At 41.7% G+C, this 72089-nt stretch overlaps 2 gene segments (V, D, J or C); both read right to left on the bottom strand.

The window, feature by feature from the left end:
• Window positions 1-11643: 11643 nt before the first annotated feature.
• Window positions 11644-33471, bottom strand: LOC140453718 (Ig heavy chain C region, membrane-bound form-like). The segment is given in 9 exon segments: window positions 11644-11773; window positions 11913-12040; window positions 14861-15190; window positions 15644-15952; window positions 17970-18281; window positions 21324-21629; window positions 31674-31764; window positions 32861-33244; window positions 33371-33471. Coding segments are annotated over 7 exon segments (1413 nt in total).
• Window positions 32868-43486, bottom strand: LOC140453328 (Ig heavy chain V region-like). The segment is given in 2 exon segments: window positions 32868-33244; window positions 43408-43486. Coding segments are annotated over 2 exon segments (456 nt in total).
• Between the last annotated feature and the right edge of the window lie 28603 nt (window positions 43487-72089).

The raw sequence follows: 72089 nt of genomic DNA, 5'->3' as shown, positions 1-72089 counted from the left end.
ACAAGAGAATCACAACATTTAAAATACTTTTGTTCAAAATTGTCTGGATAAATCCAGCAAACAGATTCATCTTATTGGTGGGAAAGCTTCTAATGAACTGTAATCTCAGCCTCAAGCAACAATATTGGGAGACCATATGGACTAACTTTATATGCTGACTAAATATCTAATGTGTAACCTGTTTACCTAAATCATCTGATGAAGGCTTATAATTCTGAATCTTCACTTTTCTTGGGTATTTAAGCCAGTTTAGAAATGTAGGAAATAGGAGCAGGAGGAGGCCATGCAACCCTTCGAGCCTGCCCTGCCATTCATCACGATCAAGGCTGATTGTCCAACTCAATAGCCTAATCATGCTTTCTCCCCATAACATTCGATCCCATTTGCCCCAAGTGCGAGATCAAGCTGCCTCTTTGATTGTAGTTGAAAGTGCTTGCTTGAAGTGTCTTAATTTGTCCTTGCATTCAATTGAAGCTGTGAAACAAACATGGAGTCCAAACTCTGTCCAAGTTCTGAGGAAGTTGACAATTTAAATTCACGAGAAAAGAAAATGACAGTCAAAAAGTAAGTTTGATCCAATGTACGACCATGTTATGCTTCAGCATGTGTTCAGTCTCTTTCTGAACCTGTGCTAACCTTCAAAGGTTAGGTCTATCGGATGTTGCTTGATTGGAACAGCATTTCCTCAATCAATATAATGTGTAGTGAGATTAGTAATTCCCAGGTTCTTTCCACATATCTCCCCATGTGATTAAAGCAACTCTTTCTGGTCATTTCGATTTTCATCTGGAAGGTAACTCAGTAGTTTATCCCAGTTTTCCAGAACTTCCTCATTGTTCAATTTAATTTGAGGAATGTCCAATTCACAATAATCTGAAATTGTTTAATCAGTCTGTGTTGTAACCAGTAACACATTCTCTTTTGTTTTCTTTTCAAAATAGCTTTTGAACAAAACATCTCTTCAAGCCACAGAATGGTCACAGAATAGTTGGAGCAGTAAGCCATTCAGCCCATTAAGCATGCGTTGCTGTTCAAAATGATTTTGGCTGATTATCTAACTCAGTACCCTGTTCCATCATTCTTTTTATAAACTTTGATCCCTTTAGCCAGAAAAAAAATCTATTATGTTTTGGACTCAATCAATTTCTATGACAGTGAATTCTAAAGAGTCACCACAGTCAGGGTGAAGAAAGGTTTCCTCATCTCAGTCCAAAATGCCCACGCCAGTATCCTTAGACCGTGAGCCCTGGTTCTAGACTCCCTTGCCGTGGAGAACATCCTTCCTGGTAATCTAATTCTGGACATAAACACTGGCTTGTGCTGCGTCTTGTGATCTTAGCCTGGGTCAATATGGGAGGGTTGTTCTCAGTATTGCCACAATTTGACAGTGCAAGTTAACCTCTTGCTGATAGCAGGCTGGAAGCAAGGTAGCCATTTGTTGCTAAAAAAAAGAGATAGGACTGAGTGCTCACTGCCCATAAACAAAAGGGAAGAATGAGCTATTGAGGAGAGATATTAGAGGACTTTTTGTACCTGTAACGGTGGACATTGATAGAAATTACTGACTGCCGTATAACACACAGGGAATCAGCAAAGGTGACCCAAAGTGCTGGTTCCTAATTACACATGTTGCACTTTCCAAATGACAGCAGCCCATTGGTTGAAGCAGTTTTCCTTTTTATTGAAATTAAAATGTTCAGCGATGTATGACACACCTCTGGAGTAGTTGGGACAGGGATTTAAGCCTACTAAGTCTAACCTAGGAACTAAAGCCTACTGATCTAGGGGTAGGGAGGCTATCATTCTACCATAAGAGGCCTGTTTTACATCTCATATAGAATTGATGCAATTTCCCTTAATTGCTTCATTAATCTCTGGGGATGTAAATAATAAGCCACTTGTCAGAGTATTGTGTATTGCTCAGGTATCACTGAGTAGTATGCTGATCTTTGAGTCGGAGGGGTCGAGATCTACCATCGGGTTTAGAATAGGCTAATTGATACTGCCACAGCAGTGCAGTCCTGAGATAATCCTGCACATCAGATGTATATGAGGCATTAAACCAAACCACTCTGCCCTCTAAAGAGACCCTTATTATTTTGAATTAAAGTGAGGAGATTATACCTGGTGTCCCGGCCAGTGATGATCTGGTCATCATCTCCTTCCTGCTTTTCTCATGGTACACAAATTAGATATCACATTTCTGACATGTGACTACATGATCGAAAGAACTTCAGTTGTTGTATAGAACATCTCTGATTGAAAATTGACTTTGTCAGAACTTGCATGTATTATTACTCAACTTGGTTGTTCATGTTTAACTCTCCGCTGAAAGAAAACACTCCGTTCCAACTTCCATCAAATGAGAATGAGACAAAGCTCAGTGCTGTAATATTTCACTTTGAACTAACATCTGGATCAAACTAAAATACCATTCAATGCAAATATTAAATAAAATTGAACCAGTTTTAAAGGATTAAAGCAAATTATATTTTTCACCATAGGAGTGTATTGAAAAATTTCAATATTTCTCATTGTGTCAAGTACCAGCAAACAGTGGAGTCTGTTCCAATCTATTTTATCTTGTCTAAAGAATAGGCTGAGGAAATGAGCAGTACATGAGGAGAGCAGTACAGTGTGGATCAGTGATTTATTCTCCAGATTAGAGTAGATATGTAGTGGAATATACTAAAATGATAAAATAAGAAAAGCTCAAGTGGGATATTGTCAGCTGAATGTTTTATACACTTGTTAAAATTGGGTCAGTCAGGATCTTATTGAATGGTGGAGCAGGCTCGAAGGGCCAAGTGACCTATTCTCATTTATTGTTCATACTGCGAAACGATTTTGCTAATTACTCGAGTGGAGGTATTAAACACACATTTTAAACTGTTACATGGGCACATGCTGATATTTCCGTCTATGATTCCCTGGGTTTGATAGCATGTAGTTGACAGTGGCCCCAGGGGTTCTGCACTTGTTCCAGAGGTCTGGAAAGAGATGTTTAGGATACTCTGAGATTGCATTAAGATGTTCTATAAATGCGCAAGTTTTCTACTTGCCTTCCTGCTAGGCTAGAGGGGGTTTTGCTCTTCATCAAACCTGTGCCTCATTTGACTTCAATCTGCTTTTCTTTGTTGCATTATTGTATGGAGTTTATTCTCTTAAGACAATAGCCTGGGTTTTGCCCAAAGTTTAAGAGGTTTTTACTCACATTAGTTAGTTTCTGTATCCCATGAGGTAGATTCATTGCAGCCAGTAATGGAAAATATAGCAGATCAAATATAATGTTGTTAATTGTTATTAGGTCAATCAACAGGGATACCTGTGTGCTGTTCTATGACCCTCAGGTTTAAAAGCCTTTTCAGTGGAACCAGTGCTGATTTACCCAACACGCTATACTGGTGAACTCACTGATACTGAAACCTCTATAATCTGGGACATTGATGAAATACACACTGACTGGAACTGCAACTTATCAGAAAAACGAGGGAACAGCAAGAGATTGGGGCCGAAGCTCAGAACACAGAGGCACTGTAAACACAAGCACCCATTGACCCAGCTTCTCGAGATGAGTTATGATGTGGTTCTGCACTATTTGGTTCTGATCTGTGATCGGAACCAATGCTTCTCTGTCAAACCTATGTGGTTTAAGGATAAAAATAATGTCTGCTAGAAGGCAACTACAACGCTGTCTTGCGATAATGTGATGCAGAATCAAGTGAAATTTGGAGTATCTCCTTTTGGGGCTTCTTGCATCCTTTCAAGTGGCAGCTGAATTTGGTGATCAGGTATCAGTTACTATTGAATTGGATGAAATCTTGTTAGTGTTCCATTTATTTACATTTCCCTATCTCTGAGGTTTGCCCCATTTCTTCATTAAAGAGCCAACGTGTGTGAGATCTCGTTAGTGCTGTCCATAGGAGAGCCGTGCTCCTGCCACTGTGCAACTACATATTGATATCTGCCTTTTAAAACAATCTGAATCTCTGGTCAAATACTGGTGTAGGAACTGAGCGGGGCCCATAACAGAATGAGCAACTCTTCAACTGCTGCAAACCAATGTGGGCTAGATTTTCAAACTGTCATTATCACAAGGGTGCTTTTGGTGACACATTTACTATTCAGAATAACAATTAGTTTTTCTGCTCGTGCAGAATTTTTCTCTATTACTTTTAATAATAGTGTGTTGTGTGTATGTACATGTGGTTTGTTTCTATTTATTTCTATTCCTCAATGGCTCTGAAATTGCTGCTGTATAGGATCAAAGGCAAAGTAATGTCTCCACAAGGACATTGTTTCTGGGTTTCCTCTGGGACCAGGGCAGAACTTTACCAGTTCATTGTAGGCCTGATACATTATAGTTAAGTTTCACCTCTGCCAGTTGGTACAACATGGAAATTGGGAGTATTGATGAAAATAAAGTTTTTTTTATTTAAGTCTTTAGTATTGTACTTATCAGGACACCCTCAAGAATACCAATGGGAAGAGAGAAAGCATTTAATCTGTCTGGGTAATGAGTGCTGATTGGTAAAGGCATGGAGAATGGACCAGGTGATGTTTGGCAGTTAACTGCCAATGCTTGTTGTGATTCGACCAAATTGGTGATGGCCATTCTCTGATTCATTTGGCAGGAAAATACCGTGATCACTCAGGCAACCTGCCAATTGAAAACTTAACAAAGTTTAGCTGTTAACTGTCTGTCACCATCTGACCAGCCCATTTCCATTGGGGACATCTCGATCAATCATTGTGCACTTTCCAAAGCATCAGAACTCTTTTCTCGTTCAGTATAAAATGTTGTTTCCCTTTATGCCAACATTCTTGCAGCTATCCTGATGAATGCAAGTCAAAAAAATAGAGAAAGAACATGTCCTATTTTGCAGCAATACCCAATTTCTGTATTTGCAAATAACTGTTTGAATATGGGAAACGTTTGTTAATGGAGTATCCAACATCCAGCTGATCTGATTAAAATGGAATCTAGTTTTCGAATTTGAAGTGATTTAACCCCCTGATGAGTCCACTTTGTTCATGTAGATCCTCTTTGAATATTGTATCAATTTGGCTGTTGAATGACAGCTTTGGAAAGTTGTTTATTTCTGTCAACTTCTATTTAATGAATTGCTGAAATGGTGGAAAGTACATTCTATTACATTTGCAAAACTAAGATATCTTGTGTCTCCAGGAGATGTGCACAGTGCAAATAAATATCCCATTTAATGCTGGCCTGGACAAGATTGGTAACCTTAAACTGGTACTTATAGAGAAAGGTATGAGATCTTAACTGGCTCATTAGCATCTAATGTATTGAATTTAAACTTATGTCAATCTGTAAATTCTTCAAGGCCTTGATCCACGCTGTCTCTTGTACCCCTTATATACACACTCTGTTCTTTGGTTCTCTGATTGTTTTATATCTTTTTGTCCATGAGTATGGTCAAGTCCCCTGAATTAGATGTACTTTACTGATAAACTTCCTTAGATGCCCTCTGCTCCTTATTCTCACTTTGAAACCTTGCTTGAAAGCTGGTTTCATGTTTCTGGTCATTGGTCCTAACTCTTCTGATACATGCCAACAACCTTCTCCTATTTGGCATTGGGTGAATCCTTTTCCAGTTTGGAATGTCGATCTCAAATGTTGAATGTAGGGCTAAAAGCAGGATTTTTGGCAGTGTGGAGGAACAGAGTCATCTGGGTGTGCATGTACATAGATCCCTCAAAATTGCCAGACAAATGGATAGGGTTGTTAAGAAAGCATATGATGTTTAGGCTTTCATTTACAGGGGAATCGAGTTTGAGAGCAGCGAGGTATTACTACAGCTCTACAAGTCCCTAGTGAGACCACACCTGGAATATTGTGTCCAGTTCTGGTCGCCCTGCTATAAGAAAGATACAGAGGCTTTGGAGAGGGTACAAAGAAGGTTTACGAGGATGCTGTCTGGACTGGAGAGCTTGCCTTATGAAGAGAGATTGAATAAGCTCAGACTTTTCTCTCTGGAGAGAATGAGGAAGAGAGGAGACATGATCGAGGTGAACAAAATAATGAGAAGAATAGATAAAGTCAATAGCTAGAGAATTTACCCCAGGGCAGGATTGACTGGTACGAGGGGGTCATGGTTTTAAGATATTAGGAGAAAGGTAAAGAGGAGACGTTAGAGGTAGGTTCGTTATACAGACAGTTGTGATTACATGGAATGCATTGCCAGAGGTGGTAGTGGAAGCAGAGTCATTGGGGACATTTATGCGACTGCTGGACATGCAGATGGATAGGAGTGAGTTGAGGGGTGCGTAGGTTGTTATTATATTTTACATGAGGATTAAACCTTGGCGCACTGTCGTGGGCCAAAGGGCCTGTTCTGTGCTGTGCTTTTCTATGTTCTATGTTGAAGCATCTCATAAATGTGAGTATTTAACGTCCACTTTGGCAGATTTAATTGATTCTAATTGGAATGTGTCTGCCAAAACTTTAGCTAAACTGAATCAGCAAACAGCTTCAAACTGTGTGCACATCCATCACATCACATTGCTACACCTCATTAACATTTCAAATGCACTGCTCCATTCCAAATAGCGAACCACCCCGTTCCCATTCATAGAAATTGGTTTCTGATGGATGGAAGTGGTTGTTTCTGTACTTCTGCCACTTTTATTGAACTCATCTCAAGTTGCACTTCAGAATTTGACAGTCAGGTCAAGACTGTTTGCGTTAAACTTTATCAACGTTGACCAGTTTGCCAGCTCTTCATGTTCTTGAATATTGGAATGGGACTGGGTTCGATCAGCCCTCTCGGGACAGGCAGCAAGGTCATTAGGTGGATAATAGGGTGGAAGATAACAAGAGAAGGAAGGAGTTTCAGTGGGTCTCATGTTTCCTCCTCCGTAGTATTTTATTGATCCCAAATTAGGGAAAGGATGACCATTCAGGTGGTCAATGTAGAGTCTGTTCCCGCTAATGCTGGCAGTTAATTAGCAGTAGGTGGGTCCTCCATTGGGTGGGAGACCTCCTCCTGCATCCTAGAGACACGCCTGCAGGATGTCCCTCCTAATGAAGTTCCTTATGGCTCACAACAGGGTATCCCATCTGCACACTGTAACAGTCTCCTGTCCATGGTGACGATCATTACGGGAAATGGAAATCAGAGTAAGTGAGTGAAAGAAGCCGTGAGGGCTAGAGTGTTCACAACGTTCCCAGGAGCAGATTGTCAGGTCCTGCTGAGACCATTAATAAGGCATTAAGATCCCCCAATTGGAGCATGGACACTGGGTTTCTCCTACTCCAAGGAAGAGTATTGTGATTACTGCTGTTTCAGTGCTATCAAGCAAATAGTGAAGTGTGGCCAAGTGATAAAATCATTTACATGCAGTGCTGAATAGTTGAGACAAATTTTTGAGAAACTTTATAATTCTTCTCGATGTTCTTAATACATTTTTTGTTTCATACAATGGTGATTTTCTACATAGGGTTACAGAGGAAAAACAGACCATTTGGCACAATCAGTCCATGCCAGTGCTTATGTTCCACTCAAGGTGTTTCACATTTTTCCTCATCTAAATCGCCCATTGTAATTCTCTATTCCCATCCCTTCCAAGTGCTCGCCTAGTTTCCTTGAAATACATCTAAACAATTGATTTCAAGTATTCCGTCTGGTCACATATTCGCCCGCCCCCCCCATTCTCATCATTCTTTCAGTGAAGAGGTTTCTTCTGAATTCCCTTTTGGATTTCTTGAGGTACCATCTTATATTGACTGCCGCTAGTTATGTTCTATCCCAAAGTGAAATGTTTTCTCTGTACCTTCTCCTTTCAAAACCTTTCGTCGTTTTCAAACTGTCAGCCTTCTTTTCAAGAGAGAAGTGAACAGCACAACAATTTTCCTTGATATACACAGCCAGAAAATTGTGTATAATTCTTATAAATCTTCTCTTCACTCTCTCTCATATATTCTATAATATGTCAACTCGAACTGCAGGCAATACTCTAAATGAAAGTCAACCAATTTTTTATAGTGACCCTACTTTCAAATCTATCCCTTTAGAGATAAAGCTTAGAGCTTTGTTTGCATTTTTATGGCCTTTGGAACCTGTGGTGAAATTGTTAGTGACTGATGGAATTGTCTGAAATCCCTTTGTGTGTCTCCCTCACTTAGACGAGCATCTTCGAATAAGTGACCTGCACATTATTCCTACCAAGATGTTTATCTGTGTGATTCTTCATTTGCTAATTATTTGAACATACCGTAAATTAATTAATAATCTCTTGCACTTCTTGTACTCCTCAGAATTGGCTACATTTCAACATTCCATTCCAATTTGGTGTCATTGACTTGCTAATTAGACAAGGTCTGCTCCCTGGGATGGGTGTAGTCTCATCTAAACCTATACTCGTGAGTATAGGTTGAGAGTGATAGGGGAAAAAGTTGAAAGTACCGAAGGAATAACTTTTTCATGCAGAGGATGGTGTGTATGGAATGAACTGCCAAAGAAAGTGGTGGAGGCTGGTGAAATTTCAACATTTAAAAGGTGTATACGAATAGGAAGGGTTTAGAGGGATATGGGCCAAGTATTGGCAAATGGGACTAAATTAGTTTAGGATATCTGGTCAGCATGGGTAAGTGAGACTGAAAGATCTGTTTCCAAATTGTACATCTCTATGATTCTATGATCTCCCCCTTTGCACTTAATGTACTAATCGAATCTCTTTGGATTATCTTTAACATTATCTCCCAAGGCTATCTCATTTTCCTTTCTTGCCCTCCTCATTTCCCTCTTTCGAATGTCCCTGCACCTCTTTTACTCTTCGAGATTCACTTGATCTCATTTATCTATATCTAATATATGATTCATTCTTAATCTGAACCAGAGCCTCAATACTTTTATTTCTCTAGTGTTCCCTCCTCTTACCAGCCTTAAACTCTCGTTATCTCACTTCTGAAAGCTTCACTCTTGCCGGCCGGCCCTTGAGCTGTAAACAGTCTACTCCAACCAACCCTTGAAAGTTTTTGTCTCATACTATCAAAATTTGCCCTCGTCTAATTAAGAACTTTAACTTATGTATAATGCCAATCCTTTCCATAGATATTTTACAACTAATCGAATTATGACCCCTGGCCCCAAAAAGCTCCCCTACTAACCAGTCACTTGCCATGCCTTATATCCCAAGGTTAGGTCAGGTTTGCTCCTTCTGTGGTAGTTACATCTGCATATTAATGAAGAAAATTGATTTTAACACCTACCAAATTCCTCACCATCCAAGCTCTTAAGACCATGGCTGTCCCACTTTATGTTTGGAAGGTTAGAATTTGCGATTATTACAATCCTATTATTCTTAAATATAAATAAGATCTCTCAACATATTTGTTACTCAATTTCATTCTGACTACTGGGGGGACTATTACAATCACATCAAAGTTATCATGCCCTTCTTATTTCTGAGTTCCATCCACATAGCTTCACTGGACCATTCCTCAGAAATCCCTTGTGTTAGAACAGCAGTAATGTTTCACCACAAGAAAAATTGACTCCAATCTCCTTCTAGCTCTTCCTACTTCCTACTTTGATGGTGGGAGGGGCTTTGAACATAAATTATTCAATTTACCAGTGATGGTTAGTAGCTGAAAATAAAGATACTATGGGTGACTTGGTGATGGGAAATAAAAGGTTACATTGTGTGGAAGGAAAATTCTGGATATAAACAAGAATTTTAAAAAACGAACTCCATTCTGTCTGCCCAGGTCTTGCCTACACCGCTGTACCTCCAGAGGACTTTCCTTTTATTTTGATGAGTTCAAGTTAATCTCAGCCGCTGTTTTGTACTTGTCAACCATTTGTTAACGGGTGTTTGCCGTTTCAGAATGTAGGTTACCTTATTGTGTACGTTCTCAGAGTTCAGTGTTTGTAGTCTTTGTTGTTTCACCCTGTGCTTTGGTATATAATGCAAAATTACAGAAAAATATTTATAGCAATTTAAGGTTAGGATATTGGAAGAACAGCTAAGAGCATGAAGTTTGACAGAGGGTTTGTGGGACAGGACATGGAAAGCAGCAGGGTTTCCAGAACTTCTGATCTCAGCCTTCCCTGATTGAAATCAACCTATGATTTATAATTTTTGAGGATTGTTGTTCATTCATATCGGTGTGTCAGATAGATCTCAGTCTCAGGGAGGTGTAACGTGCTTCTTTGTTTAGTGATGAACTCAGAGGAACATACAATAGTAATAGTGTAAACCCAAAGGGTTGAAGGAGCAGAGGATCCTCTGTGTGTATGTGCTCAAATCAGGGAATGTACCATGACACGTGGACAGAAGAGCAAATAAACCCTACTTCATCAATAACGCTGTAGAGAACAAACACAAAGCAATTATGTTAAACTAAAATAAAACAGTCTCTTGTCTCAGCTGGAATGTTGCATCTAGTTTCAGGTGCCACGTTTTTGAAAAAATGCGAAGTTATGAGATTGGGTGCATGACTGCTTCACAGCACTACTCCCGGAATGATATACCTCACCGACTCTGAGAAATTGAGAATGTTCTCCTCTGCTGATTGTTTCCAGTTGCTATGATTGGTTCTCAATTCCGTCTTGCGTCATATAGATCACAATGGCTGAATATTTCAAATACTCATGAGCCCTGCCTTGCCTGATCAACATCGACCTCTGATTTATTATTTTTGAGGGTTGCTGTTCAGTAATATCCCTTTATCAGATAGATCTCAGTCTCATTCCCTGTGATTTGACCGGTGTGGTGTGTCAAATAGATCCCAGGAATTGTGCTCCATGAGATTTATGTGTGCTGTGTCTGAATACCTGACTGAACGGTGACATTTTTGGCTGATGAATGTTTCGTTGGGCGCTTTCGGTGGCGATTTCTGCATTACTAACCCAGGCTGTCCCCACATTGGGAGTACTTTTAGTTGAGATAGTGTAGAGTAAATTTTCAAACTCCTTTGCCTACCTTTTATAGGCTTCTGGTGGAACAAAGCTCCTCATTTGTATCATTAGGTGACCCGAGCTTGTGACCCTTTGTGCATAAGAGGAAATGTTCTCTTATCATTATGCCTCTGGAGTGTTCATTTAGGCATATCGTGTGAAAGATGTGTTTACATTAGTGGGCTGCATGGTAGCGCAGCATTAAACTAAATGACTGGATGAAACACAACCAAACAGAACAAGTGCAAGTATTTGGCTGGGAAAGGAGTAGGATGTGGGAAAATGTATTATTACTGACTGGCCTTGAAAAAAGAATTAAGCAAACTCAAGGTTAGTGCATATTCATTCGAGATTTATTAACCATTTCAGAAAGCATTTTTATGCAAAAAGTTGATGTAAAAGCTAACAGAAGTGAATATAATGGCTGGATGCCACATTGAGATGAGAACACATGCGCTGTGAGTTGGGAATTTTCTGTACATCAGTAACAGTCACAAGAAAGGGAATACAAAGGCTCATCAGAAAGGGTTACATCAGTAACAGTCACAAGAAAGGGAATACAAAGGCTCATCAGAAAGGGTAGACAACCATTCTGAGTAAGGAACAAATAAAAACAAAAAAAATGGGCTTCAAACAACTGGGAAGCTACAACTTTTTCCAACCACAACCATATCAAAGATATCAAAGTAAAAAGGAAAATCCATCAATAATTGTCTCAGTTACATGCTGATGAACTGAAGTCATCTCACTGCTAGAGTCAACAACAGGACAGATTGTAGATTGGGGATTCAGAGATCTTGATAAGCAGATCAGGAAAAACAAAGGGGTCCACAATTCATTCACTTAACCTGGAAAAGAGAGATAAAGCAATGACGCAGACATTTATGATCAGGGTCTTTCAGATTTAATGTTTATTCAATGGCACACTTAGAGATTTCACAAAACATATTGTGCTGCTTGTCGTGAGAAAGATGTGATTATTCTCACCTTCACCAGAGTGACGGCAGCACTGTAGAAGATACTCAGGAAGAACAAGGTGATGAACGTGGAAGCAGTTGTCCAGATGTTGCTGTTATCATCCTCATAGTCTTCAATCCAATTGCGATCTATTGAATCTATGAATATAAAGCCGAGAGAACACATTTAGATTGTTTATTGATCCAGATCGATCTATCTGCATCTAAGTCATGTAATTAGAGACCATTACATCTTTATAAAGCAGTCAGATATTTCTCAAATGTGACTTTTATCTGTATCTATTAGTGCATTATTAACTCTCAGCAAGAAATTACAAATACTAACTGCACATGTTCTTTCTTCATTGTCCATGTCAGAATGTTTTAAATTATTTTTCTTTTAATCTATTATTTAAGGATATTATTATTTGAGGAATGCTTATTATGAATGATTATTTTAATTATATCATTATATTTTAAATATAGGCTGTGACAGCACTTTAATTGAAAATTGTGGCCATCACTGAATAAAAGTTCAAATGTGGTTCTCATCTTTATGTATTGGTGACCAATTGCTTGGCAAATCGTGAATATAAGTGACACCACAGTCAGGACATTGCTTCATATTTTTGTTTGTAGGATCTGTATATTTAGGAATAAGTTTTTGTACATGTGTCCCTTAATTTATTTGATCCACTGCTTGGTGTGTTTGGTTTTCCTTTAATGTTTGTGCATATGGTTATGAGAGTCTCTTACTTCACTCTTGCCCATGTTGGAGTCTGTGCATGAATAAACATATTCCTGTTCCTTTACTGCTGGTGTGCTCATGTGTTTGTGTACCTAAATTTTGGTCTTTTCACATTGTGTAAGCATCATCACGCTAATATGCCACTTCATTGCTGCTTATGCTCATCTTGTAATGTCTTTGTGAGTGTTCACTTTTCATTAGTGCTGTCTAAAATGTGTTCTTATGTGTCTGTTTCAGATCCTACCTACACTGGGTTATTTTCATGTTTATGCTGAATAAATGTTATCACACAATGTTATGTTTTGATGGATGTTTAAATTTATATGATGATGTTTGGTTGTGTGGCAATCTTTCCCAAACCATCTCCTGAGAAGCTTGTTTGTGTTATTGTTTGTGGATGCTTGCTGATGCTTGTGCCCATTATCCTTATTCAATAAACACCCCTCTATTTGTTAACCTATGCACTTGTGTGTCTGCATGTGAGACTCTGAGTTTGTGTGTACGTATGATAATGTCTATATGCTGATCAATGTGATTTAAAAATAACTAATTTAGCTGCCTCTGTCATCGTATGTTTGTGATTCTGAAAATGGGAAAAATAATGATATTAATAATTATCTCTGTGCATTTACATACCAGTGTGAGTTGACATGTGGGAGGACATTTTTCAAAATTTTTTATCTGTGTGTTCATGCGTGTATGTCTGTATGCATTGTGCTGTATGAACGTATATGTATTCATGCCCATTTGTGTGTTACGGTGTGTCTATGTTTCTCATGGTTATGTGTGAGTACCCCTGTTCATTTGTGCAAATGATTTTCATTCCGTGTATGTGAGTTTTTGTATGAGCTTAGGTGAGTGTTCAAGTACTACTTGCATGTGTGGCTCTGTGCGAGTATGCGTGTGTGACATCTTATCTATATGCACATTTCGGTGTGCACATAAATATGTGTCTTTAGGTGAGAGCCCGTATATGTGTCATTACGTGTGTATTTGCGATCATCTCTCTGTATTTGTTCTTATACCAGACTGCAATTTTTATTATTCTAATTTGTTGTTCTAATTTTAATGGATTGCCCATAATTAGATTTGACCTTGGTGTTGTAGGAAACATTTCCCATCGTCGTGGCGAGATAAGCGTTTTATGAGCAACTCTTCTGTTGCAGTGATAGAATTTCTGTCTCTGAGATAAAAGGCGTGAGTTCAAATCCCCACTGATAACATTTCTGAATATGTTTATTAGAAAATGTCTACTTGTGTTCTGTATGTGAAACAAAATGCTATCGGGTATTCAAATACCAGAATTCATCCCATATGCTCCAGAAAACTGAGACAAAACTATGGAATTCAAACCGGGACGATGCAAACACCAGTTTTGGATCATGGGAATCAATGATAATCATTTGTTAACAGAGCCCAGTGTGTCCAACATGCTTCAAAGGTATTATTTTGCAGGGAAATGTTAAATCTTTGGACAGTAAGCAAGAAGCTGACTGTTCTGTTAGTAACTGGGTTACATTACAGAGGACATCTACCATGAAAACTCTGCACAGGGAGCAAGAGGACAGACCATTCAACGTTCCCCTCCCCTCTGCTCCACTACAAATTATCTGTCGAGTCTCTTTGGTGTGAAAGTGAAGATACATTCTGTCATGCGCTGGTGCAAGATCCCTGGAAGTTCCCCAGAAACAAAGGTGACATTCAAACTGTTCTGCACTCTTTACAATTGGTATGTTCCAATCAAGTTTAATTTTAAAGTGTCTTAAATTTACATTTCCAATTGGTGCAATGTGGCAGTTTAAAACTGACCTGAATTTTGTAAGAATGTCCAATCGGGGGAATCAAGAACACCAAGTTCAAAACTCATGCTCTACCCTTGACATAAAATGGACATTGTCAGATTTTGTCACAGAGGGATTTAGGATGGATAATGTACTTGGTGGAATCCTGCAATGAGTGAGCTTTACTCTGTCTCTGACCCAGGGTATATCTGAGCAGAGAACATTAACTGCACAAGACACTCATCCTAGACCTGTTAATAATTCACTTTAACTACACAGATGCAATGTAAGTCAGAGTGAGAAACAATTAATTCAGTATTTAACTCACAACTGGAAGAAAAAAAACTTTATTACTTCTGTTGAATTATTAAATGCAACTTTGAGATTTTTATTGACATGAATTAACAGTGTCCATTAGTGCAAGTGAAATGTTTACAAAACTCGGTTTACCGCTGGATTTATCGACTGTTCTGTTGATGATCTTTAGTGGAATCGCTTCATGTCCCACCACACAGGAGTAAGAAGCACCGCTGGCCCACTCCTCCGCTGTAATGGATAACAGGCTGTACATGAAGAAGGAGATGTTGTCGCTCTCCGCCATCACCTCTGTGTTCTTGTAGTTACTGGGATTCACCGGCTTGTCATTGTTTGTCCACTTGACGAAGATCTCTCGGGGGGAGAAACCTCTCACTAAACAGGTGAGGGAGAGAAACCTCTGAGCGGAAATTTCTTCTGTTGGTGGCAGGAGGACCGACACTGATGGCTCCAGCGGATTAATCACTGCAGAATATTTGAGACAAATATAAATCAATCAAAAAATCCTGAACCAATATCACAATTTCACTATATATTAAAATATGCCATGTTTAATTTGGGATTTATTCACTTCCGTTTACTAAAGGAGCAGAATGGTACACATTCTGTCCAGTAAAAAAAGTAGTGTTTAATGTGAAAGTTGCCTCCATGTTTCCAGCCCACAACAAGGGCATTCTCTCCAGCTGTCATGCTGTTGGTGACATCAAAACCCTGGCTTCTTCCCACTTTATCTGACTTCATCAGAATACAATATCCTTTGGTCCATCTTTTTCTTAATCAGCTACCTAGCTATCCTGCCTTCAGATGCATCATTAATCCTCCCAACGGTGTTTGGTCGTTACCAATCAAAGCCTACCATTGATGTAACTGGATCTGGATTACACATGGGATCCTTTGTGCTTTAATCTCACTGCTCACCTTTCTCCTTGTGGATGGAATCTCTCAGCGGAGTCGGTAGATTCTGATGGTATACCACACATTCAAAAGTAATGCCACTCAGCCAGGCTTCAGTAGAAATGTCTAATTTGCTGATCACGCTGTCGGGATTCTGTCCAGGATGGTCAGAAATCTCTGATTTCAGAGGCTTCTTTTCTTGTTTCCAGGTCACGTTGACTCCAGAAGGAAGATTGGACACAACGCAGGTTAACGTCACCGTCGCCTCCAGTAAGACTTGTTCTACTGGCGGTGGGAGGATTTTAACGGTGTTAGGGTGGCACTCGGTATCTTCTATGAAACAAAAATCAAAGTCAATGAAAAATGCCCCTTTATGATACAAACAGCCAATCTTCAGATTCCTTCTTCACAGGGTGAAGACACCACCTTCAAAATGGCAACTCCAACTATTGCTGAAACGATGCTTACTATTGTTGATGTATTTTGATTTGTGAAAGCATTTGTGATTATCTATAACATACCCTGTGTAATTATTCCGAAAGAACACTGGCTTTGTAACAAGTGAAACCTGTCAAAAAAGTCAACTCATCGAAGATACCATCATGTAACCCATGGAATTACGTTTCTTTCAGAGTTTGTCTCTCACTTAAGACCATCTATTGATACTTGTGACAATAGTAATCTGAATATAATGAGTTCATTTCCATGTTCATAACCCTTAGGTGCAAATGCTGCTGGTCACGCTGACTGCCAAATCACATCCCAAAATTTGGACAAATTATAATAAATAATAACTATTCTCTTTGCAGAGTTCTAAAGTGTTACAGGAGCGGTGAACAGCCATGGAAATTCTGTTCATTATATTTAACGTGATCAAAAATAACTTTGCGTTATTGGTGTGATGTCATTCTCTAATTTATGTCATTGTTCCTCACATTGTGAGCTGTGTTTGGAGTAGATCGGACAACAAGACATTGAGTACAGCATTCGATATCGAGAAGGACACCCATCTCCTTAAGTCTTTCCCTCCATTCAGTTAGTTCATAACTGGTCTGTACTATCACTTTATTTACCAAGCTGGATTTTTTAATTTCTTCATAGAGCAGGGGAGAAAAAAACAAACAAAAATGTCTTAAATTAATCTACAAACGCGATGGAAATGTACATTAGTTTTATAGACATCCGCTACTCACTGTGTAAACATTGCCACCCCAAACCAGGCTAAATCAGCCTGTCTCGAGTTCCTCGTTCACTCATCCCTATTGGAGTGTTCTTACCAGAATTTATGCTCCTGCCTCATCCACTAATTACAGAGAGCATCTTAAAGAACTCAGTGAGATCACGTTTATCCCAGTTCATCAAATGTGATACCCACTTGGTCTGTGATCTGATTCCATAAATGAAGTTAAAGAACTCAGTACCTGATAAAGATCGATGTCGTACAGTGTCCAAGGCCAACAGTTCATTCCTGAACAGGGAATGAACGTATTGAACTGAATACTGAATACTGAAAACTGAATACTGAAAAATACTGAACGTATTTTGATTTATTTTCAAGTAAGGGTCACTGCATATTTTAACCACGTCATTTTGAGACCACAACACCATAAGATAGAGGATCAGAATAAGGCTGTTCGGCCAATCCAGAGTTTAGATCAGAATGATGCTGGAAAAGCACAGCAGGTCAGGCAGCATCCGACGAGCAGGAAAATCGACATTTCGGGCTAAAGCCATTCTACTGTCTTCTCCCCATACTAAACAAGAGCCGATCTATCTCTGGCTTGAATACACACAATGGCCTGGCCTCCACAGCCCTCTGCAGCAACAAGTTCCACAGCCTCATCACCCGCTGGCTGAAGAAATTCCTCCCCATTTCAGTTCTAAACGGTGCCCCTTTGACCCTGAGACTGTGCCCTTGGGTCCTAGTCTCGCCTACCAGTCAAAACATCTATCCCATGTTCACTCGACCTCAGTCTCTCAGTATTTGCTATGTTTCAATCAGATATCTCTCCAATATCCCCCCTCCACCCCCAAACTTATCCTTGAAGCGGTTACCAGGCAAGGATTCAGCACTCTGAATGCCTCTCCCAGCATGGTAAGGCAACAAACTATTTAACAAAGCTCACTGACAATTTATCTATCTTCAACAGAGAGGAGACATGCTTTTCTGACTTGCCAAAATGTTGAATTATGAGCAATGCTAATGTAACACTCAAACTGAAATGAGATACGTGGCATGTTGGGAAACAAGAAGCTGTCCCGTGCTGTTTACTATGCCTGATAAATTAGTATGTTTGATTCACATCAGAGATCAGAGTGATTTGTAGCTCTCTCAGTGTGTGTCTCTTACCCTGGAATGCGGTGATATTTTTACTTTGAATGTTCTCTCCATGAGTGACCTGGCAGGTATAGACTGCGCTGTTGAACCATTCACCATAAGGGACCATCAGCCGACTTGTCACCGAGAAGTTCCCGTTCGCCTCACACACGGGAGACGTGAAGAAGCCAGAATCCAAGGGTCGGCCATTTTTCAACCAAATCACGGAGATTGACTTCGGATGGAAATCGATGATTGAACAGACGACGGTTGCAAACTTGCTGCTTGCGATTTCTTCACTGGAGCTCACAGTTAGGAGAAGAGTTGGTGGGAGAATATCTGGACCTTTAGGAAACACATCGCATAAATTATCTGACGAATTTCATAACAAATACAATCAGTTCTCATATATCAAGGTTTCTTGTGGTTAATGGATACAAGAATCATAATTGTGCAGAGTGCTGGAGAAGCTGGGATCCACACAGGAAGATCAGCAGGACAATGTGAAAGGCTAAAATTATAGGACACAGCAAGGGAGTCAAGGAGGCATAGAAACTATAGACCAGTAACATCAGAAGGGAGATAGCAATGTTGGATGGTATTCGTTTTAATGACAGAGTCTGATGACCAAGGCAGGTGAATTACCGGCATAAATGAGGAAATGACACGGTTGCTATCACGGAGACATATTGAGAGCGGGGCAGGAGTGGTCTATTCAATATTCCAGGATTGAGTGCCATCAGGCGAGACAGGGAAAGATGGAAAAGGATGGGGGCGGGGGTGTGTGGTACAGAATGTTGCTTCTGTCGCAATTCTGACAAGAGTATTTTAGGCTGTAAAGAGAAATGAAACCATGGATACCTCCTCGAACAAAGACAAATGGACAGTACTTCAAAACCAAAATACAGCAAACATAATTACTGGGAGAGCACGATAGACCTTACTATAGGTCCAAAAGACCAAGTGCAGATACATGGGCAAATTTCAGAGAAATGTAAATTAAATAGGGGAATGAGAAAAGAGGTTTTTAACTTCCTCAGCATAGGCTTGGATCTTCATTTTGTCAAAAATTTAGAGGGAGCAGAATTCTGAAAATGCCCCCAGGAGAATATTTTAACAAAGAATGTGTTTAATACTGAGAATTTTAATCCAGACCTTGAAAGAGAGGGGTGAACCTGGACTTAACTTTAGGGAATGAAGTCGACCCAGTGGGTAAAACCTCAATGGTGGAGCACTTTGCAGACAGTGATCGTAAATCAGTTGGATTTCAGATTGTACTGCAAAGGAATAGAAATTGCCCCAATGTTCTGAAAAGGGGAAGGACAATTTTAGTAAGATCAGGTCATGACTTGACCAGAGTGGACTGGAAGCTGACACTTATTGGTAAATCTGAGTCACAGCAGTGTGACACATTTAAGAAAGAGATAGGAAAATCACAGGGAGGACATTTCCCAGGAAGCCACTGCATGGGATCAAGAATGCAGTGGGCTCTGGACACCAAAGGGGATGGAGGGTGAGATAAAGAGAAACAAGGGAGGCTTCCGGTCTATACTGAAATCTCAAAACAATAGAAATTAGTATGGAATACAGAACGTGCAAGGGGGAGTTTGAAAGACAAAGGAATTAGAAGAGCAAAAGGGACAATGAGAAAATAATAGCAGTCAAAATAAAGGAAAATATTTTTAAAAGTTACAGGTTCATTAAGAATAAAAGAATTATTCGGGAAACAGTAATGCCCATTAAGTGTTATTATTGGAGTGGAGTCGGAGGATTAGGTTGTGGTCAAAACGAACATGTTGTGCCAGTGTCCACTAGTAAGAGGGACAATGTGGGGACAGAAATCATGGAGGGGTGTTGTGATGGAGTTTGCAGAAATTAGGACACATGACGTGATGTTCTGTGTTGTCTTGCTGAATGAAAAGTGGTTATGTTTCCAGGGCAGATGAAAAGTATACCAAGCGGTTGAGCGATGCAAAGGATGAAATAGTTGGGTCACTGACAATAATTTAGAATTCCTGTCTGGCCACAGCTGTTGTGCCAAGTGAGTGTAGATCAGCCAACGTTGCACTGTTATGCAGGGCGAAGGAAAGCATAAATAATGAAAACACAGATCTGTCAAGCTAGTCTCAGTGGTAAGGAAACTTTTGAGAAGTGAAATTAGTCTTCATTTGGAAGATAAAAAAACAATTTTCAGCACGGTTTTATTGAGAGGAAGTCATGTGTAACAATTTGATAGTAGTTTTCAGAGAGATAACTCGATGTCCAGATGACAGCAATAATCAGAGCCAATGGGATCTGAGTTAATTTGACAGATTGGATCTAGAACTGGCTGAGTGGTGGGAGCAGTGGATAATAGTCATCGGGTGTCTGCGTGACTGGAAATCTATGTACTCAGATTTAGGGGATTAACCAGTGAATTCACAGGTGAAATGAAAGCTGTCATGTTGGTAAGTCATGAGCATAATGGCTTTAGATCGCAGGAGGATATAAATGGGTTGGTTATATGTGAAGAGAAGTTGCAAATGGAAATTATTCTGGATAAATGTAAGGTGATGTAATTCGGCAGAAGAATCTGTGAGGTGTGACGTTTTGAACGGTGGAACCCTGGAAAGGACTGAGGATCTTTGGTGCATGTACCCACCGATCTCCTATAGTACTGTGTCGTCTGGATAAAGAGGCTAAGAAAGTGGGAGGATATTTGCTTTTATGAGCCGAGACATTGACAATGAAAAGTAGGGAGATGTTACTGGAACTTAAGAGAATACTGGTTAGGCCATACTGAAGCGTTGTGTGCATGTTATCGAAGGAATGTGATTACACTGAAGGCAGTATTGATGAGATTTGCCAGAATCTTGCCTGGGTTGGAGGGTTTTAGTTATGAAACTAGTTTAGATAGACAGGGGTTTTCCCTGGAGCAGAGGAGAATTAGGGAGAAGATTATCATGATGTCTAGAATTATTTTAGGCATAGACAGGGTAAACTGGATGGAACCTTTCCCCTTGATGGATTGATCAATGCCTCAGGGGCACAGGGTGAAGGTAAGGCCAGGAGCTTCCAAGTGGACCTCAGGGGAAAACCAAATTAAACAGAGGATGGTGTTAGTCTGGTGCTCAGCACCTATAAGTCATGTAGAGACTGAGCCCCTCATAATAAGTATGAAGTATTCAGATGCATCCTTACAAGGGCAAGTCACACAAGGCAATGGATCATGTGCTGGCACATGAGACTGGAAGAGTTAAATGGCTGTTATTGATAGGCGTGAACTGGATGGATCAAAGGACCTTTTTCCTGTGCTGTATAAGGTGATTCTGTGAAAACGGTTATAAATAATGCCTTCTTCATATTAATCCCAGATGCTCTGTTTATCTCAGTTCCCACAACACGTACCTGGACATGGCATTTCTTTGCTCTTGTGTGACCCGCTGTGTTGAACCTCACAGTAGATTTTGCTGGGGCAATCGGCCGCTGACTCGGGCAGGGTTAACTGGCTGCTCAGGGTGTAGGTTCCCTTCTTGTTTCTCACTGATGGGTAAGTCTTAAATCCAGTCGTGATTAGCTCCCCACCTTTCTTCCAGGTTACCTTGGTGACGTCAGGGGAATAGTCCATCGCCAAACAACCAAAGGTCGCAGAACCAGTGTCGTGCTCCTGACAGGAGGAGACCAGCCCATAAAGCGTGGGGGGAGATGGTGTCTCTACAATAGAATGACCAATTGAGCATGTTAGTTTCTGTTCATTTGACCTTATCAGTTACTCAAATACATCCTCAGCCGTAAACGTTTGCCAGTATGCTCCCACTGAGTCTACAGCATAACTGGGGTTTATCTTTGTTTCCTACCAGTTGCTGATCATGATCATTGGTTCCCTCTTTAGAAACATGCCCTCCACCTTGACCATTACCATATAATTTCGGAAGAAGAACATCCTGATCCCACCCCAGTAACTGTTTGAAGATCTCACCAACTGACACTTTCACTGGATTGCTGTGAAGAGCAGAGAAGTTTCACAAAATACAAACCAAGGAAATGCAATTCATCGAAATTCCACAGTGTGTGCAAACAGGCCATTTGACCCAACAAGTCCACACCCACACTCTGAAAAGTAACCCATCCAGACCCATTCCCCTACTCTATTGTGCTACTGTTAACCCTGACTAATGCACCTAACCTCCCAAATCACTGAACAGAGCATTTGCAATTCCCCCAGCTTGCACATTTTTGGACTGTGGGAGGAAACACACACAAACATGGGGAGAAAGTGCCACCTCCAAACAGACAGTCACCCGAGGCTGGAATGGAACCCGAGTCCCTATCACTGTGAGGCAGCAGTGCTAACCACGGAACCAGCGTGCTGCCCCACGAGGTACCGTGCTGCTGGAAATACCCAACAGCTGGCAGTATCCCCGGAGAGAAATCAGAGTGAATTATAGAACATAGAACATTACAGTGCAGTACAGGCCCTTCGGCCCTCGATGTTGCACTGCCCTGTCATACTAATCTGAAGCCCATCCCACCTACACTATTCCATGTACATCTATATGCCTAGGTAAAAACAATGACTATAGATGCGGGAAACCAGATTCTGGATTCGTGGTGCTGAAAGAGCACAGTAGTTCAGGCAGCATCCAAGCCTGTCCAATGACGACTTAAATGCACTTAAACTTGGCGAATCTACTACCGTTGCAGGCAATGCATTCCATACCCTTACTACTCAATGAGTCAAGAAACTACCTCTGACATCTGTCTTATACCTATCTCCCCTCACTTTAAAGTTGTGTCCCCTCGTGTTTGCTGTCCCCATACTTGGAAATCAGGTCCAGTGAGCCTTCCTCACTTATCAATGCAAGGCAGAATGTTCTCTCTGGGAGGAAGGTCACTGCAGCAGCAGCACAGGCAGGAGCTGAGCACTGGGACTGGGAGGAGGGCTGTCACAGCTGAACTCATGCCAATTGTCTGGAAGTTGAAACATCTAATTTACAATTATCTGAATTCTGGAGGCCTCTGAAAAATGGAGGACCATTAAGGTTCAGAGACTTTGGAGTGTTACAGCTGAGTATTTACGTTAATATGATTTGAGAAATGAACTAGTAATCTTTAACTTTCATAACTATCAAACTGACACACAGTTCACCACCAAACCTCATCTTTCAGACTAACCACTGCACTTACTCTGTCTAGACCTAAATTTCCACTCACATTGACAAACCCTACCCTGCTATACACCCATTCATGCCCAGAACACACAACCTCTATCACACGAAACACATCCAAGGCAATCCATATTGGTAGTGTAGCTGAGCAGAGAGATCTCGGTGAACATGTACATAGATCCCTAAAAGTTGCCAGCCAGTTTGATAGAGTTGTTAAGAAGGCATACTTTGTGTTGGCTTTCATCGATAGAGGGACTGAGTCTCAGAACCACGAGGTTAGGCTGCAGCTGTACAAAACTCTAGTGTGGCCGCACTTGGGAGTATTGTGTACTGTTCTGGTCACCACATTATAGAAAGAATGTGGAAGCTTTCGAAGAGTTCAGAGGAGGTTTACCAGGATGTTGTTTGGTATGGCGGGAAGGTTTAATTAGGAAAGGATGAGGGTCTTGAGTCTGTTTTTGTTTCAGAGAAAAAGGTTGACAGGTGACTTAATTGAGACATAAAAGATAAACAGAGGGTGGACAGAGCAACTCTTTTTCCTTGAATAGTGATGGCTAGCAGGAGAGAACATAGATGACAGATGTCAGAGGTTGTTTCTTTACTCAGAGAGTAGTAGGGCCTGCAACACTAGTACACTCGCCAACTTTAAGGGCATTTAAAAGGTCATTGGATAAATATATGGATGAAAATGGAATAGTGTAGGTTAGATAGGCTTCAGATTGGTTCCACAGGTCAGCACAACATCGAGGGCTGAAGGGCCTGTACTGCACTGTAATGTTCTATATTCTGTATTCCAGATGGACATATGATCTCAATTCCTTTCACTCATTTACACTCCTGCCGCCCTGCACCTGGCCCATGGTGAATCTGGCCCTGACTGGACTGGGCACCATCATTTTCACAACCTCTGACAAAAGCCCACTACCCAAGACATGACCTCAGCCCTTGATCACTGACCTCTCATCTTACCCAAGTCAACCTGTGTACATTGCATCCTAGCTCCTTTCGCATCTGTGCTTTACAACCTACCATTTTGACAGACTCCGAGCTTTGCATTTTGAAAACACATCCACCTGTCACTTCCTTACAGTGACCTTCCACCCCCGAAACATCCTGGCACTCTGCCCACCTCTACACTAACCAGCCTGGCATCCTGCCCACCTCTCCATAAACCTGCCTGGCAACGACAGACCTCCTGCATTTCAGCTCAAACTACCCCTCACCTACCAAGCACAATTCGAACAAATTCTCCTGAGACCATTACCATTTACCTTGATGCCACCTTGCCAGACAGAGTGCATGCAAGCTTACCCAGCAGCCAGCCAACACCTCACAGCCTACCAGCCCAAACTCTCCCACATGCCCAATCTAGCCCCTCACTTGCTCACCACCTTCCAACTTTGAGCCTACTCCAACATAAAGTCAGTGAGTCATAAAGTCGTACAGCACAGAAATAGTTCCTTTGGTCCAGCCCATCCATGCTGACCAGAGTTCCCAAATTAAACTAATTCCACTTGCCTTCCTTTGGCCCATATCCATCCAGATCGATCCAGTTCCTGTAGCTGTTCAAATGTCTTCTAAATGTTGGACCTATCTCTGCATTTACCACTTCCTCTGGCAGTTCATTCCAATGTTTTGGACAGTTACAACATGAACCCTTAACTCCTGCACTCAGTGCTCTGACCAATGAAGGTACATGTGCCAAACACCTTCAACACACTAGCTACTTGAGACAACGCTTTCAAGAATCTATGAGTCTGAACCCTCAGGGTCCTGTGTTTAACATCACTACCCAGTGCCCTACCATTAACTCTGTAAGAATCTATGAGTCTGGACCATCAGGGCGCTGTGTTTAACATCACTACCCAGTTCCCTACATTTAACTCTGTAAGTTGTGACCTGACTTATCTTCTCAAAAAGCAACACGTCGTATTCATTTAAATTAAACTCCATCTGCCACTCCTCAGCCCATTGGCCCAGCTGATCAAGATCTCATTGTACGTTTAGATGACTTTCACTGCCAATTATACCACCAACGTTGGCATTACGTGCAAACTTACAAACCTACAAACCATGTCCCATTCAATGTTTTCATGGCTTTCAACCAATATTGTAGCCTGTTTCCCTTTCTCCCACATACCTGTCGCATTTTTTTAAGAATTGAAGGAATCTATCTCCTTATTGAAATCATTTAATGTTTTGTCCTCAATCAATTTCTGTGGTGGAGAATTCCAAAGGTTCACGATTCTTTTGCTGAACAGTAAACAATCAGGTTCAATGTTATCGGTGTGTTGGGAAGACTGGTGAGCAGCAAGATTAATGATGATCCCATGAATGGAATCACTTTCTAGAGGGGCCGAGGGGCTTTCTGCAGCTTCCATTTTGCATGCCCCTTCGACAGCATGTTCCAAAATTGTGATACTTGAGGATAAGGGCGCACATGCATGTAAATGCTTCTCCTGAAAGCTTTCCTCCAAATCAGACTTCAACTTGACTCTCAACTATTTCCCTGCCCGTTTCCTCTTCCTCAACCACAGCCATGGGACTCACTTCCTAACAGCGCTGTGAATGTGCTAATACCACACAAACTTCAGCAATTCAAATAGACTGATGATAACTGGTTTCTCAAGGCAATATAAAAAGTCTGACACTTCCACACCTGCCTAGAGATTCAAACAACCACTGGAACAATTGTAAATTATTTGAGGCACTTGTGTGTCTACACAAGATGACATGGTTTCCTTTTGTGTGATTTGACTGTGTTTTCACTGAATGAACAGAGCTATTTCTTAATCATATAATAGGAATGAAGCTTCCCTCATTTTTAGCAAGGCAATCACACATTATATTTCTTTATTCCAGGGAAGTATAGTGTTAAATTAATGAAATATGATAATTGGGATGTTTCAATTGGAAATTGTCAGAGATTTAAAGTTTACTTTCATGAGCAATTAATTCCAGCCTCATTGTGTCACAGTACTCACAGGAATGTCTCCCTTTGTTATGGGCAGTCAAATCAATAAATCTGGGATAGTTTTTGCTTGTTAATCAAAGGTGTTAAAGAGTTTTAGCCAAAGGGAGACCTGTGGATTTAGCTCACAGATGCTCCATGATCTAAGTAAGTGTTGGAACAGCTCAAGGGGCTGAGTGGCCTCTTCTTGCCCCTACCTTCCTATCATTGTGTCATTCATTAAGCTAGCACTGGTGGTGAACACTTTTTATTAAAATATTTCAACAAATTAATTGTTTCACACATGCTTTAAAAAAAACTTCTGTTGATTATTTGTAACGGGATCATTGACATTCTCTATTTGAGTGATCAAAATAACTTCCACCCAATTACAGCAGCCACTGCACTCTGGAGTGTGTTGTCACTTCATAATAGTTTTTTGTGAAACTACAGCTCGAGATCAGGGTGCTCAAATTCAATACTTCTCTGATATTTAATATCTCTGAACATTCACAATTTGGTCAAATGCATCTTCTCTCCGAAGAACGTGTTTAATCGAACAGAACTTTTTTCAATGAAACAACAAATTTTAAATGCTAGAAAACCAAAATAAAAGACAGAAATTTCTGAAGAAACTCAGCAGGTCTAGCAGCTCCTGTGGAGAGAAGGCAAGGTTAACCTTTCGGACCCAGAGACCCCCCCTCTTCACCAAATTGTTTTCATGTTTTTGACACAAGAGCTCACACCTGTTGAGATAAACAGTGATTACGTTGGCTTGACTCCTGTTGGAAAAAGAATTCTTAGCAGAGGTACTGGATGGTCTGAGATAGCAATTGAAGACCAACTGAAAAGCTATCTCCATCTGCTGCAAGTGTTGGATTCAGCGGAACCCCCACCGTACTGAACAATCATATTCAGTGACAGCACTGGATTAATATAAAGTAAAACAGCCTAAGCATAATCTCATCAAATATGCTTCAAAAATGATTCATATTGGTTTAGTTATAAATGATATTGTTAGAACAGCAAGTCAAAAGCTGGGATTTCTTTGAACACTTACTCCATTAACCCCATCTAGCAATGCCCAAAAGCTTGTGAACAAACATTGATCTGGAAAAAGCTGCTAACCACCAAAATTCTGTTTAATATCTAAGAGACACAAGTCAGGACAGCGATTGAATAGATTTCACTGGCCTCTGTGAGTGGAATTCCAACAAACACCCAAATATTTCAAACTGCTTTCCTGCACTGAAGTAACCTGATAAGAGATGGTGTTACATACCTCTCTAACAGGTTGTAAGTGAACACAGGCCACCTGGCACAGAATCAGGGACACTACTACATCACAACAGACCTGAACACAATGAGCTTGACACTATCACGGAGAACACAGCCCATCTGTTTTGACAGTACATAAACACCTTTATTAACACCTTCCAACAACCAGGGATTGTTCCAGAATGTTTGTACAATGAAAGTAACATTTCAACATTTATCCAAGAATACTTTGACAGCAGCTCCAAATTGTTCAAACTCTATGGGAACTACAGAGGAATAAAATAGGAATTGCATTGCCATCAATTCACTGTCACTGGATTCCAACCCCGAACTCCCTTCCTCTTTCCCCTGTGAACGTTACTGCACCAGATGGTCTACTTAGTTTGAAAAAGATTAAAATGTTTTGTAGTGTAATATGACCTTTGCCAGTGACATTAAAAGCTGATAATAGGTTTTCAAATAATAAGATACAAAAAAATTCTGATTCTACATTGTGCCACGAAACATGTCCTGCATAACTGAGGCACAAAGAAAATGTACAGCATATTTCCCTCTGCCTCACTCAATCAAATATCTCTTGTTGCCAACAACCAATTTCAAAACTCTTGCTAACTGCCTTTTGTTCCTGAAATGTTCGTTCTGATTGGAACAACTTAGTCAGTGCTCTCAATTCTGAGGCACCTAATCCAATATTGTATTTCTGGCCGATAAAAGTGGTTTTGAAGCACGAGATGAAATTGAACTGTCTGAGATTCAGGGATCAGAACTGGACAATTTACAAATGGTCAGGACCGTTGGCAAGTTAGTCAGAGGTAGCACTGAAACAAACTGTACAACAGACTTAATCCGAGAGGATACATTGCTCAACTCCTCACATCAAATATATTCACTGTAATTGAACATTCATCAGAGGAACTAACCAGAGGATTAATGCACTGCATAAAGTCAATACCGCATTCCAGTGTGGAAAGCATTTCTGTTGAAGGAATTAGGGCAAGGTCATTTTCTTGTTAACTGCTTTTAATGAACGAAAATGTTTCAAAAGATATGAATTGAAAACATGCTTCTGTCTGGAGTTGCCCACTTTAACAGATGTCTAAATAAATGTGGGCACTGCTGCCTCACAGATCCAGTACCCAGGCTCGGTTCCAGCCTTGGGTGACTGCCTATGTGGAGTTTACACAATCTCCCCTGTGTCTGTGTGGATTTCCTCCCACAATCCAAAGATGTGCATGTCAGGTGAACTGGTCATGCTACATTGTCCATAGTGTTAGGTTCATTAGTCAGGGGTAAATATAGGGTAGCGCAATGGGTATGGGTGGGTTACTCTTCAGACGGTCAGTGTACACTTGTTGGGCCAAATGGCCCGATACATACTGCAGGAAATCTAATCTAAATGATTGTCACACTTAACTAATGTGAGCAGATTCCTTCCGATCACTACATTGCAATAAATCGGTCAAGTATATTAATTAAAATAAATATTACTCTATTTTCAGTGTCTGAATAAACAATGTGCTCTGTTATCCTCTAGTTCATGTCTTCTGCAAATTTGTGAACTCTGCATACGTCTGAACACATCGATGTAAAATGAATTCTCTGCATTTGCAGCAAGTACTCCCATGGTTTTAAGAATAGAGTTCTTACAGTATGGAAACAGGCCATTTGGCCCAACAATTCCACACTGACCCTCTGAACAGTAAGTAGCCCACCCAGACCCATTCCCCTTAATTTATATTTACCCCTGACTAATGCACTCTAACCTAGACATCCCTGAACACTACGGCTGTGCTAAATTGCACAACCACCTGACTTGCCCATCTTTTGGACTGTAGTAGGAAACCAGAGCGCCCGAAGGAAACTCACGCAGACACAGGGAGAATGTACAAACTCTACACAGGCAGTCACCAGAGGGTGGAATCGAATTTGGGACCCTGGAGCTGTGAGGCAGCAGTGCCAACCACTGAGCCACCATGCTGCCCTGCGAGTTCATGGGTGGATTATTTTAATTAATTCGAAATTTGGCCTTGGTCACATAATTCACTATAGCAGTTGTTTCTGAAAGAATGACTTCACTTGATATTTTGTTGTAAAATGTAACTATTTATTTAAAATGCACTGATTGGGAACACCTAAAACACTGTGCAGATTAAATAATTCAGTTAATGTTTTATTTTTATCCTGAAAATCCAGTTTAATCAGGGACATAACAATTAATTAACTCAAGTTACGCGTGAAACTGATCAAAGCAGTGAAACTGATCAGTTCTTCATAGAATTGTGCAGAATTTCCAAATGGTCTTTGCCAATGATCTTTTCCAGCCAGAAAAATATGTATGTAGTGTACAGCGGAATTGAAAGGTGTTTCTTGATCAATTATAACAGTCATGGCATTTTTGCTCAAGAGCAAGAACTATTGGAACATCAGACTTTTGAAATTCTATTTCTATTTCTCTATGACTTGTAAACTGTTTAAAGACAGACCTTGTGATTGAACTAGATAGTGGACTTCTGAATTTGGATTGTAAAGCATGGATTAGATTAATCCTTCATTATTTATTTCAAGTAAAAATGGCGCCCGAAGGTATCTGTTTTCCCTTCATTTCTAAAACCTTTGCGATTTGCCTTTCACTTAATAATAGGCTTTATGAAATTTCAACTCGCATGCCGATTGCATTGAATGAGGAACCTGGAGCGGTTCACTGTCACCAACCGTGTTAACATTGCAAAATCATTGTAGAAACCAGAAACGGTTTCCCAAATATAACACATTTAATGTTACCCAAGCACAGACCCTCCTCAACAGATCAACGATCACCAGATCACAACACTGTGTTTGCGGCAGAACTAGCTCTGCAAACATTTTCAACAGAACCAAGAACATGATGTAACCTCACAAAAAAAAAACAAATTGAAGTCTAACAAAGCTACTCAGTATCAAGCAAACTAATGATTAAATTTAATAGAAATAACAAGTCATAACAGCAACCTTGTTTGTGAGGGAACTTAACACTTAAAGCTGTAACGTTTCTGGCAACAGTTTAACTTATTTCCAACCTGCACACCCTTCTTGATCATGACAATCCTGTGCAGCACACAGTAGAGCGGTTGAAGGCATATTTTGATTAATCACTTCATGGTCAAAACAAAATTACTGAATGGACAAATATTACCACATTATAATTTTAAGTTAGTTTCAATTACATAATCTGATCAATTCTGCAGTTTCAGATTTTAGTCCCAAATTTTCAGTTAGTTTACAATTAGAACTGAGTTTTTTTTTAAAAAGTCAATGCACTAAAAACTTATTTTTTTCATGTCTCACTTCCGGGTTTCTGCCTTAAGTTGGTTTTCAGACCGTAACAAATGGATGTAATATTTTCAATCAAGCAGAGAAAAATGTGTCATATAAGTTGAACAAATGCAGAAATGATTCATGAAAAACAAAAGAACTTCACAAATATTGGTAATGAACAGTAATCCAGAGAGTCAATCTCCTCACCAGAAAGAAAACACCAAGTACAGAAAGCATGAAAACGCTGATCAATTTCACAAACTGAATAAGAATCCAATCAACTCAATTCAACAGAATCAAGGAAAATAAAATCAGAATCCAATCAACTCAAAACAACAGATTTGAATGAAACATAATCAGAATCCAACCAATTCAATTCAACAGAATCAAATAAAACAATTTCAAAAACCAATCAACGCAATTCAACAAAACCAAGTAAAAGCAAAGTCAGAATCCAATCAACACAGTTCAACCGAATCAACTAAAACAAAGCCAAACTCCAATCAACTCAATTCAAAAGAATCAAGTAAAACAAACTCAGAATCTAATCAACAGAATGAAATATAGCACCGCAAGAAAATTCTATGACTGTTTCTAACCTGCTTGTCATCAACTAATTAACAAAATAAATGTGAAAATATAATCATGGTAAGAACATGTATTCAAGAAATGAATAATGATATTTTAGCATATTTTAATCATGTTTGGTAATATCTCGAACATCTTTGAATTCTTGCATTTGTTGTTGATAATAAAACTCACAGTCAGGGTGTCACTGACATTAAACATTATTTATAGCTGACTGATTAAGAGACATTAAGTGTTTCAAGTAACCCAGCCACACAGAATGTCCATCTGATCAAAAAAACAGAACACCGAGCAACTGACTCCATCATCACCATTATAACTATTTGCTGAGCCTTAACTGAAGTCTATAATCAGTGTGAATAATAATTAATCCGAACCAAACCAAACTCAGCACAGAATCTGAGTTTCATTTAATTCAGAAATTAGTCACATGAATAGAAAGTTTTTCAAAAAGTCACTAAGAAAGTTTAAAGTTCTTACCTGAAGTCACTGTCACCATGGTCCCTTGGCCCCAGTAATCAAGATAGTCACAGTGTTACATTCTCTGGACTGGGTCACACAATAACTAGTTCTGAATAAAACAAATCAAAAATCTACCATCATTTTAAATGTTCAGAACCACAGGCAAAATAAAGTCACGATAAATCTTCATCACATAATTGCGCTATTCAATTCTGATCATTCTTGATAAATTGTCATACTGTTTTATACTTCACAGAGTAACACGTGAGCTGATTCTCAAAATCCCCAACTGGTGTATCGATAATTACCCAACACTTTTACAAATTAAATAGTGATACTGGCATTAAACCCCACAGAACTAATACTGCACTGTAGGTTCAGACGGTTTGTCGAAGTAATCACTGACTAAGTTCAAACAATGGAGGCTGAATAGGTTTTTGTCTTGATCATAATTGCAGTGTCACCCCAGTTATATCACTGTGAGACACGTTGTGTCAAATACTATGTCAGACTGTAAACCATAAAATGCAGACAATTTGTTCACTTCCTAGAAAGCAGTGATTCAGCCTCCTCTTAAAATGATTTGGTGCATTATTTCAGCTTTTACTCTTCATTGTACTTTGAAAGCTTGGAATACTTTTCCAAATTTGGTCTACATTTAACTTGACAATTAACACGAAGAAGATAGAAATAAATTATACATTTGTACAAACTAGGACTACTGGATTGCATTTAAATTGCATCTCACATTATTTCTCGCTCCTGCCACTGTAGAAATCACCAACTTGAGATCAATCCTTGTCAGTGGTTATTGTATGAGGATGTCGCCGTGCACAACACTGTGACCCACTGGAGTATCACAATGATGGAGACCAGTACACTCATTATCTGTTCTTTACTCGTGGTCTCAATTTTCATTTGAAAGAGCCATTTCGTACTGATCATGTTTACAATGAATGCCATAGTTGACATAACAATTAGCAGTGATTTCCTGAGCTGTCAGATATATTAAAACTAACATTTTGTCGAGCATTTAATTGATGGAAGTGTTAGCAGTACATATGACATGCCCAAAACATTGTCCCATTGTGTCACCAGTTTGCTAGTTTAAATGGTACATTTCCTGTTTCATCGTTTTGTAAGGGGCAGCCTGAGGTCTGCTTCAGATCGCAGTTGGTATAATTGTATTTAAAACTCGTACTGACCGTCAGATTATGATGGAATTGATAAAATGTTCCCTCGAGCAGTTTTTGAACGGGTCCAGCCCTGGTTCCTCTCGCTGTGGTCTCCTGCACAGTAATAGATGGCGGTGTCTTCGATCTTCAGGTTCCCCATGTCCAACGCGAAAATGTTGTTTGAAGTGTCTTTGGACGCAGTAAATCGACCCTTAATCGCTGGTGCATAGTTATTGCTGTGTGAACTATAGTAGTAAACCAGCCACTCCAGACCCTGTCCGGGAACCTGTCGGACCCAGTACATGTCGGAGCTGCTAAGATCGAAGCCGCTGGTTTTACAGGTCAGTTTCAGGCTGCCTGCGGGACGGCCAGTCTCTGCCTCTGGCTGGGTCAACACAATCTCCGACTGGACACCTTTAAAAAGAAAACAAATAAACCATGAGCATGAATGCAGATTAAATGATGGCAGAGTCTTTTACATTCTTGCGGTAGACTAACATTGAGACAGTAACAAAGAGAGACTGAACAAAAAACACTTACATGATAAGAAAGTCAGAAACAAACTGAGAAAAATTGTCGACACAATCATTCTGATAACTTGTGGAAACGGTTCTGTCAAGATCTTTCTAAACAGAGCCGACCCAGGAGTGTTAAATTACGGTCTAGTGCCCAGAATTTATATGGCCATCGGAAAGGGCAGGCTGACAGCTTCCGCCTGTTGGTTTCCTGCTGGAGGCTGAGACTGGATCCTGGTATCAGCTTGTACAGCCCGAACACATGGGATCATGTATTTACATGAGGTTCTGCTTAAACATGGACACATACACATCTTGGGATATTTGTTTTGCTGAATAGCTTCTTTGGAAGTAAATTTGAGTAGCTTCCGGTTTGTTTCAGATGCTAGTTGCAAATATTTTCTTTAACAAAACAAAACAAATTCAATTGGAAGTTAGCTCCCTTTATTTCTACTGTCCAGCTTTTCCCCCTGGATATTGCAAGTCTCTGTCGCACTACTAAATAACATGTAATGCATAATAAACATTTAAACATTCAATTTAGGCAACTGATTACAGAGCGTGTCCAAAGTGATTATATTTAGAATATTCAATTAGAAGTTAACTCCCTTTAGTCCTACCTTCAACCACAAGCAGATAAAGCTAAAAAGAGCTTCAATAATATTAGTGACTTTATTTTTGCTGTCACTCAAAGTCTCTCTCACATTACAAAATAGCATATCATTTCTAATCTGCGTTTCTAAATTCAATTTAGGCAACCTAATATGGAGCATGTCTAAAGTGATTACGTTCAGAATGTGAGTGTGTGTCTCTAAACAGTTTGGACCCGGAGATTAGAAGCACCTCCTTACATTGCAGAATATCTCTCCTTGCTTTTTTTTTCAAATTGCTCCGACCCTAAAATGCATAGGAAAGGAAAGCTGTGTGCCTGAGAAACAAAATGTGAGTTGGCAGTGAAACATAACACCGAGGTAAACTTTTGAAAGAGCATCTAATGAACTAGAACAGGACTTTCCATACTTTTTTAAAAAATATCCTCAACATCTAAACCATTGCAGGTAACTGTCTGGGAACATCAGGAGTGTTTGGTTAAATTAGAGAGTATTACGATAATCATTACCACAAATGTAGGTCATAAACAGTACATTTCTCTGCTCACTAATAGCTTTGACAGAGGCAGTTAACTCATAAAAACCAGCAAAAATTCGCCATTCCACTACAGTATTAACCCACTCAGTTTTAATGAGATGCATGAATCAGAGAATGGTGGAACAAGTGATGTGAGTTTGAACCAATTCAAGTTTATTAATTTACTTTGAGATGATAACAAATGTTACTGCAAGGTGGGATTTTGGATCCATTAACTTCATATTCAGGAGCTTTAAAGATACTCAATAAACAGGCTGAACTAACCGGAACGTCAATGTCCTGTTTTCTGATAGTCAGACAGTGAATGCTGTATTCAGTGACTTTCCTTTTTTATGAAGAAATGCCAAGTGAAATGTGTCCATTGTGAATAAATGGGAAAATATAGCATGTTTCGTAGGATGTTACTTTAGTTGATTCATTTTCCCTTTAATTGGCCAGATACAATAGTTGGCAGCAATTAAGCTGACTGCAGAAAAGGTCCTTGAGTTCCCAGTTTCATTTACTGGAAAGAGGTGGAGTTTCTGCAGTGGATCAAAGATATTTTGTCTCACTGTTGGCTAGTTGGTGGAAAACCAACTGCAAACCATAATTACCGCCTCCGCAGAAACAAATCTACTCAGCAACAATGCTGGAGAAAAGTTTATTTTTCAGTTGAGTAACCTGGAGAACTAGTCACTCCTCTCATTGAAGGAAATATTCGCAGAGTCTCAGACACAACCTTAACATCAACAGTTCATTTAAGGATCACTACAGCACTGTTTAATATTGAGAAAAATTGATAAATAGTCATAGAGTCATGTAGTGATACAGCGTGGAAACAGACCCTTCGGTCCAACCAGTTCATGCCAGTCCTAATCCCAAACTAAACTAATCCCACCTGTGTGTACTTGGCCCATATCCTTCCAAACATTTGATATTCATTTACTTATCCAAATGTCTTCTATAGGTTGTAAATATCCAACACCAGATCATCCCACACACAAACCATTCTCTGTGTAAAACGTTGTCTATTATATCTTTTAAAAAAAATTTCTCCTCTCATTGTAAAAACATGTTCCCGATTGTTGAAATCCCCCACCATAGGGAAAATTCGCCAATATCTTAGTCAAAATTAAAAACAATCCCAGCTCCAAACATTTACAAAATATCACTCTGGATCTTCCTCGAGTCCAAAAAAGATTGTCCCCTTTGATCAATGATTTGTAAAATTTACTCGTGTATCTACTGTGATTGACGTTTTCAAATAACTTCTAAAGTGCAAATGGTTCACATCAATCGGATTAAAGTAACATTTCGTGCGCTACCCCACACACAAAAAAAAACAGTTTCTTAACATGATTTGCTCTGAGGAAGTCTACGATGGATTCTTTTAACAAACAAAATCATTTCCAATGTTGTGAGCGCTCTTTTATCTTCTGTGCAATGGTCTGAATTTTGTGTCTGACTGCAGATGAAACTGGCTGATCTGGGTAAAAGTACAGTTTCTGCCTTTCACATTGTGAATGTATATTGCTGACTTTAATTTAATACAGAGATGTTGTCCCAGGCATCATCTGGCACCATTAATTAGACCATTAATTTCCACATCGCTAGCCAGAGGGTCAGGTGGAATTTATTGATATGTGACATTTTTGAAACGATAGCTTCATACATTTCCAGTATGAATCATGTCAATTAGAGCCATTCACTTTTCCACTCATGGCTTTATAAACTTATATGATGTCACCCCACGAACTCTCACCCTCCAGTCTATCTGGATTTCCAACGGTGACTCTGTTCCCTTACATTCTGCTGTGAAAGATCCTCCTGCCACCCCAGGTCCACAGACAGTGTCCCTTGTTACTAGTTCAAAGAAATGAAAGGAACTTGTCCCACCATACTGTTCAATTTTAGTTAGCTTCAAACACCATCAAAAATAAATGTTCGTGTCATTGCTGATTTATGGGAGAATGCCGTGTACACAGTATCTGCCGAAATACCTGCAGTAACATCCTGAATCTTGTTCGCAGGTTCATCTGTTGCTCACAAATGCAACCAGACATCAGGGAATAGTGAACATCGCCCACACCAACCCTCCACCCTTCCCCTCTGTACTTTACACTTTGTGAAATCCGTGTCGTCACTAATCAGTAAAAAGAAAGTTTTTTTAAAACTTTCTTAATTCATGTTGCTGATCTCGGCTGAACAAAGGAACGTTGCTGTCAGCATTTCTGGTGAATATGTCTGCATTTTTTTCATGTCAGTTTACAATGATATTAAGTCAAGAATAGTCAAAATGTCCTGAGAAACAACGTTTAGAAATGGGCCTATTAGCTCCTCAGGGCTGAACCAACTGTTTGAATATTGATACAGTTCTGCCCCTGTTTTTTCCCCATAAGCCAGGATTTACAGCACTGGAGATCATATCTATGATGATAATGGATTAGACCCTACACAATGTTCCCGAATGTCTACAGTGCTATCACCTGCAGGGTTATGGACAACATGCTATAAATGGGGTAAAAACAATGACTGCAGATGCTGGAAAGCAAATACTGGATTAGTGGTGCTGGAAGAGCACAGCAGCAGCTGCTTGTTGGATGCTGCCTGAACTGCTGTGCTCTTCCAGCACCACTAATGCTATAAATGGGGTGTTGGCTGGAAGGCTCTGTCTTTACGTGATACAGGTGCGATGGGCGAAGTGATCTCTCTCTGTTGTGAAAACTTGCTACTACTCTAAATTCATCGTTCCTACTTTGTCTCCAGGATGTTGCCTGGAATGGAGAATAGGTCGTATGAGGATAGGTTGAGAGTGCTAGGCCTTTTCTCATTGGAAAGGTGAAGGAAGAGGGGTGACTTGATAGAGGTTGAGAAGATGATCAGGGGAATAGATAGAGGAGACAGTCAGAGACTTTTCCCCCGGGTACAACAGAGTGTTACAAGGGGACATAAATTTAAGCTGAAGGGTGGAAGGTATGGGGGGATGTCAGGGGTAGGTTCTTTACCCAGAGAGTGGTGGGGGCATGGAATGCGCTGCCTGTGGGAGTGGCAGAGTCAGAATCATTGGTGACCTTTAAGCTGCAATTGGATAGGTGCATGGATAGGTGCTTAATCTAGGACAAATGTTCGGCAAAACATAGTTGGCCGAAGGGCCTGTTCTGTGCTGTATTGTTCTGTTCTATGTCTCATTCAGAGGCTCTAATTCACATGATTCACACCGGAAATATTCCAAGCATTTGTTTCAATGAGATCAATACACTCCACCTGATAGTCTGGCTAGTGATGTGGAAATTAATGGTCTAATTAATGGTGCCAGACAATGCCTGGGACAACATCACTTTATTCAACTAAAGTCAGCAATATACATTAACAATATGAAAGGCACAAACTACTTTTACCCAGATCAGCCAGTTTCATCTGCAGTCAGACACAAAATTCAGACCATTGCACAGAAGATAGACGTGCCCTCATAACATTGGAAATGATTTTGTTTGATAAAACAGTCCATCATAGACTTGCTTAGAGCAACTCGTGAATATTGCTTGATTTCTTTTTGTGTGGGGTAACACATGAAATGTTACTGTATTCCGACTGATGTGAACCATTTGCACTTCAAGTTATTTGAAAACGTCCTTCATAACAGATATGTGAGTAAATTTTAGAAAACATTGATCAAAAGGACAATTTTTTTGGATTCAAGGAAGATCCATAGTGATATTTTGTAAATGTTTGGAGCTGTGATTGCTTTAAATTTTTGACTAAGACATTGGCATACAGTGCACAACTTCACAATTTGCTGTAACATGAAACTCGCAACCACTGTGAACCTGGAAGGTGATGGTTCAGTTTTTAACAAGGACCTAGCAAAGTTCATGGAATGGACCAACGAATGATTCATGAAATTTAACAAAGGCATTTCTGAAATGATTAATTTAGCTAGGAAGAATGTAGAGACACAAATTCACATCTCTGTTTGCATTTCAATATACTATAAATTACTTTTCTATTATATCCTAAAATACTTGTGTCTTTGTTCATATTTAATACACTCTATCTTGTTCCGGTGTTAAGATAGTTTCTTTATTTATTTCACTCAAGACTGTATGCTGTATTTTCTGCCTCAGTATTGACCAAACTCAGTTTGGTGCCAGCTTATATCACTTGAGCTGCTTTTTCAGGAAGTGAATCTCTCCACCTGTTATGTCAAAATATGATTCGATCAAAATAAATCCTGTTAATATCATCCCAAACTCAGGCTCGGTTAGTTTGTATTTATTCATTGGAAATGAACAGAATATGACCGTCCTATTCTTGGTGGAGTGAGAGAGGGAGTTAAAGTGTTCAGCCACGGTGCCGTGGGGTTGGTTGGCATGGGTGTCCCAGAGATGTTCTCTGAAATGATCAGCAAGTTAGTGTCGTGTCTCCCTGATGTAGAGGAGACCACATCAGGTGGAACAGACACAGTGGATGACATCTGCGGAAGTATAGATAAATTTCTCTGGGATGTGGAAGGATCATTTGGGGCCTTGTTGGAGGTGAGGGGGGAGGTGTGGGCGCAGGTTTTGCACTTCCTGTGATGGCAGAGGAAGGTGACAGGGGTGGGGAGTGGGCTGGTGGAGGGGCATGGACCTGATGAGGGAGCTGCGGAGGGTATGGTGTCTCCGAAATGCAGATAGGGATACGGAGGGAAATATACCCCGAGGGATGGGGTCTGTTTACAGGTGGTGGAAGCAGCAGATGATGATATGATGTATGCAAGGTTGGTGCGTTGGAAGTTGAGGACCAGGAGGGCTTCCTGTTGCGATTGGAGGGATCGGGTTCAAGGGCATCGTTGACCACGTGGGAGGGGAAATTGCAGTCTTTGAAAAATGAGGTTATCTGGGATGTTTTATGGTGGAGCTGGTCCTCCTGGGAACAGGTGCGGTGGAGGCAGAGGAATTCACAATAAGGGATGGCATTTTTACAGGAGGTCGGGTGGGAGGATTGTAGTCCAGGTAGCTGTGGGAGTCAGTGGGCTTGTAGTAAATGTTCAGTCGGTCACTGGAGATAGAGGTGGAGAGGTCTAGGAAAGGGAGGGAGGTGTCCGAGATGGTCCCTGTGATGTTTAGGTCAGGGTGGAAGGTCTTTTTTTTTGTACATATTAGATTAGATTACAGTGTGAAAACAGGCCCTTCGGCCCAACAAGTCCACATCGAAGTGCAACCCACCCAGACTCCTACATTTACCCCTTACCTAACACTACGGGCAATTTAGCATGGCCAATTCACCTGACCTGCACATCTTTGGACTGTGGGAGGTCTTATTAAAGTTGATGAACTGTTCAACCTCCTTGTGGTAGCATGAGATTGCGTTGATACAGTCATCAATGTAGCGGAGGTAAAGATGGGCAATGATACCAGTGTAGCTGTGGAAGATTGACTGTTCCACATATCTGACGAAGAGGCAGGCATAGCTGGGGTCCATACAGGTGTCCATGGCTACCCCTTTGGTTTGGAGGAAGTGGGAGGATTGAAAGTAAATGTAGTTGAGGTTGAGCATGTACTGCTTGGGTTTGCGTGACAGGAAAAAACGGAGGGCTTCGAGGCCTATATCATGGCGTTTGGATGTGTACAGGGCCTGGACATTCTGTTCATTCTGGGGCTTATCAAAAGCTTGCAGTTATTATGGAACTGCAAGGGCAATGGCTGGGAACTCGGAGAAACCAATGTTTATGTCTTCTGCTTGAAGCAAATTTTGACCAGAACATTTAAACACCACAAAGCTCACTGTAGGAAATGCCAGTGCTGCAACTTTTAATAATATTTGATACTTTGTTAAAAATAGGGATTTTTAGTCATAGTTTCTGAAGTAATCAAGAAAATAATTAACCGTTAGAACAAGTTCTTTCAAAGAGAGAGAATTTGCAAAGTTTGAAACCATACAGTGCTGTGGTTTATTTGAATTCAATGTCAGTCAGAGTTAGATACAGCCAAGGTGATCTCTCCATATATTGATTCTGTAAATCTGACACACCGACATACCTGTCTTTACAAAACTGTATTATTTTTTTAGTTGATCAAAATTTAGGAAACGGATCAAACAGAATGTATTCGGCTGGGAAGGAGATGGATACAGAAGACAGAATCAAAAACTGGGAACATTAAATCTTAAGAGAGAGTAACAAGTAGTACAAGATCAAAGACATGAAAAGGTGCATGTCGAGGTGTTCCAGACATTAGTGTATCGAATGAGCTTGTTAGATGGTCGAGAGACTCGTCCACTGATGTCCTGGAATCAGACCGTGAAACAGAGATCGAAAGGTCGATTTGCAAATGTCACTTCGATGTGATCGCTTCACACTCTGTGTCCTGATATAGGCCACATTGGCAGATGTTTCCGCCAGATTGCATCCCCTGGGTTTATTTTCTGATCAGAAGTGAGATGTGTGGCTTGCTGCTGGCACATAGAAACAGGAAGTTGCACGCCAGCTGAGAATGATATATCAGGCGCGACTTTCCGTATTATCAGCACAAACAGTCTTCCTACCTCTGAGAGTGAACACACACTGACATGGTCAAGAACAAACGGACTGATTGCTGTTGGTCTCAACATTGTATTCAATTCCATTCCCATTTTCCAGAATGAAACAGAAGAGACACAAGATTATTTCAGCAAGAGTAAATTATCGGTCAGAGAGATAAGAAGAGTTATCGTTGGGTGAAAGGAGCTAAATGACAATATGTAGTTTCGTTCATAAACCTATGTTTAAAAGTAGAAAGCTTGAGGGAAGTTAATAAATAAATCTAAGAGACAGCATTCATTAAAAGTTGGAATTGTAAGGTTTAAGCAATAAAATTCAGCATGGCTTTGGTGGAAATGATATCATATCGGAAGTGGTTGATTCTGTTTTCCGGAGAGGAAATGAGATGTGACATCAGGTGCAAAAAGTGGATGTAATGCTTCTTGACTTCAATCAGGTTTTTGACCAGATCTTGCATCTTTAATATGGTAAGGGTTCATGGGATCTGGTGCAGTTTGGCAAATGCATCGAAGGATAATTTGTTGGCAGAAGGTAATGGTCGAAGGTAGTCATTGTGAAGACATCTTGTGTCCATTGGCTTACTATATGACTTGGTGCTGGATCCTTTGCTGTTTGCAGGGGATATGAATGGTCTAGTCAAGAATGTAGCAATTTTGATCAGTAAGTTCAAAGATGAGGTGAAAAACATTTGGTTTTGCAATTAATGAGGAGGAAAGCCAATGTGACATTGATGACCTAGCCTGTTGGAGAGAAGAATTGAAAACAGAACATTATATCCTAAAGTCTGTGAAGTAAAGTATTTTCGAGACTTACAATTTAAGCGAATTGTTGGAATCTACACAATACAAAGGATAAGCGATCTTCTGTTGTGAATATCCACATCATGGAGTGGGGGTTGGAGTTATAGTCTGGGGATATTGTGGCTAGACCATTCATTCAGGAAGCTGGCGTCTGAGCCCACAGTGCTGCCACATCAAGTCGTGAATTAAAGTTGATAATTAAACAACTCATTGAAGGAATAAGCTCCACAGATATTCCCTTGCTCTGCTTTGGAGAGCACAACACATCAGCGCAAAAGTTAAGGCTGAAGCATTCACAGCAACCTTCAGCCAGATGTGCCAATTGTCTGATCCATCTCAGTATCTTCCATAGATCACCAATATTACAGATATCTGTCAGCAGGGAATTCGCTTCTCTCCATGTGAAATCAAGACACTGTTGGGCGGGGGGAAGGGGTCATTGCAAATGCAATGGAGCCTGACAAAATTCTGGCAATAATACTGATGACTTGTGCTAGCCAAGCAATCCCGGTACAGCTAAAACACTGGCATGGACAATGTGGAAAATAGGCCAGGTACGTCCTGTGCTCAGAAATTAGGTCAAAGCTGGCGAATTACTGCCCCATCAGTCCATGCTCAATCATGAGTTAGATGTAGGAAGTTGCTATCAAGCAGCACTAGCTCTGCAATAACCTGCATCAATGTGGGTTAGGCAAGGCCTTCTCAGCTCATGACTGAATTACAGACTTGATTTAAACATGGATAAAGAACTGAATTCCAGAAATGAGGGGAGAGTGACAGCCCTTCACATTAAGTTCACATTTGATAGAGTGTGATATTATGGAGTCGCAGCAAAACTGGATTCAATGGGTATCAGGTGACAACCTCCATGCTGCCTGCAGTCATACCTCACACATTGGAAGATGGCTCTGCTTGTTAGAGGGCAGTTGTCCCAGCCAAAGCAAATCTCTGTTGGAGTTCCTGAAGAAAGTGTCCTTGGCCCAATCATGTTCAGCTGCTTCAGCAATGACCTTCCCTCCATCAGAAGGTCAGAAGTGAAATCTGCATTAATCTAGCACTTTTTTTGTGACTCCTCAGTCCACATTCAAACGCAGCAAAATCTGGAAAATATCCAGACTTGAGCTGACAAGTGGCACATAGCATTCACACCACAAAACTGCGAGACAATGACTATTGATAATAAGAGACTAACCAAAACCCCTTGACATTCAATAGCATTACCCTCACTGAATCCCTCACCGACACCCTAGCTTTTATTGTTCATTAGAAATTGAGCTGGACACTCCACATAAGTACAATGGTTGTATGAGCAGGCCAGAGGCTAGGAATATGACAGCGAGTAACTCACCCCCTGACTCGCCAAGCCAATTGACCGTCTAAGAGATAGAGGTCAGGAGGCTAATAGCACAGATCGCCCTTGACTGGATAGGAGCAGCTTCAACTGCACTCAAGAAGCTTAGCATTGTCCAGGACAAAGCATCCCACTTGATCAGTAGCACATCCACAAGCGTCCATTGCCTCCAAATCTGATTCTTAGTATCTGCCATATGCTCTATCTAAAATACTACACTGCAGTAACTTAGCCACTTCCTTAGACAGTACCTTCCCACTAACCACTTGCATCTCGGAGGACAGGCGCAGCAGATACATGGGAACAGCTCCACTGTAAGCTTCTCTCTACAACACTCGGCATCCTGACGTGGAAATATTCACCAATCCTTTACTGTAATTGGGTCAAAATCTGGATTTCCCTTCCTCAGGCCATTTTGGAACATGTTATTTCAGAAAGGCAGCTTACTACCATCTGCTAAAGGACATCTACGGACATTTAAAAGCAACCACCATGTTCCATGAATCATTTAAAAAATCGTTGAAGCTAACATGAGAGTTTGATAAAGTGGTTGAGGAGGCATTATGAGTATGTCATAAGCAATCAAAAGGTTTGGAGTAAAGTTCCAGAATCAGTCCCTACCATGGTAGCTTCAATTAATAAAAGAGCATGAAATGAAAATGCTGGAATAATGAACGATAAGGGCAGACCTACCAAAGTTTTGAAGCATGTTACATGGTTCAGTATTGTCCTTCAGCGGAGGACGTCTGACCCTCCTACCTGGCCTGCCCTACCTGTTCAACAATAAGGCGAGGGTCTTTTCATGTGCCGAACCTGACTAAGAAACCCATCAGGAGAAAGTGAGGACTGCAGGTACTGGAGATCAGAGTTGAGAGTGTAGTGCTGGAAAAGCACAGCAGGTTAGGCAGCATCCAAAGAGCTGGAAAATCAACGTTCCATGCATAACCCCTTCATCAGGTATCCTAATGAAGGCCTCATGCCCGAAACGTCGATTCTCCTGCTCCTCGGACACTGCCTGACTTGCTGTACTTTTCCAGCACTACAGTCTCGACTGAGAAGCAATTTGGTTGTAATAAAGCTTCTTAAGAACGATCAACCCTAATGAGCCGAGCAAGATGGCAGGCCTTCAAAAAGGGAGCAGATGACCACCTTCTTGGAATATGTGACTAACTTTTTCAGAAGTTAGTGAAGAATTCAAAAAATGCAAATGACGGTGAGTCAGGTTCTTCAGACAGAGTCCGGTACACATTGAAGATTGATGATTGGATGCAAAGTCTCCTGTGATGTTGCTGTGAACAGCAAGAGAGTTCTTTTCAGTGTTGCACTCCAATATTTGTTCATGATGTAAAGTGTCAGATTTATTGCATTTCTGTTTGTGACCGCTTTCTGTGCATTTCCAATATTAGGATCACAGTGGTGATATCATGACACCAGTATTCCCAAACTCCAGTTTGATGCTGAATGGACGGGGATTTGGAATACCATTGTTTGCCCAGGGTGAAATTTGAATTCGAAGAAAGCCTGGAATCGGAAAGAAAGCCAAATGGTGACCATGTAACCCGAGTCAATGGAAAAAATACAAAAACAGCTAGTTCACGAATGACAAGGCATCTGTCACCTTTCCATGGTCTGGCCGACATAAGATTCCAGACTCACTGGGAAGTAATTGACTGTGTCTGAAGTGGCTTTAGCAAGCTATTCAATGGGCAATTGGGGATAGGGACTCATTGCTGACTCGAACCAGAAAGTAATACATGTAACAAAACCTCACAACAACTATATCGATTAAATGTAATTGTTGCGGCAGTTCCTGATGTCATTACAAGTATTTCACGTGAATATTCTAAAATGCACTTTGAGTGATGCTGCACCGTCTAAACGGATTACAATATAAATCAGTGGGACATTCAGAGTAGATCCAGTTCAACATTGAAGTTTAATTGCAGAATTTTCAGCACTGAATTTTTAACTTAAATAAAAATTTTAGATTGTGTTTATCGTCCAGAAATAAATAAAAGTTGTTGCAATTCATCTTCATAAATTTATATTCACTTCTGAAAATGGTCAACGTTCTTATAATAAACTTGTTTCGATTTGAATCTTACCAACAAATCACTTCTTTCATCTGGCTTTGCTGTCACCATCACTTCCTTGAAACCAATTAAGCATTTATGTAAATAAACACAGAAATAGAATTCTCAGAATCAATTACAGAACCACAAAACCCCAATTTATATTTCCCCCCAAGCACAGTGCACGAATTGTGGAAAAAATGCAAATAACTCAATGGATTCCAATACTAATTGATGTTCGGACTTTTTAATACATAAGTTGTATGATTGTTGAATGACAGAGGTATCAGTTGTCATATTTAGTCAAAACAAAAACTATAATTAAGAGATACATTGGCACAGCTAATATTTCTGTCTCTCTTTTTCACTCTTCCCCTCCTGCCTTCCCCCCAATTTTTCTTTACATCTGATGCCGTGTTTTGCCTCTCCACAATCTGGCAATGTTTTCCTTAATAACATGAACCTCACCAACATATGCTCTCAGCCAAATTCATCCATTTCTTTCGAGAGATTTGAATCAGTACAGCCAGATTTTCTCAAAAATCTGTCTGAGTATTGAGTGATCTGGAAATGCTTGTTCGGAATGAGGCTGCAAGACTTTACTGTGATAGTGTTTTCATTGCATCTCAGCAGTATTATTCTTGGCTGAGGAATGTTTAATGGTTCAGTGCAATGCATATTTAGTCTATAATTAACTTTTACTGCACATCTCATGGAATATTTAATATTGTCGAGGGTGATTTATTCTGTGTCGACTCTGTGTTGTACCTGCTTTGGGAGGGTATTTTTTTGGGAACCCTGGACGCAAGCTCTCCACTGTGCTTAAACCAAAATGTATTTGACATGTTTGCATTGGACAGCACAATATCGAGGGAGATTTACCTAGCACATTACATGAGCTGTACATTCACAGAAAACATTTGATGTCGCCATGTAAAGGGGCTTGAACTCCTACCCACTGTCTTTCTGATTTTGAAATATTTGATACCAGAATAAAAAGCGAACCACACTATGCATCGAAACTTTGTTATATAAGTAGATTGTCATCTACAGGCACAGACATACATAAACACATAAGCAAATCATTCATGAACAACCCTTGCAGTGTTTAATGGATGAGTGCAGAGAGAGCTTTAAAATGCAATGTGTGTATTCCATGCAACACATGCCGATAGTGAGTTTGATATGGTAGTTTAAATGCAGTTTCCATCTGTCTTTAATCTTTTCTGTGACAGCCGTGGTTGTATTTGACAAATATTCAACAGAACTGGAGGACTATAAATGCAGTCACTGCATTAGAGGCAGAATGTAATCCCATCAAACAGGGAGAAAGGCGATTCCTGTCTTTTTTCATGATGAGGAGATTTGAAGCAGCTGGGCTTCAAACATGAAATGGAGGTTAATTTAAATGAGGCCTATATGATTCTGAAAAGACTAACTTAGAGCAAAGGTCAATGATCGGGAACCAGAAGCATCCTGTTCAGCCAATGTAGTTTGGTCTTCCAAACAATGACATCATGGCTGAACTGATAACCCACAGCTCCACTTTCCAGCGTTTTAACTGTAAGCATTGATTCAAGAACCAAATCAAAATCTGTCCATTTCAGCCTTCGAAATACTGAATGACCCAACCTCGACAGTCTTCTGTGGTACAGAATTCCACAAATTCTCGACATTCTGGGAGACAAAATTGTCTTCTGCCAGAAATTTGTGACCTCTAATTCAGAGATTCTACTCCCTGGTCCGAAACTCTCCCACAAGGAGAAACAATATTTCTGCATTTACACCATCGAGTTTCCTGAAAATAATAGATGTTTCAGAATGTCAGTACTGAATCTTCTGTGTTGCAATGAGTATAGGCCCAAACGACTCAATCTCTCCTCTCAAGACAGTCCCTCCATCTTCAGGATCAGTCGACTAAACATCATGTGGATTGTCTCACATTCCAGTGTACCCTTTCTTTGTGATATGAGTCCCAAGAACAGATCACAGTATTCCAGCTGTGGTAAGAATAGAGCTTCTTTTCAGTTTTAACAAACATTATAGTCATACAGATATCCAGCACAGAAACAGACCCTTCGGTCCAACTGCACTGACCAGATATCCCAATCTGACTGAGTACCATTTGCTAAACATTTGGCCTATCTTCCTCTAAATGTTACCTGTTCATATATCCATCCAGGTGCCTTTTAAATGCAGTAATTGAACCCGCCTCCACCACTACCGCTGGCAGCTTTTTCCATACATACACGTGAAAAGGTTACCCCTCAGGTTCTTTTCAAACGTTTCTCCTCTCACCTTAATCCGCTGTCCTCTAGTTTTGGACTCTTCCGCTCGAGGAAAAAGGCCTTGGCTATTCACCATATCAATGCCCCACATGATTTTATAGGTCCTGTTCAGCCTCAGCCTCCTTTTCTCTCACTGGAAGGAAAAGAAAAGCCCCAGCCTATTCAGCTTCACCTTATACCTTAATCACTTCAGTTCCAGCATCATTCTTGGAAATCTTTTCGACATCCTCTCAAGTTTCACAAAATCCTTCATAGAACCGGCAGCCAGATTTGTCTATAATAATTTGAAATGTGGCCTCATAAGCTGAGACATGACATCTCGACTCTTACACTTAATGTTATGACCAATGAATGAAAGCATGCCAAACACCTTTTTCCCCACCTTGTCTCCGTGCAACTCCACTTTCAAGGAATGATGCATCTGCACCCTTTGGTTTCTTTGCTTAGCAACACTCCCCAAGGCCCAGCCATTAATTGTATAAGTCCTGACCTGGTTTGCCTTACAAAAATGCAACACCTACATTTATTTAATGAAGCATGGGTTTATGAAAGGCAAGTCATCTTTAACTGATTTATTGGAATTCTTTGAGGTTATAACGAGCGTGGTAGACAATGGGGAACTGGTGAACGTGGTGTATCTGGATTTCCAAAAGGCATTCAGCAAGGTGCTGCACAAAAGGCTGCTGCATAAGATAAAGATGTACAGTGTTACAGGCAATGCATTAGCATGGACACAAGAATGGTTAACTAACAAAACGCAAACATTGGGATAAATGCCCCATTAGTCACTCTCCAGTCTTCTGTCATTTCATCTCTGATTATCATCGATACAAATATCTCAGCAAGGGGTCCAGGAATCTCTTCCCTAACTTCCCACAAAGTTCTGGGAAATACCTTATCAGGTCTCCAGGATTTATTTCCATTTTTCTACTTTAAGACCTCCAACACCTCCTTTTCTGTAAAATGAACTAATTTTAAGATCACATTATTTATTTCCCAAGTTTCTTTGCTTCCATGCTCCTGTCCACTGTAAATATTGATGCAAAATATTTGCTTAGTGTCTCTGCCATCTCCTGTGGTTCCATGCATGGAAAGCCATGTTGATCTTTAAGGGCTGTACTCTCTACTTAGTTATTCTTTTAACCTTAAAATAATTTTAGAATCTTTTCGAATTCTCCTTAATTCTATTTGCCAAAGCAATTTCATGTCCCCTTTTTTCCCTCATGATTTCCTGTTTAAGTATACTCCTACTGCCCTTATACCCTTCTCAGGATCACTCAATCCCAGCTGTCTATGTCTGATGAATTCCCCTTCTTTTTCTGGACAGCAGTTGCAATTTCCCTCATCATTGAGCTTTTCCCATGCCTTGCCCTTCACACAAACAGAAACATACCATCACTGAACTCTCATTGTCTCATTCTTTAAGGCCTCCCACTTGTCAGCCGTACCTTTACCTGTGAATAACCTCCCCCAACCAACTTCTCAAAGTCTAATACCATCGAAACTGGCCACACTCTAATTTGAAACTGTCATTTTTAAATCAATTTTATCCTTTCTCATCATTATTATTAAGCCAATAGAATTATGATCACTTTCCCTGAAGCGTGCCCCTATGGACACCTCTGTCACTTGCCCTGCCTTGGTTCCCAACAGAAGGTCACGTATTGTGAACTGTCTAGTAGGTGCATCCACATATTGAATAACAACGTTTTTTGTACACACTTCACCAATTTCTCCACATTCCAAGATCTTAACACTGTTTGGAAAGTAAAAATTCCCTACCATTATCCTTTTTTCTTACATATAGCATAATCGCTTGTAAATCTCCCACTCTCTATTAGGAGGCCCATTTTCAATCCCAGCAAGGTCATCACCTCTTTCTTATTTTTAAGTTTCATCCATATAACTTCACTGGGCAGTCTCCAAGAAATATCCTCTCTACATCCAGCTGTAGTGTTCTTTCTAACCAAAAAAACTACTCCATCTCCTCTCTTGCTCCTCTGTCTAAACATTCTATAGCATCTATATCCTGGAACATTAAGCTGTCAGTCCTGTTCATCCCTGAGCCACATTTCTGTAATGGTAATGATATCCTTGTCCCACATTCCCATCTATGCCCGATGTTCATCTGTCTCACATGTCAGGCCTCTTGCATCAAAGTAAATGCAGTTTAGCAGTCTTACCTCGCTCTTGCCAAACTGTTGTCTGCCTTGACCCCTAGAATTGCTCACCACATCTCACCTCAAACATTTCTCTTTTCTCACTATCTTGTTGGTTCCCACCATCCCCCTTACTAGTTTAAAACCTTCAGCATACTGCTAGCAAATTTCCCCACAAGAATATCGGTCCCCTTTCAATTCAGTCCCTCTTGTACAGGTCATTTCTATCCCTGAAGAGATCCCAATGATTGAAAAATGGGAATCCTAACCCCTGCACCAGCTCCTCAGCCACACATTATCTGCTCGATCTGACTGTTCCTAATCTCAATATTCCATTAGATTTTAAACAAACCCCAACATGACTTTTGCCATCCTTATTGACAGTTGAAATTAAAAGCTAACTTTTTGTGGTTCGGAGATGCGGACTCCCTGTAGATTTCTGAATTTAATCTCTATCTTGCCTGTTAAAATGCATAACTTCACTGTTTATGTCTGTTCTCATTTATTTCATCCACATTACATTATTATGTGCAGCTCTTTGTTCACTCTCTTGTCCTATCTGTATCCCTCTAGGGGTTGGGTGAAGGATCTACTATCAGCCCTCACTTCCACCTGCTGGAGAAGCACTGTCATCTACTGTGAAAAACTCAACAAAATGGATCTATGTTCATTTACTGAGAAAGCAATTCCACAAATGTTCCAGCTCATCACCTTCTGGCGGTCCCAAATTTTACAAAACAATTCATTGAAAGTTAACAAGGCTAATTAGCATCAAACCAAGATCAATATTTGAGTAGAAATATCTCAATTCCTGGTCACGTATTTTTGTTCATCTCTTTTTAGGACATTAGCTTCAACAATGTGGAGTCTGTGTGGGTGGAGCTGTGAAATACCAAGGGACAAAAAACATTAGTAAGTGTCATACACAGACCCCCAGACTGCAGTGGTCATGTTGGAATAGTATTAAACAGGAAATTCGACGATGCCCTCCATCGCATCTACTTCACTTCCCGCTCCTCCGCCCTTGAGCCCCACCCCACCAATTGCCACCATGACAGAACCCCACTGGTCCTCACCTATCACCTAACCAACCTCCATATACATCGTATCATCCGTCCTCATTTCCGCCACCTCCAAACGGACCCCACCACCAGGGATATATTTCCCTCCCCTCCCCTATCAGTGTTCCGAAAAGGCGACTCCCTCCGTGACTCCCTTGTCAGGTCCACTCCCCCCACCAACCTCATCTACACTCCCGGCACCTTCCCCTGCAACTGCAAGAAATGCAAAACTTGCGCCCACACCTCCCCCCTTACTTCCCTCCAAATCCCCAAGGGATCCTTCCATATCCGCCACAAATTCACCTCCACCTCCGCACACATCATTTACTGCATCTGCTGCACCTGATGTGGCTTCCTCTATATTGGGGAGACAGGCCGCCTACTTGCAGAACGTTTCAGAGAACACCTCTGGGACACCCGGACCAACCAACCCAACCACCCCGTGGCTCAACACTTCAACTCCCCCTCTCACTCCACCAAGGACATGCAGGTCCTTGGACTCCTCCATCACCAGACCATAGCAACACGACAGCAGGAGGAAGAGCGCCTCATCTTCCGCCTAGGAACCCTCCAACCACAAGGGATGAACTCAGATTTCTCCAGTTTCCTCATTTCCCCTCCCCCCACCTTGTCTCAGTCCCAACCCTCAAAATCAGCAACGCCTTCCTAACCTGCAATCTTCTTCCTGACCTCTCCACCCCCACTCCGGCCTATCAGCCTCACCTTGACCTCCTTCCACCTATCGCATTTCCAACAACTCTCCCCCAAGTCCCTCCTCCCTACCTTTTATCTAAGCCCGCTGGACACACTTTCCTCATTCCTGAAGAAGGGCTCATGCCCGAAACGTCGATTCTCCTGCTCCTTGGATGCTGCCCGACCTGCTGCGCTTTTCCAGCAACACATTTTCAGCTCTGATCTCCAGCATCTGCAGTCCTCACTTTCTCCTTAAACAGGAAATTAGCCAAGCTAATGATATGGAGACATCTGAGATCATGGGTGATTTTAATCTGCATCCAGATTGGACAAATCAAATTAGCCACAATGTCTCCTAGGGGGAATTCCTGGCCTACATATGGGATGGTTTTCTTAACCAACATGTGGATTAACCAACTAGAGAGCAGGCCATCTTAGACTGGGTACTGTGTAATGAGAAGGGAATCATTGCCAATCCAGCTGCCTGAGACTCCTTGGGGAAGTGTAACCATGACACGATACAACTTTTTTATCAAGATGGAAAGTGAGCCAGGTGATTTGGAGACTAGGGTGCTGAATTTTAATAAAGGAAACTATGAAGATATATAAGGCATGAGTTGGCATTGATAGATTAGTGGAAGTTGCTTAAAGGTGTGACAGTAGATATGCATTGCCAAATATTCAAGGAAATCATGGGGGAACTGAAACAACTATTTATTCCTGTCTGGTACAAAAGCAAAATGAGTAACAGGACCAATCCATGGCCTATAAAGGAAATTAGATAGTATCCGTTTGAAGGAAGAAGCATAGAGATTGGCCACGAAAAATAATAGGTCTGATGTTTGAGAGCAGTTTCAAATTCAGCAAAGAAGGACCAAGGGATTGATGAAGATGGGAAAACACAGTACAAAAGGAAGTAAGATTACAGGGAACATGGAGACTGAGACTACAAGGTTCTACAGTACGTGAAGAGAAAGAGATTGGTGAAGACAAATGTAGGTCCCTACAGATAGAAATGGGGAAATGTATAACAAAGGACAAAGGAACAGCTGAGCAACTGAAGGCAAACTTTAGTTCTGTCTTCACAAAAAACGACAGCTGTATGGGAGGTTGGTGAGGCTGCAGTTGGAGTATATGTTCTGTTTTGGTCACCTTGCTGAAGGAAGGATGTTATTAAACTGAAAAGAGTGCAGAAGAAATTTATACGGATGTTGCTCGCACTCAGTGGTCTGAGTTATAAGGAGAGGCTTAACAAGCTAGAACTTCTTTTCTTGGCAGTCTAAGAGACTGAGGGGATCTTACAGAACTGTACAAAATTATGAGAGGCATACACTCAGTCTTTTTTGCCAGGGTTGGGGAATCGAGGATTAGATGGCATTAGTGTAAGGTTAGAGGGGAAAAGTACAAAAGGGAACCTGAGGGGCAATTTGATTATACAGAGGCTGGCACACGGATGCAGTGAGCTGCCAGCAGAAGTGATTGAGGTGGGTACGTTAACAACATTTAACGGCATTTTGACAAATATCTGGATAGGAAAGGGTGAGAATGATGTGGACCAAATGCAGGGAAATGGGGTTAGCATGGGTGGACATTTTGGTCAGTATGGATCAGTTTGGGCCAAACAACCTGTCCCTGTGCTTTCGGACTCTCTGACTCGAAGATACAAATCAAGTACCTGAAATCCTGGAGAATGCAATATTTAGTGACAGAAGAGAACTGAGGGAGGTCAATACTAGTAGAGAAATGGTGCTGGGAAATTGAGGGGATTGAACCCGACAAATCCCCAGGGCCTGATAAATCTGCATCCCAGAACACTAAAGGAAATGGTTCTAGAAATAGTGGATGCTTTGGTTGTCAGGATCCTTTAGATTATGGTACAGTACTTGCAGATTGGAGGGCAGCTACTGCCACTCTAACACTCAGAAAGTGAGGTACAGAGAAACCAGGGAATTATAGACCAGTGAGCTTCAGAGCAGTAGTGGGGAAAATTCTCAAATCCTTCATCCTTTATGGCAGAGCATTGAGAAAGCCGTGGCAAACTCAAACAGAGTCAGCATGGAGGGGAAATCTTGCTTAACAAATCTATTGGAATTCTGTGAAGATGTAACTATCAGAGTCAATAAAGGGGAACTGGTCAATATGGTGTATTTGTACTTGCAGAAAGCGTTTGACAATGCCCCATTTAAGAGGTCACTGTACAGGATTAAAACACATGGGATTGGGGTAAGTGACTGAGATAAATAGAAATCTGATTGGCAGAGAAGAAACAGAGGAGGGCTGAAGGGGTCCGAGTAAAATAGGCAGACAGTATCTAGTGGGATGCCACAGGGACTCCAGCTATTAACAATATATATTAATGATTTGGATGAAGGAATAAAATGTAACATCTCAAGGTTTGCAGATGATACCAAGTTGGGTGGGAGGGTGAACTGTGACGAGGATGCAGAGATCCTATGGCATGATCTGGACAGATTGGGTGAGCGGGCCAATCAATAGCAGATGCAGTTTATTTTAGATAAATGTCAGGTTATTCACTTTGGAAACAAAAGGAAGGTGGTGGATTACTACCTGACTGGCTGAAAATTGGGAGAGGGGAGTCTGCTGCAGGGCCCACATGTCCTTGTGCACCAGTCGCTGAAGGTACACATGCAGGTGCAGCAGGCAGTAAAGAAGGCAAATGCTCATATTGACCTTCATTGAGAGGTGTTTCGAGTACAGCAGCAGGGATGCATTGTTACAGTTATACAGGGCCTTGGTGAGGCCACACCTCAAACGCTTTGTGCAGTTTTGTCTTCTTTTCTGAGGAAGGATGCCCTTGCTCTGGAGGGCATCACTTACCTGACTGATTCCGAGGATGGTGGAACTAACATATGAGGACAGGTTGTCTAGCTTAGGATTGTTTTCGCTGGAGTTTAAACGAATGGGAGGGGATCTCATTCTAACAGGACGAGACAGGGTAGATACAGGGAGGATGCTCCTGATGGTGGGGGTGTCCAGAATCAGGGGACACAGACTGAGGATTCGGGGTGGATCATGTAGGATGGAGATGAGGAGACATTTCTTCACCTAAAGAGTGATGAGCCTGTGGAATTCATTACCACAGGAACTTGTTAATGCCAAAGCATTGAATGTATTGAAGACGTGGCGACATGTAGCATTTAGGGCAAATGGGTTCAAAGGTAATGGGGAGGAAACAGGATGAGGCTATTGAGCTGGATGAGGAGCCATGATTATGATGAATGGCAGAGCAGGCTCAAAAGGCTGAGTGGCCTTCTCCTGCTCCTATCTTCAATGTTTAAGAGGATATAGCCCTGAGAAAACCTTGGCATTATTAGTGCTTTCCCATTTACCTCAAAATATCACTCATCACCCCACCCAAAAAATAATGTGGAGACGTAACCTCTCAAATTTCAATGACACAGCTCCTCCCAAGAGTCGTGGTGTGATGGTTGAAGTGCAGCTTTGTTCATTCTTAACACAAGATGTCATTTTGTTCTGTGATTGCTTCTGTGCGTCTGTATTTCTCTCTCTCTGTGTGTGTGTGTGTGTGTGTGTGTGTGTGTGTGTATATGTCTGTGCATATCCATGGCTATGTGTCTGTCTCTGTGTAGGTGGGTGTGTGCGAGTGTGAGTGTGAGTATGAGTGTGTGTGTGTGTGCGCGCGTGTGTCAAGCGTGAGCAGATGTACATTTCTGTGTCTGTTGCCATGTGAAGCACATCATATTTCCGTGAAACTACTTTCTTTGTCGGAGGCCACCAGCATGCTCCAGTTGCTGGAAGGTGCTGTAATGTATTTCAGATTGCGTGCCTCCATGCAATGTAACTTTCCTGCTTGAAGAAGATACTAATTCATAACAGACAGCTTTCATCACCGATTTCTCACTAACACTTACAAAATGTCATTTTATGTCTTTAGTTTTAGCATCTAAGGTGATATCTGGTCACACTGATAGCTCATGTCAAACCAATGGAGATCTTCCCATTCATTTCTCTCAGCCAATAGGGATTCTCTCCATGTATAGTCGATGTTCAGGACTGTTATACCATTCTTCAGCATTCCTGAAGCGGACCCCTTGATCCACCACTAGCTGCCTGGCTGTAGGAATCTCACCATGCAGGAAGTAGATTCACACGTCACATGCTTCTATTCTGTTGACATATCCAAGACACACTTGTTGGATGATTTAAGGATTCTCCGTTTGAGAGGACACAGAATTCAAGAGTTTGTCATGTCACCTCCAAATCTGAGCATTCCAACTAGGATACCCTCGCCCACATCTCAATTAAACCCAACAACCCCTGCAAGTCTCCATACAACAGCCTTTTCACTCCTCCCTCTGCATGTTCCAGGACCACAAAACTCCTTGCAAGTGCATCTGTACCTCTCAGATTACTTCAGACCAGACAACCAAGGGAAAAGGAGAAAATGAGGACTGCAGCTCAGAGTCGCAAAGTATGGCGCTGGAAAAGCACAGCAGGTCAGGCAGTATATCTAAGGAGTAGGAGAGTCAACGTTTCGGGTATAAGTCTTCCATGGCGTGTCCTGCCCGAAACACCGACCTTTCGGTCAGAAGTGAAGACTATTGTTGGGACAAGGTCTGCTGTTGGACTTGGGCAGTAAAAATCAATAACTTAGTCATCATTCTATAGAGCGCAATAATTCAACATACATGTGGATGGATTATCTCATGTTCTAAATAAATACAATGAATATCATTGTTATGTGAATCATGAAAGAATTGGAAAACATTAACGGAGAGATAACAAGGTCATAAAGTCACCAGTTGAAACAGAAGAAGAAATCAAAGAGTACAGAAAAGCAAGTTAAAGCAGAATTATCAGAGACCATATTTGATTGAATGGCTCAGACAAAACAAGAACAGATGGAGAACAAATCGATATTTTTAGTTCAGAGAAATTGACTGTGCGACAACAGAAAGATGAAAACCTGAAGCAATTGCATTGAAAAGTATACACAGAAGAAGAATCTGAGTGTATTCCCAAATGTTACTAACTTTAAAATGACGTCTTGATGAGACAATCAGGCAGATGGGAAAGTGGGAGAAATTCCCTACCAGTGACTTATAGAAAGGAGGTGTGGCAGGTAGCATATCAGCCGCCTGTGGGTCATTGTGGGAGTGAGAAAAACTCACGCTAAAATACACAAACATTTTTACTGGCCTGAACTGCATTTAGGTGGAGTTAAAAATTGCCAGAAATGTCATATGTGTCATGCAACCGGAAAACCGCAGGCAATAATAAAACCAGGAACTTGAATACCCATCCCTGCATTTGAGGAACCTTTCACAAGGGTCTTCTTTGATTGAGTAGGACCACTACACAAAGAAAAAGTGGGAATCAGTATTTGTTAACAGTAATAGATGAGTCCATTCGATATCCAGAGGCCATTCTATTTGTGCAATACCACTGCTAGAAGGATTGTAGAAGAGGTACACCAATGTTTAACTCGATAAAGACCACCCACAGAGATACAATCAGATCAAGGGTCAAATTTTACTTCGACTATATGCATGGAAGTTATGGGTAGCTTATCCACTGCTTACCAAAAAGGATGGAAAGGGAATGTGAGAAAGATGATGTTAAATTTTAAAGACCATTCGTGAGCTTAGAGAAGACCATATAGAGGGCTTATCATCAAGACAATCCAAACGACTGGATAAAGGAATTCCATTTGTACCTCTTACCAGTGGGGATGTACTAAATGAACCTACCACATTCAGCCCATTTGAATGACTGTTGGGGCATGAGCTGAGAGGACCACCGAAAATAAATAAGGAGAAATTACTTAGTCAGAGTTCAGCTACCACATATTTGAACTGTGTGTCAAAGTTTAGGGAATGATTAAATTGAGCAGGGGAGTTGGCTCCAATTAAGCAATATCCTTTTAGACTTATGCCAAAGAAAGTTGGCGTATATTCAAACACAGGCTGAATGCATGTTCTAAGAACAACAGCATCAAAGTGAGTTGCAGCAACTGGACCTTAGTCAAAGTAATGGTGCCAAAGCCAGATGATTGTGTGCAGACTATTGCAAAGTGAATGCCGTTGCAGAGTCTGATTCACATACGATTCCACATTGAGAAGACTGTATTGAAAATGTAGAACAAGCAACTTATATTTGTAATTTGGACTTGCTCAAAAGGTACCGGCAGGTACATTTATCCGAAGGAATGAAGAGTATTTCGGCTTTATTAACACTGAATGGACTTTACCAACTTAAAGTCATGCCAGTTGGTATGGAAAATGTGCCAGCCACATTTCAAAGACTAACCAATAAAGTCACTTTTGGGTTATCCAATTGTGTGGTGGACATCAACAACCTTGTGATCTTTTAGTCACACACAGAAGGAATATTTGCAGCATTTATTGGAACTACTCCATTGAACTTCGGGACTCAGGCTGGTAATAAACTTGACTAATTGTGAATTCGCCAAAATCCGAGTCATGTCCCTGGGCCAAGTTGCCAGGCATGGGCAGATGGCCCCAACCATGCCATTGGCAAAGACAGCAGGAATATGATTCCTGGCAGTGAACAGGTTTACCAGAAGTTTGTACCAAATTGAAATAGTGTGGTTGCTCCACTGACTGACTAACTGAAGAAGTGCCAGTTATTTTAGTGGACAGGAGAATGTCAGAAGGCATTTGCCAGCCTGAAAGCTGTGTTAACTATTGCCCCAGTGTTAGCTACGCCTAATTATACAAAGCTACTTGAGATGGCTATTAATGTGAGTGATGTGGGTGTTGGTGCTGTATTCTTACAAGACGACGATGAGAAGATAGGAAGCCCCATTATGTACTTCTTCAGTAAATTAAATATTCATCAGAAATATTCCATGATTGAGAAGGAGACCTAGAGTTTGGTGTTCCAACCTTTCAAGATTTATATTGCCACTAATGGGTCTTGGACAATTGTATGTCCTGATCATAATCCATTAAAGCTTTTGGAGAAATGTAAGGGCTGAACTTCCAGATGGTTTACATAGAGCTTATTACTGCAGCCGTTCAATTTGAAAATGATACACGTGGCAGGATGAGAAAATGTAATTGCTGATGTGTTGTCACAACTTGGATGATGTAAGATGGAGGGATTTGGTTGCAGGAGTAAATGGACTGAAACAGGATGCAGTAATGCATGTTTACAGTTGATGCAATGTGTGGATATTGTCACGTAATAATAGCTTTAGACTAAGGGCTTTAAAATGAAATCATATTTGACACTTATTAATGCTGCAGTACAATTACAGAACTGGTACCTAACCAACAATGCGGAAACTTGCCCAGGAATGTCCTGTGGATAAAAAAAGGACAAATTCCATCCAGCTAATTAATGCCCCACCACTCTATTCTCGATCATCAGTAAAGTAATGGCAAGTGTCATGAACAGTGCTATAAAGCAGCACTTGCTCAGCAATAAGCTGCTCAGTGATGCCCAGTTTGGGTCCTGCCAGGGTCAGTAAGCCCCCGACATCATTACAGCCTTGTTTCAAATATGGACAAAACAGCTGGATGCTTGAGGGAAGGTGAGAGTGACAGCCCTTGACATCAAGGCTGCACTCGATTGAATGTGGCTTCAAGGAATCATAGCAAAACTGGAATCAATGGGTGCAAACTCTCTGATGGGTGGAGTCATACTTGACACATAGGAAGATGGTCGTGGTTGTTGGAGGTCAGTCACCTCAGGTCCAGGACGTCTCTGCAGGAGTCCTTCAGGGTAGTGCCCTTGGCCCGACCATCTTCAGCTGCTTCGTCAATGACCTTCCCCTCCATCACAAGGTCAGAAGTGGGAATGTTTGCCAATGATCACACTTCGTTCAGCACCATTTACAACTCCTCAGATTCTGATGTCCATGTTCAAATGCTCCAAGATCTGGACAATATCAAGGCATGGGCTGACAAGTGGCAAGTAACATTACCATCAAAAATAAAAGACAATCCAACCACTGCCCCTTGGCATTCAATGGTTTACCATCACTAAATCCCATAGTATCAACATCCTGTAAGTTATCATTGACCAGACACTCAAATGCACTTACCACAAACACAGTAGCTACAACTGCAGGTCAGAAGCTAGGAATACTGAAGCTAGGAATTCTGCAGCCTGTCCACCATCTACAATGTACAAGTTGGAAGTGTGATGGAATACTCCCAACTTGCTTGGACGGGTGCAGCCCCATCAACACTCAAGAGGTTTGACACCATCCAGGAAAAGCAGCCCACTTGATTGGCACCACATCCACAAGTGTCCACTCCCTCCACCACACATGCTCAGTACACACTGCTGCTACTATCTACATGATGCACTGCAGAAGTTCACCGAAGATCCTTAGACAGCACCTTCCAAACCCACAACCACTTCCATCTAGAAGAACAAGGGCAGCAGATAGGTGGGAATTCCACTACCTTCAAGTTCGCTTCCAGGTCAAGCTCCATCCTGACTTGAAAATATAACGCCGTTCCTTCACTGTCACTGGGTCAAAGTCCGGGAATTCCCTCCCTCATGGCATTGGGGGTTAACCCACAGCAGGTGGACCACAGTAGTTCAAGGCGGCAGCTCACCGTCACCTTCTTAATGACAACTAGGGACAGGCATTAAATGCTGGCCAGCCAGTGACACCCATAACCCATAAAATGAATAAAAGATAATCGTTCATTGTGTGTGTGTGAGAGAGAGATCGAGATCGAGAGAGAGAGAGAGAGACAGAGAGACAGAGAGAAAGACCATATCTGTGTGTGTGTGTGTGTATGAGAGAAACACTATGCCTGAGAGTGTGTGTGTGTAAGAGAGTGTAAGTGAGTGAATGAGTGAGTGAGTGAGAGAGAAAGAGAGAAAGACAATGCCTCTGTTTGCATGAGAGAGAGAGAGACAGACAAAGACTGTGTGTGTGTGTGTGTGAGAGAGAGAGAGAGAGAGAGAGAGAGTCAGAAAGAGAGAAAGAGAAATCATGCCTGTGTGAGAGAGAAAGAGCGAGAGAGACAGACAGACAAACAAAGTCCATGTCTGTGCGTGACAGAGAGAAAGACCATGCGTGCGTGTGTGTGTGAGAGAGAGAGAGAGACTGTGTGTGTGTGTGTGTGTGTGTGTCTGTGTCAGGGGGTCAGGGGAGTGGGGTGTGTGGTGGGGTGAGTATGCTGTCACTTTAAGAAGTTACTTTGGCCTGGGTTTTTTTGAAGAGAGGTTGTAAAGGCAGAGGTGCTAAAGGGTGCCTGAAGGTTTTTCTTAAAAACAGTTTAACAATGGAAAAGGAGTGGCCAGTTCTCGAGTACAGGTTCTTCTAGTTTTGGTTTAGCTGCAGCAATCCCAAGATGTTTTGTGTATCAGAAGGTTGCAAGCTTCAGTAAATGATTCCTCACTGAGCAATTGGACATTTCTCTGGATGTTGTTCCCTCCGCCTGTAAGAATATGAGTTTGAATTTACCTTTTTGCCAAGGGGTGTGTTTATGAGATGTTACAGCATTGGATCAGGAAATGAGTAAGTTACTGTATCAAGTAGTCAGTTATATTTTCCAATCGTTTAGTTATTCTTAATGCCACTTTCTTTTGTTTGTGTTTCAACCGTAGTGTTTAAGTGAATTCTGTTTGGCTTAATGCAGAGTGGTTTAACCAGTTGCATCACACCTGGAACATCAATGTCACATTTGCTTTTAAACAAAGAAAACCTCATTTACCCTATCCATGCCCGTCATGATTGTACAAACCTCTATAAGGTCACCCCTCAGCCCCCGATGTTCTAGGGAAAACAGCTGCAGCTTCTTCAGCCTTTCCTTGTTGCTCAAACCCTCCAATCCCGACAACATCCTTGTCAATCCTTTCTGAACCCTTTCAAGTTTCACAGTTTCCTTCCTTTAGGAGGGAAACCAGAATTGTACGCAATATGCTAATAGTGGCCTAACCATTGCCCTGTATAGCCGCAACATGACCTCCCAACTTCTATACTCAATGCTCTGACCAACAAAGGGAAGTATACTCAATGCCTTCTTCACTATGCTGTCTTCCTGGGACTCCACTTCCACGGAACTATGAACTCCAAGGTTTATTTGATCAACAACACTCCCCAGGACATTACCATGAAGTGTGTAAGCCCGGCCCTGATTTGCCTTTCCAAAATGCAGCACCTTTCATTTATCTAAATTAAACTCCATCTACCAATCTTTGGCCCATTGGCCCATCTGATCAAGATCCCGTTATACTTTGAGGTAACCTTCTTCGCTGTCCATTACACCTACAATGTTGGTGTCATCTGCAAACTTACGACATATACCTTCTATGTTCACATCCAAATCTTATAGCAGTGGATCCAGCACTGATCCTTGTAGCACATCACAGGTCACAGGCCTCCAGTCTGAAAATCAAACATCCACCACCATCCTCTGTCTTCTACCTTCAAGCCAGTTCTGAGTCCAAGTGGCTAGTTCTCACTGTATTCCATGAGATCTAACCTTGCTAGCCAGTCTCCCATGGGGAACCTTATCAAACGCCTTACTGAGGTTCATATAAATCACACCTACTGCTCTGCCCTCATCAAATCTCTTTGCTCCTTATTCAAAAAACTCAATCAAGTTTGAGAGACATGATTTCCCATGCACAAAGCCATGTTGACTATCCCTAATCAGTCCTTGCCTTTTCAAATTCATGTAAATCCTGTCCCTCAGGATTCCCTTCAACTGCAACATACCCCCCCACCCACCCCCAATGATATGAGGCTCACTGGGGTATAGCTCCCTGGCTTTCCATACCACCTTTCCTCAATAGTGGCACCATGTTAGCCAACATGCTGCCTTCCAGCACCTCATCGTGACTATTGACGATAAAAATATCTCAGCAATGGGTCCAGCAATCACTTCTAGCTTCCCACAGAGTTCAAGCGTACACCGGATCAGGTCCTGAGGATTTACCCACATTTATGTGTTTTAAGACATCCAGCACCTTCTCCTCTGTAATGTGGACATTTTTCAAGATGTCACTATTTATTTCCCCATATTCTATTTCTTCCATGCTCTTCTCCACAGTAAACACTGACGCAAATACTCCTTTAATATCCCCCTCCCATCTCTTGCAGTTTGACACATAGACTGCCTTGCTGATCTTTGAAGGGTCCTATTCTCTCCCTAGTTACCCTTTTGTCCTTAATGCTTTTTTTTGTAGAATCATTTTGGATTCTCCTTAACCCCATTTGCCAAATCTATCTCATGCCCCCTTTTTACCCTCCTGATTTCCCTCTTAAGTATACTCCTACTGCCCTTATATTTGAAGAATTCACTCAACCTCTACTGTCTATACCGGACGTATGCTTCCTTCTCTTTCTTGAACAAACCTTCAATTTCTCGAGTCATCCAGCATTCCCCATACCTCCCACCCTTGCCTTTCACCCCAATAGGAACATACTGTCTCATTATCTCATTTTTGAAGGCTACTCATTTTCCAACCATCCCTTTACCTGCAAAAATCCGCACATAATCACATTTTCAAAGTTCTTGCCTCATACTGCCAAAATTGTCCTTTATCCAATTTCGAACTTTAACAGTTAGATCCTGTCTATCCTTTGCCAGTACTATTTTAAAACTAATCGAATTATGGTCGCTGGCACCAAAGTGCTCCCTCACTGACACCTGCCCTGCCTTATTTCCCAAGGGTAGGTCAAGCTTTGCACCTTCTTTAGAAGGTACATCCACATACTGAATCAGAAAATCTTCTTGTACACACTTAACAAATTCCTCTCCTTGGGTGCTCCGGTTTCCTCCCACAGTCCAAAGATGTGCAGGTTAGGTGAATTGGCAACGCTAAGTTGCCTGTAGTGTTAGGTGAAGGGATAAATGTAAGGGAATGGGTCTGGGTGGGTTGCTCTTCGGAGGATCAGTGTGGACTCGTTGGGCTGAATGTCCTGTATTCCACAGTGTAAGTCATCTAATCTAATCTAATCTAACTTTATCTAATCTAATCTAAACCTTTAGCACTATGCCAGTTCCAGTCTACATTTAGAATGTTAACATTCCCTACCATAACACCCTATTATTCTTATAGATAACTGAGATCTCCTTACAAATTTGTTACTCAATTCCCCACTGATTATGTGGAGCTTTATAGTACAATCCGAAAAAGGTAATAGTCCCTTTCTTATTTCTCACTTCCACCCAAATGACTTCCCGGATGTATTCCCAGGAATATCCTCCCTAATTACAGTCATAAAGTTATCCCTTATCAAAAATGACACTCCTCCTCCTCTCCTGCCTCCCTTTCTATCCTTCCTGTAGCATTTGTATCTTAGAACATGAAGCTGCCAGTCCTGCCAATCCTTGAGCGACATTTCTGCAATTGCTCTGATATCCCAGACCCATGTTCCCACAATGCCTGAGTTCATCTGCCTTCCCTGCTAGGTCTCTTGCATTAAAGAAAATGCAGTTTGATTTATCAGTCCTACGTTGTTCTCTGCTTTGTTCCTGCCTGCCCTGACTGTTTGACTTGCTCCTTTTCCCAACTGTACCAGTGTCAGATTGATCTCTTTCCTCACTATCGCCCTGGGTCCCATCCCCTTCCCCACCTTGTTAGTTTAATTCCTCCCAAGCAGTTGCAGCAATCTCCCTGCCAGAATATTAGTCCCTTTCGAATTCAGGTGCAATTTATCCCTCTTATATGGGTCACTTCAGCCCTAGAAGAGCTTCCAATGTTTTAAAATGTGAATCTTTCTCCCATACACAAGCTCCTTGGCTACACATTAATTTCGGACACCACCTTCCCTCTCCTTCCTGGACCACTCCATCTCTATCAACAATGACCAACTCAACACTGTCTTCTTCTACAAACCCAACGGCTCCCACAGCTGAACAAGGACAGAATCCCCCTGATCTTCACGTTCCACCCAGCCAACCTCCGGATATATTTCATCATTTCCGCCATTTCCGCCACCTACAAATGGACCCCAGCACCATAGATATATTTCCCTCCACACACTTATTTGCATTCTGTAAAGACCATTCCCTCCGCCACTCCCTTGTCAAGTCCACACCCCACACCCCACAAACCCACCCTCCCCCCTGGCATCTTCCTCTGTCACCACAGGAATTGCAAAACCTGTGCCCCAAACTCCCTCTCACTTCCCAAATGCCCCAAAGCAGCCTTCCACATCCAACAGAGCTTTTGCTGCACTTCCACACATCATTTACTGTATCCATTGCTCCCGATGCAGTCTCCTCTATATTGGGGATACAGGTCGGCTACTCGCTGAGCGCTTCAGAGAACATCTCCGGGACATACGCACCAACCAACCCCACCACTGTGGCTGAAAACCTCTCAACACCCCCACCCCCCACACTCCCCCACCCCCAAACTCCGCTGAGGACATGCAGTTGCTGGTCCTCCTCTATCACTAAACCCTAACCACTCGACACCTGGAGAAAGAATGCCTCATATTCTGCCTTTGGACATTGCAACCACACACTATCAATGTGGATTTCACCAGTTTCCTCATTTCTCCTCCCCCTCACCATACCCCCCCAATCCCAGCACCACCCTCATGACCTGTCCTATCTGTCAATCTTCCTTCCCCCCTATCCACTCCACCCTCCCTCCGACCTTTCACCTTTACCCCCAACTCCATCCATCTAATGCACTCTCATCTACCTTTCCCCAGGCCCACCCCTCCCATTTATCTCTCCACCCCCTTGGCTCACAGCCTCATTCCTGATGAAGGGCTTTTTTCCTAAAATGTCGATTCTCCTGCTGCTCAAATGTTGCCTGACCTGTTGTGCTTTTCCAGCACCACGTTCTCAACTCTGATCTCCAACATCTGCAGTCTTCACTTTTTCCTAGACGTTCATCTGCTTGATCCTCCTATTCCTAGCCTCACTAGCTCACAGCATAGGGAGTAATCCAGATATTACTACACTTGAGGTCCTCCTTTTAAAATTCCTGCCTAACTTTCTCTCTCCTCTCTTCAGAATCTCATCCTTTTTCCTTCCTGTGTCATTCGTTCCAGTTTGCACAGTGACCTGCTGCTGGTCCCACTGCCCTTTGAGAGTATTCTGCCTTGATCCTGGAAACAGGGAGACAACACACCATTCTGATTTCTCGCTGTCGGCCGCAGAAACATCTGTCTGTGCCTCTGACTAGAGAGTCCCCTCTCACAATCGATCGCTTGGTACCTGACATACCCCTCGTTACATTACAGCCTGTCTCGGTCCCAGAAACTTGGCTGTTCATGCTGCGTTCTCCTGAAAGGCAATCACCCCCTACATTTTCCAAAACAACATACTTGTTTGAGATGTGGTTAACCACAGGAGACTCCTGCACTACCTGCCTCCCTCTCCTACTTTTCCTGGTTTTTCTCACTTTCTTAATACTACCATCCGTCAGATGCTCCTCGTTCCTGTAAATTCCTCCTTGCCTCAAACTGCCGCTCCAACTGATCGATGCGATCTGATAGGATTCAGAACCAAACACACTTACTGCTGACATAATCATCAGAATTAAGGAAACTCTCCCTAATCTCCAACAGCTGACAGGAAGAGCACATCACTCCACTCAAGGCCATCTTCGTACCTTAACAACCTACAGAAAATAGCATAGTCTTATGCACTAAAAAAACATTAATCCAGTCTAACTTCGTATCTATGTTTCATATTTTTAAATTTTAATCTAAGGACAGATCTCAAAAAAACGCTCACTATTAAAAATGACAGCAATATTACACTTAAAAACCATGCACTTATCTGCTCCTGTGCTGTGTGCTCTCCAACATAGGTTTCTCGAATGTCAGCTGTGCATTTCGCTGTTTGTCAATTTTTCTTCAACGCACTCCAATATCTGGAAACACTTGAACTCAAACTGCAAAGGCAGTAACTGTGCAGATTCATTCCTGTGTCAGTTAGCAGTGTAGGTTTCTTTCTCTCTGTCCCTGTCTCTCTCTCTCCCTCTCTGTCTCTCTCCCTGACATGTGGTCACTACCTTTGTTCACTTCCTCCTTTTTAAAGTGCCATTGTTTTGATCTTTTCTCCCAAACTTCCAAAACAATGCAACAGCTTAAAATCAGTAATTACTGCTTGTGGAATTCGAGGGACTCACTTCCAACACCTAGAATACTCCAAAAGCGAGCAGTTCGTACAGCCAAAACCTTTCCCATCCTCCACCTTGGATTACCCAAATCCTGATAGCTTTTGCTCCATCTCCATGTCAATCCTTATCACTCATCAATTGGTTCTCCCTGTTTCAGTTTGCTTTCTTGTCTTCTAATCCTGACCAGTGTAGGACAGAAATGTTCAATTTTGTTTTTCTTTTAGCAACATTTTGGTTTTGTTCAGTTCTATAACAATAATTCACTATCTTCTTTTTAAAGACCTTTCCACTTCTCTAATGGCTATATTTATTGCCTTCAGTTGTGAGGAATATTTGTCCCTATTCTCGTAGAAACTCAGCCCATCTTGTGCCAAACTGGTTGAATGTCAGACAGATCAGGGAGTCAGGCCTCATTCACCCCACACTTACACTGACAAGGAAAGCCGAGACTTCAGTCAGGTTTTCTCTTGTTTCTCACCAGCTATTCCTTAAGATACTGGAATTTGACTGTCCTCCAGTCCATTTCTGGAATTCTTAATCCATGAACCTTCAACCTTCAGTAGGGCCAATGGTGAAATGCCACAGTGGGGGTGATCCCTTCAAAAATGAACTAACTTGCATCAGAGATGCTAAAATGGCTCAATATATCTAATGTAAAACTAATATATTTGAATTTTATCCAAAATATTAAACCTGTCTCACACAGGTTAATTAACCTGAACATAAAAAGACTCAGTGAACATGGCTTGGGCCTGGATGTGGTTAACAGCACAATCTCATTGCTGCAGTTCCTTATGAACACGTCGGTGTCTCAGCAGGTTGAATGAGCGAGCAAACCCTTCTTACACACAGAGCAGGTGAATGGCCTCTCCCTGGTGTGAACTCACTGATGTTTGATGTCAGATGATTGACTGAACCTGGTCCTACAGTGAAAGCCCCAGAAAGGTTTCTCCTAATTGTGAACATGTTGATGGAACATCAGTTTCCTGGAACCTTTAAAGCACTTCCCACAGTCTGGACATGTAAAAGGCCTAGTCTCAGTATGAACTCACTGGCCTCCCAGTCAGGCAGAGGAGTGAGTGAAATCCCTCCCTAAACACAGCGCAACGAAATGGTGTCACGCTTGTGTGAACTCACCGGTGTTTTTGCACATAGGATATGGTACAGAATGCCTTCTCATTCGGCTCAGGGGAACAGTCTGAGTTTGCTGATATATCTGCAGCTGGATGACTGAATGAACACCTTGCCGCAGTCAGAGCAGGTTCTCAGCCTCTACCCAGTGTGATCTCGCTGGTGTGTAGTAAATTGAAATGATTGTCTGAACTTAATGCCGCAGTGAGAACTCCTGAATGGTCTCTCCTCTGTTCGAATACGTCAATGGCGCATCAGTTGCCCAGAATTTCTATGGCATTTTCCACAGTCTTATGATTTAAAAAGGTCTTTTATCTGGGTGAACTCTATGGTCTGCCTACAGTTGAGAAGACTGAGTGAATCCCTTCCCACACTTGAAGCAGATGAATGGCCTTTCCTCAGTGTGAGTGCATTGCTGAATTTCCAGTTGAGGTGGGGCTTTGAATCCTCCTTCACTGTCCTCATATTTTCATACTTTCTCCCCAGCTTGACTGTGATTATATTTTGTCAGTTCAGATGATTTCATCCACACACAGGACAGGTGCACAGTTTCTCCTCACTTGCTGTTTTCTCCTTCCAAGTTCAAAATTAAACAATATTCCAATCATAAAATAAAAATCAATCTTTCCAATTCTAATATGATACCTGGTTCTGTTTCCTGACCACAGAGTGTCCCCTTCACATAATCTATGAAGCTAACTAAAGAGAAGGAAAGTGAGTGAGAAGACCACAATCTGACTGAATGGTCATCCTTGAGACCTGGCTGCAGGATGAAGTTTTAGGATATTCCTGAAGAGGGCGCGCGATGTCTACCCCAAAGGATACCGGTGCGCAGGCGCCGAATTGAGCGGTTGGAGCATGCGCAAATTGACTGAAGGCCCCTTTTTCAGTCTCCAGATCATGGTGGGGAGGTGGTGGTGCGGAGGAATAATAGAGCCAGCGGTGGTGCAATCCGTCTTGGTAATACCCAATAAAGGTCCCGCGAACCGAATAACAATTAGCGGGTCCCGCGGTTTCAGCCCTGAGTTTAATTCCCGGGACCTGGGCCGTGGCCGCCAATTTCTTTGGTACGAGGCGCATGCGCGGTTATTCTGGTGACGCAAACAAGTGGGCGGGGCCTACGGTCTCAGTGACGGAGACAATGGAGACTGGGAGGGGCCTGTGGGACTGACCCAGGGAGGAGGGAGAGCTGAGGGAGGAGGGAGGAGGGAGAGCCGGGGGTGGGGGGCGGGCGGGGACAGGGATTTACTGCTCTGGGGTGGGGGGGGACCGGCATTCACAGCTCTGGGGGGGTGGGGGGACAGGCATTCACAGCTCTGGGGGGGTGGGGGGACAGGCATTCACAGCTCTGGGAGAGGGGGGACAGGCATTCACAGCTCTGGGGGTGAGGGAGGGAGGGAGGGAGGGGGGCAGGCATTCACAGCTCTGGGGGTGAGGGGGTGGGCAGGCATTCACAGCTCTGGTGGAGGGGGGCAGGCATTCACAGCTCTGGTGGAGGGGGGGAACAGGCATTCACAGCTCTGGGGGGGGGGAGGCATTCACAGCTCTGGGGGAGGGGGGGACAGGCATTCACAGCTCTGGGGGTGAGGGGGGTGGACAGGCATTCACAGCTCTGGTGGAGGGGGACAGGCATTCACAGCTCTGGTGGAGGGGGGCAACAGGCATTCACAGCTCTGGGGGGGACAGGCATTCACAGCTCTGGTGGAGGGGGGGGAACAGGCATTCACAGCTCTGGGGGGGGGACAGGCATTCACAGCTCTGGGGGGGGGATCAGGCATTCACAGCTCTGGGGGGAGGGGGACAGGCATTCACAGCTCTGGGGGTGGGGGAACAAGACAGGGACAAATAATTCACCAATACTGGAATGGTCTGAACTTCTCTCCTGTATTGACAGTGATCACTTTTATAAACTTCTTTTACAGGGCATCAGGAGAGAGCTAGAGAAAGGAAACTCAAACCAAACCAAAAAGTCAAAATCTGATACAACACAATTAATCAGGAACTGAATGCTATCGGTCTTTGAACTTGGAAGCAGAAGTGTTACAACCAGATGCTCAGCCTAGAAAAAGCTTTGCACCACTCGGAGTAGACAGGACCTGGACAGCATAGTTACAAAGATCTACAGAACAGAATAAGATCCTTGAGCCCTTCTGCAATTTAAACCAAACAAACAGAAAAACTCACCTTGCCTCGTAATATGTTAAAGTATGAGAGACATAGGACTCCCAAATTCCACTATTTAAAGAAAATTATCAATTTTATTCTCTAGCCCTAAAAGTGAATATGAAACATTAAACAAAAATGCACATTTAAATGAACATTTTAATTGGGAAAATGAAATTATGATGCGATCACAGGAGTTGGGAAGTACAAACTGAGAGCAATTGTTCCACAGCGAGGGCACAGCAAACATGTGGAGACTATTTAAGGAGCAGTTGTTGGAAGCGATGCACGAAATTGTTCCTGTGAGACAGGTAAGAAGGGGTAAGATTAAGGAACTTTGGATGACGAGACCAGAGGAACGTCTCGGCAAAAGGTAGAGGGCAGCTTACGTTAGGTGGAGGAAGCAAGGATATAGCACAGCTTTTGAGGATTGCAGGCTTGTTAGAAAGGAGCTCAGTACATGGACTGAGGAGAGCCAGGAGGGGACACGAAAAAGGCTTGGCAAGAAGGATTAGGGAGAATCCAAAGGCATTTTACTCCTACGTGAGGAATAGAGAATGATCAGGGAGAAGGTAGGGCCAATCAGGGATAGCGTAGGAAACTTGTGCTTGGAATCTGAGCGGATAGGGGAAGCCCTAAGTGAGTTTTTTTTTGCTTTGGTTTTCACTAAGGAAAGGAACCTTGTTGTGAATGAGAGCTTTGAGGAGCTGGGATACAGGCTGGAACACATCAAGATTGATGAGGTTGATGTGCTGGAAATTTTGGCAAACATTAAGATTAATAAGTCCCCAGGACCAGACCAGATTTATCCTAGGATACTCCGGGAAGCAAGAAAGGAGGTTGCTCAGCCGCTGGTGAAGATTTCTGCATCCTCATTCTCCATGGGAGTCAGACAGAAGGATTGCTAGGAGGCCAATGTTGTTCCCCTTTTCAAGAAGGGTAATAGGGAAATCCCTGGCAATTACAGACCAGTCAGTCTTATGTTTGTGGTCAGCAAGGTTTTGGAAAGAATTCTGAGGGATAGGATTTATGACTATTTGGAAAAGCATAGTGTGATTAAAGGCAGTCAGCAAAGCTTTGTAAGGGGAAGGTCATGCCTCATAAATCTTATTGAGTTCTTTGAGGAGGTGACAGAACAGATCGATGCAGATCGAACGAGAGGATGTGGTGTATGAGGACTTCAGCAAGGCATTTGATAAGGTGGTCTCATCCATAAAGTCAGGAGGTATGGGTTACAGGGAGATTTGGCTATTTGGATTCAGAATTGGTTAGCTGACAGAAGGCGAGATGGAAAGTTCTGCCTCGGGATCAGTCTTAAGTGGTGTCCCACAGGGCTCTGTTCTTGGGTCTCTGCTCTTTGTAGTTTTTATAAATGACTTGGATGAGGGGTGAGTTAGTAAATTTGCAGATGACACAAAGGTTGGAGGTACCGTTGATAGTATCGAGGGCTATTGCAGGCTGCAGCGCAACATAGGCAGGGTGCAGAGCTGGGCTGTGAAATGGCAGATGGAATTCAACCTGGATAAATGCAAAATGATGCAATTTGAAAGGTAGAACTCGAATGCTGAATATAGGATTAAAGACAGGATTGTTGGCAATGTGGAGGAACAGAGGGATCTTGGTGTTCAAGTACATAGTTCCCGCAGATTTTCCACCTCAGTGGACAGGGTTATTAAGAAAGCATATGGCGTTTTGGCTTTCATGAACAGGGGGATCAAGTTTAAGAGCCGAGAGGTTTTGCTACAACTCTACAAGTCCCTTGGAATATTGTGTGCAGTTTTGGTTGCCCTACTGTAGGAAAGATACAGAGGCTTTGGGGAGGGTGCAACTAAGGTTTGCTGGGATGCTGCCTGGACTGAAGGGATTGGTTTATGAAGAGAGATTGACGAAGCTCAGACTTTTCTCTCTGGAGAGAAGGATGAAGAGAGGACACCTGATTGCAGATCTCCCTGGGTCATCTTTGGACTTCTGCTGCAAGGGTCAAAAAAGTCCCATTGATCGAGTGTTTTGGATGGCAGTCTCTCTCTCTCTCTCTCTCTCTCTCTCTCTCTCTCTCTCTCTCTCTCTCTCTCTCTCTCTGTCTTTGGGTTTTAGTATACTGGGGCATAATTTAAACAGATTGGCTGAATTCAAATTGTGGTCAAACGACTGAGGTCTCTAATTTACAACCAAATGTTGCATATTTTCAATTTTCCAGTACACTCTGAGACTGGTAGTCAGTCACACAGCAGTTGCTCTCACTGCCAAAACAGCACTTCACTCTCCCTTAAAGGTACAGTATACACCTTCAACTTCATAACAGCATCTTCAAT

Source organism: Chiloscyllium punctatum, chromosome 27, assembly GCF_047496795.1.
Source record: "Chiloscyllium punctatum isolate Juve2018m chromosome 27, sChiPun1.3, whole genome shotgun sequence".
In the NCBI taxonomy this organism is placed as follows: domain Eukaryota; kingdom Metazoa; phylum Chordata; class Chondrichthyes; order Orectolobiformes; family Hemiscylliidae; genus Chiloscyllium; species Chiloscyllium punctatum.
The sequence above is the reverse complement of the archived record's forward strand: the minus strand, read 5'-3'. Positions and strand labels throughout refer to the sequence as shown.